At 31.4% G+C, this 72,089-nt stretch overlaps 1 protein-coding gene across 4 annotated transcripts; it reads left to right on the forward strand.

Moving 5' to 3' along the window:
- The first annotated feature begins 6,965 nt into the window (after positions 1 to 6,965).
- LOC143067965 (uncharacterized) lies at positions 6,966 to 44,059 on the forward strand. 4 transcript variants are annotated; one of them, XM_076241634.1, is made up of 3 exons: positions 6,966 to 7,166; positions 33,572 to 33,747; positions 36,767 to 44,059. In XM_076241634.1, the coding sequence occupies exons 1-3, from the start codon at positions 7,108 to 7,110 to the stop codon at positions 37,474 to 37,476; spliced, it is 945 nt and encodes a 314-aa protein (XP_076097749.1). In that variant the 5' UTR covers positions 6,966 to 7,107; the 3' UTR covers positions 37,477 to 44,059. The 4 variants fall into 4 exon arrangements, with proteins under 4 accessions (XP_076097749.1, XP_076097753.1, XP_076097751.1 ...); XM_076241638.1 differs by lacking the exon at positions 6,966 to 7,166 and adding an exon at positions 25,106 to 25,158; XM_076241636.1 differs by lacking the exon at positions 6,966 to 7,166 and adding an exon at positions 29,613 to 29,760.
- The last annotated feature ends 28,030 nt before the right edge of the window (positions 44,060 to 72,089 follow it).

The raw sequence follows: 72,089 nt of genomic DNA on the forward strand, positions 1-72,089 counted from the left end.
CCGCTAACATGTTTAACCCCGCCACATTGTGTATGTATGTGCCTGTCCCAAGTCAGGAGCCTGTAATTCAGTGGTTGCCGATGTGTTACATATTTTTTTTTCGTTCATTTTTGTTACATAAAAAAGGCCGTTAGTTTTCTCGTTTAAATTGTTTTACATTGTCATTTCGGGGCATTTTATAGCTGAATATGCAGTATGGGCTTTACTCATCGTTGAAGGCCGTACGGTGACTTATAGTTGTTAATTTCTGTGTCATTTTGGTCTCTTGTGAAGAGTTGTCTCATTGGCAATCATACCACATCTTCTTTTTTATATATAGACAAAGCACATAAGCAAAAAGAAAATACAAGAATACAAATTTTATCATGGCAAATAACTGGTATATTGCTTCTAAGGTGGGGGGGGGGGGGCGGTATAGATAATTGCAATTTTAAAATCGTCTCCTTCGTCATAGATTATGATACTGAGAAGATCAATTATGTCAAATTTAAAGTAGTAGTCTAAAAATAAGACAGTAGAAGCCGTGTTTGCAGTTTCTATAATTTCTAGTTCTGGAGGATATATTAATGGAACCCAATCAGAAAAGTTTTGATTCTTCGTGGTAAGAACATCATTAATTTATCTGAATGTGAAATTAAATGATGTTGTTTCTTTGATTTTTTTGTTTTTGACAAGTGTCTGAGGAAACTCTGACTCATCTGAAAATAATAAGAGGTCGGCAAGGAGAGGCGCACAGTTTATTCCCTTAGGAATTCCAAAACAATATATATCCAAATTCAACAAATATGATGTCACTAAGAAACTCAAACAAGTTGATCACTTGTTACTCTGCGTAGCATTTTTTTACCTTTTTTGTTTACTACTAACAAAATATACCATATGTTATCTAAAAGTAATAAGATTATAGCGTATGCTTCCATTTTCATGTTGAAAATCATTGTATATCAAATGCTTGATGTAAAGTTGGTTTCCTTAAATACATTTTGTTCCTCAGAATACCAAATTAAATAAAACGTCAAGTGTTTTTTTCATTAATAAGTGGTTTAATTGAAGATGCCGATCTGGCATCTATATATTTCTAAACAGTGGTATACTACGGTTGCTTTTATTAACCATATTAAAAAGAAAATCTTACATTGGTAAGAACCATTTTCTTTTACTACAAATACATAGAATGTTTTGTTTTCAGTGTTTTCTTGGTTCGAGCGTCGTCAATTGTATTTGTGTGGTCGAACATCTGATATCGTTCATGGGTTTTTCATTTCATGGAAAGGTATTTTGATAAGTGTTTATTACACGTTGGTTTATTGACGGTATTCTTTCACTCAATATTCGTTTTTCATACTACAGCCCGTAGCAGAGTAGTGATCGAATTCGCGTTTCTTTACCGTCAGAATAAGTTACGTTATTGACAAACTTATTTAAGAAGTGACATAATTTAATATTCTACATCGACAAAATATTTCATGTCCAACGTGTAAGTTTCCATTGTTTAAGTCGAAGTTTTTTTAACACAGTAAAACATTTTTTTATAATCAACCTCTGTCATTGGCATTTTCATTTTAACGGTAAAGGGTCAACTTGATACGGGATCTCCGAAATTTCTATCAATTTTACGAGGAAACAGTTCGACGAGTGCATCAATGTTACAGTAGTCTGTTTACTGTAAGTTACTAAGCTTAGTCCGATTCATCTGTCATTTATGGAAACTAATTCACCACTTTCTGAGACATTGATTTTTATTTCACCTACAGACATGGAGCTACATTTGTAACTAAAGGAAAACTTTCAAATTAAAGAAATTTGACATGATATACTGAAACTTTCTTATAATCAATTAAACGACTGCTTTTCTTAGATATGTGATTTTTCATGATCAAACTTTTTCATTGTTAACGGAGATTTTTTATTGTAAAAAAAATGGTGTTTTTTTTTTAAAGAAATCAACATTCAAAATTTAGAACCTCATGAACATGTACGGGAAGCTGAATTATTGCACATCTATGTACTACTTAAAATTGTACTTCGATCTGTTGCGTCCTTAAAATGTTCTGACCGTCCTAAGATGCAATGTACGGAAATTTTTCGGTAAATTAAATTCAAATCCGAATTGAATGTTTATGACACACAAAAAGAGAAACCAGAATCTCTTGATGACCAAACGTATGTACACGTTGGGGCGATTTAGAACTTTTCAGAAGGAGTGAGATTCCACCCTTGTTGAAAGCCTTGTGGAGACCTCTAGATTTTTAAATTCCCTCCGTTTTTCTCATGGATGGAATGTGATCTCTCTGTAAGTTACCCCATATCTTTTCATTTTCCTATTTACCGAAGGTTCCATATGAAAACAATATTCTGACCCTGATTTTGACTTAAAAAATCTGCTGCCTCAATATTTTGTCATATGAAAAAAAATTTGTCAACAAAATTTTCCTGTATAAACTGTAATAGAAAACAGAGAAAATGTGTCTATGAGACACAGATGCCCCCGCCAAACAGGAAGTAGACCAATGACAGACCTGAAAAGGGGAGACACGGTACAATTCACCTTGATAAAGCTTCAGACCAAATATCAAACCAATCCGACATACACAAGCCGATATATATTTTGACAAAAAATTTATAGACCGGACGTACAGACGTACAGACAAGGGTAAATCTTAATGCCCCGTCGCCTAAAGGCGGGGGCATAAAAATCTGACCAGCGAAGCGGTTATTAAAATATTCTGAGATATATAACTATATACCCTCCCCCCCTTTTCCCCTCCTGAAAATCAAATGTTTCGTGCCTTAGCAGATGTGTGTTAGCACTAAGTTGTTCAATTAACGCGGTTAAGCAGAAATATATGTGTATTTCGACAAAAATTGGTAAATTAACACCAGAGATTCCTTCGCTTGATCGAAGAGTTTTCTTGCTTCAAGCTGAATAATTCACACCGTTCTACATGAAAAAAAGATTTAAAAACCAAAGTTCCGGCGAGCTTTTTTACGTCCTAAATTTCGAGACCTGACAATCCGTGACATTTAAATTCCACTTTACCAACAAAAAAATAATCCCAGCTTTATTTCTTGATAAAGGGTCTCTGGTAATAATGATACGAAGTCGGAATTAACTCAGGTTTTAAGAAAAACATACGTGTACATTCTGGATTTCAAAAGTAAGAATTTTTGACAACATATTTGGCCTTGGATAGTGCCCATGTTCAGAAAAGAAGGTCAGATGTTAAACTAATATAATAAAATACCAGTCCTCCCTTTTGTGAATACATATGAGAAAACATTTCAAAGTTATTGATTGCATTCAAATCCATCACACATACGGTACACATTGTAGTCCGAAAAATAAAGGACTTCATTCCTATCAAACACCTTTTTAATTGTTTACCAGTATATTTCTTTTAGTTTTGGGTAAAATTGTAAAGGAAATAATACTATCAAGACGTCCTCCATAAATCTTTTTTTTTCTGTTCTGACTTTGAAGAAATGATTACTTTTCGCACAATCGAAATGGTGCATGGACATATTTTGTTTCATATTATTAGAATTATTTTCAATATTATCGGTATTAAACTTGATTTTCGACACATGAAAGTTTGTCAGACAGCATTGTCAATCTTTTTAACGTTAAAGTACCATTAGTTCGGTCACTACTCAATTAAGTTTGTCGATAACGTAGCTAATTTTGACGGTAAAGAAACATCAATTCGATCACTTCTCTGTTACGGGCTGTATATGATTTTTTTTCAAATTTGACCCTAATGAACAACTCCGAGAAGGATTGTAGATGATTGACAACAAACAGGATATTTTAATATTTTTGTCTATCCCAACTAATAAGAACAAAATACCATTCAATAGTGTTTACGTTCTTCGGTTGATGTGCTATATAAATATGATACTACAGAAATACAAGTTACTAGTGCTTAAATTAATTGGTCTCTGCAAACACGTGTTTCGAAAGTATGTTTTTCAGAATTTAATAATGATCTATACAAGAAATCTAAATGTTGAGGACTAATAAATCCTATATATTGGCACATAAAGAAATATTTTTTTTAATTAGGCAGTGATTTTTTTTATTGAAATGAAAACTAAACAAGATTTTATAAACGTTAATTGCCTTGCGTTTGCATATCAATTTTAATACAGCAGATACCAACTTTCACAATGTATGTGTCTTGAGTGAAGCACAAGGCCTTTACATATGTTTAAAATTACAAATCCTAATACAAACTTTGAATAGCATATTTCACCAGAACGAACCAAACGTATAGCGAAACCAGGAAAAGGAATCAGAGCTGAAATGTCACTATATATCAATTGACATTACTACCGGGTTTTATAGCATTTTTTTTGTTACATGAACCCGTAAATTTAAAACAATTTCTTTCCGGCTCATGCCTGTATGAGGTATCTTAAAACGCATACCTCAATATTGAAGAATGTTTCCTACGCTGTCTTTTAAGTGAAGCGCAAGGCCTTATGTTTGAACGTTCAAAGCCTAATAAAAACTTTGAATATCAAGTTTAACCGAAAAAAAAAAACGTATAACGAAACCAGGAAAAGGAATCAGAGCTGATATGTCATAATATATCAATTGAAACCGTCCTTACATTGCTACCGGGTTCTTATAGCCTTCTCTTGTTACAGGAATCCGTAAGTTTTAAACAATTTCTTTCCGGCTCATGCCTATATTAGGTATCTTAAAATGCATACTTCAAATATAAGGATTTTTGCTACTTTTTAAAAAAAAAACTTTTAAAAAGACTGTTATATATTGATATTATATATTTAACGGAACTAAATAAAAGACAGAACAAATTGCAATGAGAAAGACAGACAGACAGACAGACAGACAGACAGACAGACAGACAGACAGACAGACAGACAGACATTACTTCTACTACAAGGGGATGTTTTATGACATTGACTTACTATAAAGTCTTTGAACGATCTGCCTTAGAGCGTATTGTGAGCAATTAAATATTGTCAAGTTCAATTCATCATTTTGGTTATGCGTATGTTGTTTTATTTTTTTTTTATTTTTTTCGATCGTCTTCACAACGGCTTTTTCCCAGGCCAGATATATCGGGTGGGTAACCCGCCAACCAGTACCAGTCTATAAGTGTAAGGAAAAATTAATTATGATGACAGCAAGAGTTATAAGGACCTATGTCGTGAAACATTGAAATGGTGGTCCATTATTATCCAACATCACTACAGGTATACATGCCTTCAGAAATCAGACGGTATAGCATTCCCCGATCCATAATGGGTTTAGGAGTGTATGCTGACACTGACGTTTACAACTATACATTATGCAGACTGTAAAACGTTGAATTGGTTTCTGTCAATATAAGTAATATATCGTTTAGTCATCGATCAATTGCCCAACATTGTAGATTGCGGGTACAGTGGAACTGAAAAAACACGTCCGTTCGTCTGTAATGACTGAGACATGACTTCCTTTACTATTTCCTGGAAAGACTTAACACGCGGATAAGAAAGGTGATCGAACCGAGGAGAGGTATATTGCTTTATATGAACAATAATGAATACATAAAAAAGTAATAAAATGATCACCTTTGTTGGTGTTCGCTTCCTGGTCAGGACTTTTAAACCTATTTCTCACTTTATATTAGGTTTTTATCGAGATTGATCCATTGAATGATTTGATAAGATTAGTGTGTACATGTTGTTTTTATGAAAATTAGACTTATACAAGACATGTTTGAATATTTGTAATTTAAGCAATATGTGTGCTACAAAACTATTGTCAATCTAAATCACCAAATGAATGCTTTCAAACACTACTAACGAAAATATTTTTTCGAAGTGCACATATGGTATATTAAATTAATATTTAATAAGTTCGACATTTTGTATATTTCGTATCACGCTAGAAGTTTTAAATATAATACAGGATCAATTACATCAAGGCATATTAGAACTTTATCCTCAACCTCAAATTGTATAACTGGTAATAATTCCCATTTTGACATCGGTTTTATATAAACTTTGAAAGGGACTCTGTTGTTGAACTGTCATTTTGTAAAAATGACAAACTGTCATTTTGTAAAAATGACAGTTTACTCAGTAGCCAGTGATTCTGATATATCATTTTTACTGCAAATTGTGGAGGTGTATTTTAATTTATCTCACAATTTTCTATGGGCAAAGTTCACCTCGCAAAATAGTGACCTTCCGGTTCTATGAGTTCTGTCACTTTCGTTTTTGAGGGTCTTCAAAGTTTTAAGTACTTCAAATGTTTTGTGTTCGACGTATTTGATAAAAGATGAGGCTATCGGTTTATAATAAATAAATTCAGACAATGTCTTTAAATAAGAAGTAGAAAGAGTTGAGTTTGTATAAATGTGGACTAAAATCGCTTGCAAAATTAACCCCAAACACGGCCTAGCTGTTAACATATGAGCATTCAATTTATCTTTTAAACTCTTTCATGCGGCTGTAAACGAAAAACAGCTATCAAAAATAAAATAACAAAACTACTCCAACTAAAATTCAAAAACGAAAGTCCTTTTTCAAATGTAGAAATAAAAGTTCAAACACATCTATCATTCTAAGGAATGCAAAACAACTGTAAAAAGCGTTTTCTCGTCGACAATAAAAAATCGAATTCTTAATATAAATAATGGTAAATAAATTGGCAGTCAGCTAATGTATGTATACTAGCTTAGTCCCGGTGTCCTATAATATAAGTTCGATTCAGGTATAGATAATAACTTCCAGGTATTTAGATAGGAAGTATTCCCGTTACTTTTAATAGAACCAGTTATATTTAACTTCCTTGATTATTTCCTAGGAAGACTTAACTCGCAGATAGGAAATTTAAATATCTACTAGATAATATTTGTTTTTAAAAATTACAGTTTTACTTGAATAAGTTAAAAATTATTAAAAACCTTCGATTGATTTTAAAAAGTTGCAAATTTTTCTTAACACTTTAGGTTTTTGCTTTTCCCCTTATATTGCAAACGCATGACTTTGTGGATTAACTATTGCAACTAATTCAAACAAAATCTTTAAAAGACGTATAATTTGAGGACCGTGGACTTTGGGTTGGGGTTGGTCAACGTCACAACAGCCATGAGGATCTTAGTTAAACACAGAGAAGAAAACCAATTTAGCAGTTTCAAAATCAAGAGGTAGGCTCAACTATTTGTTTTCTTATACCTGCATTCGCTAGACGTTTACAACATATGTATTTTGTAGAGCTTTTTATTTGTGCACTATAATTATCTTATGCAAATTTTCTTTTATTCTTTTTTTGTTAGCTATAATTGTATGATAAAATATTTTAATACACTATCACTGTTTCGAATTTTGAATATACATGTATCTCCATTGAATATGAAAAATATCCGTTAATCGCAGTATAAATAATAGATAACTTTATCTCAGCAAAAAAGAAACCCCAAGCATCCATAAATTAATACAACATGTCATTTAATAAAAAAATTTCAATGAGGCAAAAAAATAATAATAAAACGACAACGTTAAAAAAAAAAAGCGGTTGCATTCGACTAACAAATATATATATAAATGTATGAACTCTTTTATGGGCGCTCATAAAAAATAATAACAAAAAAAAAAAAAAAATACAACAAAAATAAATTACGACAGGTTCTGTCTTAAAGCTCCAGATATTTATTATTCAAAAGAGGGACGAAAAATACCAGAGGGACAGTCAATAGTTATTTCAAAGAATTTCAATTACTTTTTCTATTCGTAATTTCATTCTATATTTCTAAATAGAATGCAGTTAATAAGGCGTTCATGTAATGAGCTTTTTGATTTTTCAATTTGCAAGGGGACTTTCCGTTCAGAATTGTTCCAAGAGTTTGGTATTTTTGTTATTTTACGTTTTGTGTATATTGTAAAACGCATTTAGGTAATCATAACTGTATGATTGAAGTTTACATGTACTTTTGAAAATGTACACACAATATTGGCGTGATTTTCTTGATTTGACTCCAAGAAACGCAAACATGAAAAGTTTAAAATTTTCTGATCAATTTAGGTTATCAAAATTATAAAAAGACAGATAATAAAACGTAAGATGTTTCACAGATCCCTGTCTCGTCTTCAATTGCTGCTGCCTTCGTAGAATGTTATGCTGCACAAAAATAATACCAGCATCCTTATTAAAAGAAAAAGGAAAAAAGGCGAAAATCAAACGTCATTTATGAAATAAAACAGTAAAACATTGGCCAGAGGGAAACACGGAGAAAAGAATAAGTTCATTTTGATAAAAAAAAATGAAAATGTCATCAACATTTGCCTTCAATCGGTATCGATAGTTTTACCTTGACGAATATTCTGTCGATGTTTCGTAAAGTTCAATGAATATTTGAAAATGTTATTGTTGTGTAAAACACTTTAACCAAAAACTGTATCTAAATGCTAAAAAATCAATATTTATTCGGTAAAATACGGAAAAAAGAATAGAAAATTTAGCTTCAGGTCTCAGTCTCAGTGACGAAGTTTATGTACAAGTTTCGAAAAATCAATAACACAAGTAAAATGAAGTAATTTCTGTCCAAAAAGCTTAAACCCAAGCGGTATTTAAATGTTACTGCAACAACATATCAATCAATCAGTCAAATAAGCAAAAGTAAAAAAATAAACCGAAACCGTTTTCAAAATGAAGCTGTGGAAGTCATTACTAATCTAATTCAAGTTACTGTCAAAATTCATATGTAGGTTTTAAAAGGTTATAAATGGTTTAAAAGCTTTCACCCCAGACTTTAATTACATGTTAACTATTAAAACAGAACCATTTAAAATTATTAAAATGCGGGAAAATGAAGCAAACTATTTCACATTTTGCTCTGTATTCTGGCTTTTCGTCATGGAGTAGATTCCTTCCAAGTGTCGTATAATTCGAAGATTGATTGATTGATTGTTGGTTGCTTTACGCCGCATTAGCACAAAAAGGCTATATCGCGGCGATATAATTCGAAGAAGGTTTGACATAGTTATTAATGTCTGATTAAACCTTTTCCCACAGACTGGACGACGAAGACACGACATAAGCCGTCGAGAATTGCTTTATCATGTCAAAACTATCGTCACAAGAGAGACAAACTTAAATATTTAAAGAGTGAATATTCAATTACCTGAAATGGTACTAAATTACAATTTTACCAAACGTTCTGCAGCGCTTTAAGTAATGTTCTTTATTTTGTCAGTTGAAATAGAGCACAGGAGAATTTAAGTCTTAGTAGAACATTAAATAAGTAACACATGTTATAAATAAGAAAGAGTTTGTTTGTATTTACCAGCATAATTGAAATCTCGAAAGGACATAACAAATGTCATGCTCATTGTGTATGGAAGTATATTGACATTGAGTAAATTATAATGTACTGAAAAAACTGCCACATTCAACTGTATTACATTAATTTGTCTTCTTAATCAATTTCTGAGATTCTGAACATCGGTAAATTACTGGTACACAAATTTGTCAGAACTTTCTACGTTAGCATTGATGGTTACTGATAGTGACGTGTGACTAACAAATATTTAGTTGTCACATATGCTTATTTACTTACAATGTCCCCAGTTTTTGGTGGGTTCGTGTTGATCAGTCTTTAGTTTTCTATGTTGTACTCTTATTCAGTTTTAGAAATGGCGTTGTCAGTTTATTTTCAATTTATGAGTTTGACTGTTCCTCTGGTATTTTTCACCCCTTTTCTTTTACTTACAATTTTAGCTCTAACTCTGCATTGTTGTGCGTTATGTATTAATTCCTCATGATAAATTAAACCATATGACAAGGTATATTTAACCTACAAAAACAAAAACAAAAGTCTTACAATTGTTTTACTTATCATGTCAATTTACGGGCGATAGGAATATATATGTGTTTTGTAGTGGTATTTCTTCCCTTGCATATTAGATTCTTGGTTGCATTTGACGCGTAACTTTCTAACACATTCCTTCTGGTAGTAAAAGAGGATTTTTAGCCTTCCATCCTGAGTATGTGCAGTTTTTTTTATCATGCTATCCGGTTACTTGATTAATTCATTATTAATTTAGGGTCTTATATTGACATGTTGATATTTTTTGTGCGTTGTTTGTTTCTTTTTCTTGTTGTTCTCTTATTACAATATATCATATAGAACCACATTCGACATTAAGTATGAGGGACTACACTAAAAAATAGCAATAGGTACTTTGATGCCGTAATTGTAGCATAGTGTTTTCTCTACTTAATTAGAGGAAATCATGTCGTTTACTTTCTTGAATCTGTCTGCTTCTATTTATTACATGTCAAATCTTTAAAGAAACATCGGATAGAAAATAAGAATGCGTAAGATTTAGCAATATTTTTAGTAAAGTTTGGACGTTATAACATTACTTTCAAATTTACTTTTGCAGTTGATAAAGTTGTATTAAAGTTTACAACGTGAAAACTAAACGCAAAGTACTGGTATATTTTTTTGCTTTGTTTTGCTGAACAGTCTTACAAATAATGAAAATAAAATGTAAAGTAAATATATGTATAAATTGGTACGTATGAGAATACTATAACATATATAGTATGTTTAGTTGCAGTTTTTTTATCAATAAAACAGTACAAAGGATAGATACAATGAAGGTAAATTTTAAGAGATCTGATTTAACATTTTGAAAGCTCACATTAAAAAATTGTATGTTATTGTCGGCAGTTCAATGATTGAAGATTATCTCCTCTTTAAATAAAACGAACGTCTAGATACTTGACATATTTAAAGGGTTTGTATGCCCATATTTGTATTTTATTTATCAATAGTCCTAGAAATATCTCAGGCATGCGCATACTAAAGCAAGTAAAAACATTTCAACGGAGATCCCACTAAATAACTAGTAAAGATTTCTTTTTTATAAATCATATTAAAAAGTATTTCAGATTAATGTTCAAAATTAAAACAGTCATCTGAATGGTTTAGAAAGTCAATCAGGAAATCACACACTTATCCACTTTTGAAGAAGCCCAGGAAATACCTGTATAACTATATTTAAACAAAAAAATAGGGCAGGTTCTGGCCATTTGTGTTTGATAGTTTATGCAACCAAAAATGATTAAAAGGTAAGATGACTACAACATTTACACAATGTAAGACAATAGATGTCCCCTTTCTACCTTTTTGTTTATTTTCGGACAAAATAAAGTACTTTTTTTGTGTGGATACAATATTTTCATGTTAATAGGAACATGTCTCTTTACTCGTCTATCTGTTAATGTTATATATAAGATATACATTTTAGTTTCAAATTAATTTGCAAGAATGAACTCTGGTGTAAAATTTAAATGTTGCGAGCCAGCCACCCAGACACACAATATTAACAAAAAATGCTTTGTTATTTAGAATGCCTAAAATAACACACCAATGAACCCAACAATTAAGGATGTTTTGCATTTTCTATTATAATAGAATTGTAGAATGGCCATGGAAACGCCCATGCAAGTATAAAAGAACTTATCGCAACTAGATGTATTTAATTAAGTTATTGAAATGTTTACTACATGCAATCATTTTATTGATTTTCGTGTTATGATTCTTGTTGCATTTTATTTTATTTTATTTTATGGGGGAGGACGCGACAGTTTTCAGACATACAATAACAGTTTAAGATGATATTACAACGGCATGTGAATGAGCATTACGTAATATGTTTAACATTTCAGTATAAAGGTATAGTCTAGCGATTTTAAGAAAATAACACAAAGTATATTTCGTGCGTTTGAAGCGTTTTTATATATGGATTTATTTTCACCCGGATTTATTTGACTGTTACAAGTACATTTTGAAAAACTCCAGAATTACCTGTTACTAAATTTAAACATAAATTGCGCAGCTGACTGTCATTTATGTTGATAAAACAGTGGTTAGAAGGTAAGAAGAATTGAACGTTTATAAAACGGAACATAATAAATGACGTCATCTGAATGCTTAATATTAACAAAATTCTGATATATTTTGTTATATCTTTACTGATGAGTCTTTTGTAGACGAAACGCGCGTCTAGTGCAAAAACAAAATTTCTAACCTGGTATTTATGATGAGTTTATTTAGTCTGATTCTCGATGAGTTTTAAATAAGACTTATATTTTGGTCCTTAAAAAAGCCCACTCGATATGACTTTTGCGTATGTTCTTGAATATAATTTATTTAGTAGTCCTGGCTTTGAGTGTTGAATTAAAATAGATAAAGAGTATTCACAGACAAAACTTCAATCACACAACAGATCTAGATAAAAAAGTTATCAAAGGTACCAGGATTATAATTTAGTACGCCAGACGCGCGTTTCGTCTACATAAGACTCATCATTGACGCTCATACTCATATTAAAATATTTATAAAGACAAACATGTACAAAGTTGAAGAGCATTGCGAATTTAAAATTCCAAAATGTTGTGTCAAATACGGCTAAGGTGATCTATGCCTAGGATAAGAAAATCCTTAGTTTTTCGAAAAATTTAAAGTTTTGTAAACAGGAAATTTATAAAAATGACCACATTATTGATATTCATGACAACACCGAAGTGTTGACTACTGGGCTGGTGATACCCTCGGGGACGAAACGTCCACCAGCAGTGGCATCGACCCAGTGGTGTAAAAAGTTATCAAAGGTACCAGGATTATAGTTTAGTACGCCAGACGCGCGTTCCGTCTACATAAGACTCATCAGTGACGCTCATATCAAAATATTTATAAAGCCAAACATGTACAAAGTTGAAGAGCATTGCGAATTCAAAATTCCAAAATTTTGTGCAAAATACGGCTAAGGTGATCTATGCCTTGGATAATAAAAATCCTTAGTTTTTTCGAAAAATTCAAAGTTTTGTAAACAGGAAATTTATAAAAATGACCACATTATTGATATTCATGTCAACACCGAAGTGTTGACTACTTGGCTGGTGATACCCTTGGAGACGAAACGTCCACCAGCAGTGGCATCGACCCAGTGGTGTAAAAAGTTATCAAAGGTACCAGGAGTATAATTTAGTACGCCAGACGAGACATTATTTTTAAGATGACACACTCAATATTTACAAACTTTTACTTAAAGCTATTTTTCGAAATAATTGTAATGCAATATTTGTAATCTACTATACCTTTCTTTCGGAGCATCTGAGATCACTCCCAGTTTTTGTTTGGGTTCTTTTGTTTTCTATGTTGTGTCTTGTGTACTTTTTTGTCTGTTTGTCTTTTTCTTTTTTAGCCATGGCCTTGTCAGTTTATTTTCTATCTATGAGTTTGAATGTCCCTCTGGTATCGTTCGTCTTTACTTCGATCTTTTAATGCAATTTATGTGCGTTATAGTTAACCTTTACTCTTTCACTTATGAGAATCTTGTCTGCAGAATGACTGAAAATATGATATTATGAAATACTTTCAATATGAATAACAACATAATTTAAACAATGACTTTATCAGCTTTTCTCTTTTTCATGTGATTCAATTATCTTTTCAATTCTACTGAACAGTATTCTTACTATAACAATAAGTCAATCGCAAATGAAATAGCAACCATTAAACATAATCAAACTAGCATTCCACTCCGGCAAATGCCACTGTTTACAGATTGTGACGGCCTATGTTAGTTTGATGGTTTTAAGTGTACTTTAAAAATGTATTCCAAAAACGTTTTTCTTTGCACTAACATCTATATCTATATTATATATGTGGTTCACATGTTGTAATGTACTATTATAATATTTATAAAGTCTTGTGTGTTCTTGTGTTTGCTTGTACTGCATTCCTGTCACGTAATTTTATCATTTCAGAGGTATTTTTAACATTGCAATGTAAGCAGAAGGTTCTCTACACCAAATCAGTAATATGTCAGTTGTTATCAAATAGTCCATTTCTATGTATATTCGCGTTTGTTTTTGTTGCAGTTCAGTTTTTCTGTTGTTCCGTTATTTTCCTCGTATAGTTCATGTGTTTTCCACGGTTTTAGTTTGTAACCCGGATTTGTTTTCGCTTATTTGATTTATGACTATTAAACAGCGGTTTACTTGGGTTGCCTTTATTTACTCTCAAAAGGTCAGTACATTGATAGTGGAATCTAAGAGTTTTTTTTCTCGGTATACACGAATTTGACAGTTAATGCCATTTTGGTTGATTTAATACGCAATGGCTAAAATAGAAAATACCAACAGAGAAACAACAGTACACAAACACAACACAAAAATCTAAAAACTGAGCAACACGAACCCCACCAAAAACTGGGGATGGTCACAGGTGCTCACAAAAGGTAAGCATATCCTGCTCCACATGTGTCACTCTTCATGTTGCTTAATAGTACGGTACAGTCGGGATTTATATAATACATTTGGATTCAACCCAGTTATAAAACCGCGTAATTTTTCTGAACCTGATATAGGTTACAACTCTCTGAAGTATAATTGACCTCACAATGATTAAGCAGTTCTGCTTATCTTACAATTTGTGAATTCACAAAGGTGTGGTCTTGGAATGATAGACACACAACGTATGTAAATGATTGACTACAAATATGTCATTTAACGTACATTACAAACTTAATTATGTCTAAATAAAAATATTTCTGATGGAAATTCATGTAGTTTTGTATTAGCCTAGACATATACGTATCCAACTTATAACTTAATATCCTTTACTATTTAGCATTGCACATATTCATTTATTTTCCTAATACATTGTAAAACATAGTTATCTATTTGAAAGTTTGCATAAGATTTTCTCTTAATTGTCAGACGGTTCTGACTGATCTAAATGTAGTTCGTTGGGATTCTCGGGAATAATTTCGATGATTTGTTAAATGCTTTAGTAAAAATGTTAATTATCGACTCCTAGTTATCGATTCCTAGGAATTGAACGATGGACAGTTAGTGCGTGAATTTTTCTTGCTACCTGATTGGAAGATATTACGAGACGTGAATAATCAAAGTTTATTGATTGGTTAGGACAATCCAAACCTAGTAAATGTCCTTCGATCCCGTAGAGTATCGGATTTGTTCTCTCTATTTTAGCAATTAGATTTTTCCTGGTCATTATTCATGCTTATTCATGATATTGGTACACAGGTAACTTTTATCTATAAATAGTCGAATCTTCTGGAGTTATACCACTTCATAACGTGTGACCTCACGTGTGTGGTAACATTTGTTGATTGATGCACGTGGCTATTCTAGTAAATGAATTAATCTACAAAGCGAGAGCACTTTTCATTTTCATCAGCTAAGAGTCGACTAGCCCTTTTTGAAAGGCTAATGCGTGTATACAATTTCTCCTTGATTTTCACTCCTTGTTATTTCACGTCAGCTTTATTTCATTCTTACCTGCATCTATGTCATTGATTTAGCGTCATCTTTTTCCTTTAACCATAACTAGTGTTTCATTATTGGTATATGTTTTACTTAAAAAAAAAGAAGTAAAAGATTACGTATAGCCGATAGGAAATGATTTGTTACTGAAATAAACTATAAATCCATCTATATATACGAAGTAATACAAGATACTCAGATAGAGTACACCAACGGAATTCAAATAAATAATGCCGCCTTACACTTTTGAAACGTCACTCAGGTTAATTCAAATGACTTTATTTTGACATTCTTATTTTTAATTTGATAAATCGAGATATTGTTTTTCTTTCCATTTTTGTCTTTCTACCATAAACTTCTTTATCTTTAGAAATGTAGTTGTACTCGAAGACAAAGTTATATTTACATATGACACCCTATCCTGCTTTTTTGCACAAATTTTGAAACATAGATACAAATTTGTTCTTTGTCATGAAAAATATAATTTTGTGAAGGATCATACGAGTTCCCACAAAAAATATATTGAAGATAAAATCATCAACATACCAGACTTGTTGAACATCAACAACATATTTTATGAGTTTTGGAGAATAATATTTCAGCAGACATTGGTATTCCAATGGGTACTTATTGAGCACAAGTACAGATCGACTTATTTCTTTATTAATTTGGGGAAAATACAGACAGAACCCTCTCAAAGACATTTCTTAGTTAAAACGTAACGCCCGTGTATGTTCACATGCTACGGACTTAATTGCCAAAGCTGCTCCAACTGAGTTATCGTCGCATTTAGACACTCTATTCGGTCATCATCACACACATTGGTTAACAGATACGATGTGTTGTTTTATCAACTCACCAGTAACATGTTTTGGCGATCTTAGATACGTAGATACCAGTATAGTAGTCTTATCTGTAATTTTACCGGTTGTGTCCTATTCCAGACTGTATCAATTTTATCGAGTGATGCATGTTTAGGAAACGATATCCCTGCTGATGCATCCGGTATCTAGACATTTGAAGTTCGTACGATTTACTTTCTGTTTCCGTTTGCTACCTTGATTTCTTTCTTTCTAAAGAATTTACGATATTTAAACATCGGTGAATTACTGTCACTTTAAATACATTTTCAGGAACTGTCACTAGATTTAATATGTTTGCATGGGAATTTTATTTTGATTTAAGTATCTGGTAATTTAAGATTAATCTACATACCGACCGTGCAAGACCCTCTTGGGTAGTCAAGGTCGTTAAAAACTCGTCGTCGCAACATGCACTAAAATATCTGGTTCAAGTTGACAAGAACAATGTACATACATTTACATTAATTCTTATTCAGATTGAAATGATTTATATATATATTTTTTTATCTCATTATGAAACTTATGTTAAAATTCCCTTAGGTAATTGAAATTGACCTAATACAATTCCGGTTTTTCTTTGTACACCCTTTTTGATTACAGATCCCAAAACATTAGGCTTTATCATCCATACTTCATACTTTTTTTAATGTTGCAATAGACAAACTGAGTAGTTATCATTGGTAGCAGGATTAAAATGTAATACTCAAGACGCGCGTTTCGTCTACATAAAGTTCATCAGTGACGCTAAGATCAAAATAGTTATAAAGCCAAACAAGTACAAACTTTAAGTTGAAGAGCATTGAGGACCCGAAATTCCTAAAAATTGTGCAAAATACTAAGGTAATCTATTCCTGGGATAATAAAAATCCTTAGTTTTTCGAAAAATTTAAAGGTTTGTCAACAGGAAATTTATTAAAATGACCATATAATTGTTATTCATGTCAACACCGAAGTGATGACTACTGGGCTGGTAATACCCTCAGGGACGAAACGTCCACCAGCAGTGGCATCGAACTCGTGGTGTAAATAGTTATCAAAGGTACCAGGATTATAATGAAACTTTAATCTAATGTACAAATAGGTGGCTATGATAATTTCATCTTTTACCAGTGTGGGTATTCTTCCTTAAAAGAATTAATAAACTTTAAACAGTTTTAAAGAAAAAAAAATAGCTTCTTTCCTTCACAAAATGTTTGAATTCTGGGTAATTGAAAAATATTTCTATAGAGGTCACCGAAGTATTCTGGTGTAAAATGTACATACTTTATAGATAATATGCAATAGCAGTTGATTACAAAAATCATGAATGAATTGAAATGTTTTACCTCTTTAAAGACAAGCAAATTCAATTTCAGTTGTAGAGAGAATATTTCATTTGAATCAAACATTTTTTTACAGATTTTTATATATTAATAAAACTTATTTTCCGTATTTTATTCTAATCATATGTTGTATGTCATGTGTTCGTTTAAAATATATTTAAATTAAAACAAATGTTTTGTCCCTACTTAAATGCTAAAATTTTCTAAATTCCTTGATTTCGATATAGGTCAAATAGAGAAGACTCTCCTCATCTAATAATTATTGGAATGGTCAAATTGTACATTTAAGAAATGATTTCATTATTAAATAAAACCATTAAATGGTGTCTGCATTATCCTGTGAATTCATTAGGCAATATCGACGAGGATCATACATACTATTATGGTAAAATCAGACTGCAAACTAGGAGAGATTGAAAAAAGAATAGGAACAATGCAAGCAAAAGTTCTCCGGAAACATTATAAAATAATAAATTTCCAATCGAAAATGAAGTCTTTATTCTATCTCCGCTCATGTTAATATAAAACTAAATTTAAGTCGTTGTCATTCAAGTGATCTAACATTTGAGAACCCATGAAAAATCACACAAATCAATAAACTAATAAACAGCAGTACAAATTGATAATAATTTCAAAGAATAAAACTGTATGTAATATTATTGAAAATACTGATAAAATATGGTTGTTAGATACAGAAATTAATCTTGTCTTGCTCTTCAGTTCGTTCATTTTTTCGCCTTTTTCAACTTTTTTGTTTCTGGCCTTACTCAAAGCGAATTAAATTCATCATATATATAGCAGGATTAAGATTTTGTACGCGCGTTTTGTCTAAGAAATAAAACTTTAAATTCACCAGAGAAATCAAATGATAAAGTGATAGAAATATGAAAGAAAATTAATTCTCAACTCAGTAATTAGTTGAATATAAATATAAATGCATGGCGCACTGATTTTATGAATAAGTTATTTTTTTGAGTCCGGCTACAATCATTGGATTATTGGGCCTTTAATTAAGTATCGGGTTTGACTCGGGAGTCACTGATCAGTGCTTTCTAGACAAAACGCGGGTCTGGAGTACAAAATCATAAGCCTGATATCTTTGATTATATGTTTTTCAGGGATACATATTCGAAGTCGCCAGTTTACTTTGTGCATTTGACAAACATAAATTATATGATCTTATTTTCCTAGTTATCATTTGAGAAAGTAATTGCGACGTTACCGGCTTGTACTAAAATTAGAAACTTTGACATACTGCTCCAGGGCAACTCTTGTTCATTTTACGTAACGTTGTTTTATACACGTGTTCCTTATATAAGTTTTATTCTTTTTTTTAAACAAAAAACTAGCACTTTTAAGGCTACGAAAATAAAAATGCAGATTATGGGAACTTACTGCATGTCGATGTCAAAGAAAAAAAATACAGGTACGTTGAAAATGTTACGCAAACAATATTCACGTGACTTGTTTATATTAAAAGGTCATGGTAGTTTTCTAGGACTAGTGTCAACAAAGGACATCGTGACAATAAATCTCTTAGAATTCGAATGTATCACAAATATGGTAACACTTTTTATATCAAAGAACTTAATATGGAAATATAGAATAAATATATTTTCGGGGAAACCTGATGATTCTTTGGGATTAAGAAAGGTAAGATTTCAATAATTTTCATTTGAAATTGGAAAATATATATGCATTAAACTGATTTAAAAATTAACAATATAAATTGCAATCAATTTTATTCAATCCTTAGGGTTGCTGCTGTTTTCCTAAGTCTTCTGGCCGCACACTTTTATGGTGCTGTGTTATTTGGATATTAAAGACCTCTATTATATTCTTGATCAACTAACAGAGTGGAAAATAAATAACTTGAAGTTTGCTGTTTCAACAACTTTCTTCAATTTAGAACATTTTGATATTGATATCATCCAATAGTATCCGCTGTAATAACGATGACTTTTGTATTTAAGTGGGATTTCTGAGTTACGCTCCCAAGTAGGTAGATTTGTTAAAAAAAAATGTCATTCGCAATCAGTGATTTTTTTGCATGAACCCCGTGAGGGGTTCATGCTTGTATATTGGCGAGTTTTGGATGTGTCTATGGGCCACTCGATATCTCTCGGCCGGAAGTCAGAATAAAATTCTCGTAACGTCTCGAAAGTTTTCGGTCATCTATACAGGTCTTCACAGGTTGTTATCTACGTCTTTGATATGGTGCCTTGATGGCCGTTGACGACGCAATTATATTTGTTTTAAAACGACCACTGTACACTGTGTGTATCTGGGTCAATTATAACGTGGTATTGTCTGTTGTCTCGATAACATGTAAACAAATTATGTTTGAAGATTTAACCACGGTATACTGTGTATTTCATCATAGACTTACGGGATAGAACATTCTGTTTAAAATGTTAATTTTAGATCGGAAAACAGAAAGATAATATTCTTATCAAAAGAATTTAATTCAATCGGAATCAAAGAAATATATAAAAAATATATAATACTTTATTTATGTTTCTGAAGAAACTAACAATGATTGAAATCAGAATATTTTCAGAGTTTCAATTAAGAAATAAGTATTTTATATGACAAGATACTCTGCTTTGGTATTTTTAAATATTCATTTGTAAAGGAAACATAAAAATTAAATCCAAATAAATTCTTGCATCCTACAAAAAATGTTTATAAGCAATAATCATTATATTTCTACGTTAATATTATTTCATACCATTTTAGTATTTAGCCGGGTTTATGAGTAATTATTATTTATTTTTTTGTATTATAATATATCCATAAAACGGAAAGTAAAATAAATTTATTAAATATTTAAATTTTAAACGGTCGTGAACAAAAATACTTGTGTGTTTTCAATTCATAAAGCATGATTTTAAATCCTTGCAACTCACAACAACCGCAAAAATAATTTACAATAATCACAATAAAATTTAATTACAACCATAATGTTGATTATTTTATACTGTTTTAGTATGGATTTAGAAGTCTTTGCTTATATTTTGTATAGTAATATATTCACATAGTGGAATGTTAGAATTTAAAAGTAGATTCATTCGATAAATAAAATGTCCATCCGTAAATACTTGACGTTCGTGTTTATTGATATTATATATATTCAAAAGAATTTGAAAAAAAAAATTACTGACCGGAAAATTTTAATTCAATTTTTGTTTGTTTGTTTTAATAGTTTAACCTTATAGCATCTACATATTTGTACTATGGTACGGTTTTGAAAATTGTATTCATTGTTTTGACCAACTATCCTACACGTCTTGATTCATTCACATTATAGATCACATTTCAAAAGCACACTATCGGTTTGCGTTCTCACAAATTCCGGATAAAATGTCAATGAATCCTGAGTCAAAACATTTAGTGTAGGCCGTTTGACATTCGAATTCAACTATTAGATTAAGATATGTGATGACGCAAATGTGTATTCTTTTCCTGAGCTTTCTATTTACTATTTCGTGCGCTAAAATACTACTTGCATGGAATACTATTAAATTCACTCGTGAAAGCTTATTTTCGTTTTTGTTATCTAAATTCAGGACACGGCAGAAAGAGCTTTACATATGACTTTCAAGCACGATCATTACTAACGGTATTCTAACCTCGAGTTGTTCCCTTTTGTTTCTTTTTTGAGTCATTGTCCTATTATAAACTTTGATCTTTTCGAAAAGCTAAGGATTGTCTACCCAAGAAGTAGATTCCTTAACTTTGTAATGTATTTAGCCTTTTAACTTTTTTCATTCGAGCGTCACTGATGCTTTTTTTGTAGACTTAACTCGTGTCTGGCGTACATCATTTTAATTCTGGTATCTTTTTATATCTACATACCTTTTTATATATATATTTTTTTTAAAGTGTGCACAGGTTTATAAACTTCTGAATTAAGAAATTCTTCGGCAAAACTAAGTTTCCCTGTAGAATGTTTGAATTGATTTAAGTAAAATCAGGAAATCCTTAAAGTTTGAGATGTTTTATGAGACAAAAATAAGTCTCTTCATAAGAGGTCCCAATCAATTGCATGCCACAGGTTTCACCGCATACAACATCTAACATGAGTAAAGACAGCTTCAAATACGAGTCGGATACGATAGATAAAATAAATGCATCCTGAATTCCAGATTATAAAGCAAACTGAGTGCATAAAATATTGCGATAGGTTTGTGCAATTTGCATAAATCATCTGGTTAGTAGGATTGCCAAAGGGTTATAATCGAAAAAAAAACAATATGTGCATTCCCAAGTGATAAATATAATAGTCGAGCTTTAAAATAGCTATTCAAATAGAAGCAGTAAATATATACTTTCAACTGGCTTCTTCTTTTCACAGTCAATTATTTCAATTCAAAAGCAAACACAAATTCAGCAACAATCTTTTGGTGAACCGGCAGTCAGCGGTCTTAGGTTCATGTATTGCTTTTCTTTTTTTAAAGAAAGCAACTTGTTTTCTTCTTCATAAATTAGAAAAGGTACCCATTTGAAACTGGTGCGTTTTTATAAAGCTAACGAAAATCGTTAATATTATTCAAATTTTATCATTGTTCAAACAACTCAGTTTAGAACTCGGAAAAGTACAAATTCAAAGATGCAAAGTTTCAATTTACCTTTAAATGTATAAATAGATAAAACAATACCAGTCAGTTTTCATTAGAGTAAGTCATTCAACCCAAACTTGTACTTTATAAAATAAACAATGGACAATTAAAAGACAAGTTTTGTAATATCTAAGGTCACAGAAAATGTGTCACAGATTGTGGGTAAAATATTTTACATACAACTTTGATTCGTTAAACTGAAGCTGAAAATCGGGGAAAAAATTATGCATATATTGCTTTTATTTTTTGAAATACTAGTATTAATGAACAAATTCTTAAAAAAAGAAAAGAACAGAACATTTGTATAGAAATTTATTGAAGAATACAGTAGTAATTATATAAATTTGAATAATTTTACCCCTCATAAGAAATCCATTTTATGTACTTTATGTTCAAATGTTCACCAATTTTGAATGAATTCATTCAGTAATATTTCAGAAAATAAAAGAGATAGATGCGTTCTTTTATCGATTTTTTGGGTTGAAGTTCGATAAGCTTCAGTTACATGCAAAACAAAGAGGTGAAAATTGGCACTCCCTCTTTACGTAAAAAGTAAAAACGCAAACAGGAAGGCATTACATTTTCTAAACATTATATGTTTTTAAGAATTTTTATCTTGATTCGTTATAAATCATATGTTGTCATGTGTAACTTTAATTGTATTAATTAATGGTTGTTTTCATAACAGCCCTATTATATGTCCAAGGTCTGTAATAATGGTTGATGATGCCTGTAATGGCACGAGGCAACGTCGAGGGACATAAAAACATCCGAATCCATTATTACTAAAAAAAACAACTAAAAAAACAGGGTCGATTAATAAAAGCCATTCTTCAAACTTTTATTTACCAAACCGTCAATGACTAATATTTAACCAAGCGATATTGCCTTTTCTTAGAAATACTATTTATAAAATTCATACCAAATGCAAAATTAAAAAGAAAAAGACGTGATGGAATATAATGTAAATAAGTTTTATTGTCGTCCTATACAAAGCAATTTATGGCATAAAAAAACAAGAATTCATTCTTAATTTTAGAATTAGAAATTAAAGTTTTCTTTTAACTCTAAATTGAAACACATCATGGAATGTATTATGTAATTATTAATTTGACAACTTGGTCATGGTACTGGATGACTATCAATTTCTTGATGTTTCTTTTCCCCATAGATGTTTTTGAATTTATAACAACTGCATGCAAATCGGTATAACCCTGGGGCCGTGTCAACAAAGCTGTCCTAGGACTAAGATATGTCTTAGGATGGTCTTAAGACATGTCTTAGTCCTAAGTCGGGTTAACGAAAGTCTCCTAAAATAAGATACGTCCTAAATTTGGTCCTAAAGTTAGGATATACAAATAGGTGTCTTAGGACAGTCCTAAAAGTTATATCGTCCTAAAACGTAATAAAATCAACAAATATGGCATAAACTCAATACTAAAAATACTAATACAATATTAAACAATCATGAGATAAAATTAATAAAATTAATAAATATTGGTTCATGATTGTTAAAGATTTAATTGTATTACATTAAATTATTTCGTGCTGCCTTTTTTGAAGCCTAAACATTACTATCATCATAAGCAACACATTTTAAACAATTTAAATATTGGAAAAGGTTGACCTCTTTTTTTTTTTTTTTTTTTTTTTTTTTTTTTTTATTTATCTTATCCTTATTCGATACATATGAAACCGAGTGGACCCAAGAACAAAGGTAGTTCATAAAATTGCAGCACGAATATTACAAAGTTTTGTGACCATTTACTTTTGTTTTCATTTATATCTTTTATCATATTTAATAACGTATTTATTAGTATTCCGTAAAAACTTTAACTTTTATTTTGCGTTAATTGTTTGCCATATAAGAGTCATTCTCCCTCTCTTTACATATAGATATTAAAATACAATTCAATCTATGTCATAGAAATCTCTACATATATTTCCAGTTAAATAAATGTGTTAGAAATGGTCCTAGGACCATCGTAGTTAGGACTGTCCTAAGACAGCTTTGTTTTACATCTTAAGACATGTCTCAGACACGTCCTAATACCATCCTAAATAATGTCCTAAGATCTTAGGACATATCCTAGGACATATCCTAGGACATATCCTAGGATACTTTCATTGACTAGGCCCCAGATTTTCATTTCAATACTAGAAATTGAATAAGACTATCCACGTTTTAGCTTTTATGATATACTTATATAACATGGGTATATGGTATATGATATAGACTCTTTGATATTCCAGTTCCAGTAGGATTTAACAACTTTAGAAGTTTGCACTTTTTCAACGTGAAGTTAAATACCGGGGAAATATGCACAATCTATTTGTGTCAAAAGTTACCAAGCATTGAAAATTAAAGGAAAAAATCACAAGGGTCAAACCCTAAGCACTGCATTTCTAACTGCTTTGAACGAAACTGCAACTAAATAAGATAAGGAGGAAGTTAAAAAAATAAACAAATCAACTATGAAGGAATGGCTGTGATTGATTAATTTCCAACATGTATTTATTCAAGTCTAAAATAAAGAAATTTTAAGTGACTGTCATACACGTGAGAAGTTTAGCTAGCTATAAAACCAGGTTTTAATCCATCATTTACTACATAAGGAAATGCATTAACACAGTCAGGGATACGGCAGTTGTTTTCCATTTGTTTGATGTGTTGGAGCATTTCATTTTGCCATTCGATAACGGACTTTCGGTTCTGAATTTTCCTTGGAGTTCGGTAATATTTCTATTTTACCTTTTCTTTTTTTGCAAGTTTGATGTAACTGTTTCAAGTCACATGTATTCATGTGTTTCAATTTAGACCTTAAGTTAAAATAGACGCAAATTGATAAATTCCAAAAGAGCATTGCTAAATTATATATACAAGAGCTTTAAGCTGGGGAGCATCAACTTATATAGTCTTATTCATCTTTTGAATTTCATATTTTCCAGGATGTCCTTTATGGACTCAGATGTTATGTCATTGTCTTTTTAGAGTTTGTGGCATTTTCAACACGTAATAACACATGAAGGTATGACATTTTGAAAGTTATTGCAGACGTTTCGTTTATAGTTAACTAAATAAGATCCCGAATGTATTCACACATAGTTTCTCTAGACTGTGTTTGTAAAAAAAAAAAATTATAAACACAATAAAGAAAATAACAGATGTATTGTCACAAAATCACATTTATGAATAATATGACTCTAAATGAACAGTTTGTACCTAAATATGTCGGGTACGTCATGGAACTGTTGTTTAAAAGGAAGTGACCCATTTATTGGTATGGTCTAAGCTTATGGTAAGTCTCTAGATCATTTTGTATTATCTGTACATAGCGTCCAGATTTTTATATCTAAATGACATTGGGTTATTAGTTATGTTGGTAAATCTGACAAAAACACATCCTAAAAGGCAATAATACAGTTAGTGTGGATGCTTATTCTATTCTACGAGCACTTGAAATATTGACAATTCACGAACTCATGGATATATATCCAATTTATGCAAAAATTAGAAGTCATGAAAAAACAGCCGAACACTTTTACATGGGATTGAAAGGATATCCTCATTTATACCCTCACATCCTGGAGAATACGTTCTACTTGGCTTCTATATAAGAAACCTGCTGTTTTAAAACTAACTAGTTTAAAGGAATAGACGGTTACAGGCGCATGTGACATGAGCCTACGGTTACCTCTTGGTTATATATATTTTTATTAAATAAATTTTCCTTAATATTTCAACTTTCTGTCCCTAAATAATCATACCACTACATGTCCCGCTGTGTGTATCGAACGTTGAGTTGTGTTATTTACAACTTACAATTCCCGTTAGCGCCATGTGTCGCATAGGGCGCGAATGGAATGAGTTGTGTTACTTTGTTTTGTTTTTTTTTTGGTACATCCGCATTTTGTATTCACAACTCCTTCTAACTTGCAAGATATAACTGAAAAAATCTTTAATAGTACAACAATGGCCCCATTTCCTCCTGTTTCAAGTCTCGTAGGCAAATGATTTTGTGGTTTCCGAACAAAAGATGTTATTTTCCTTCAACTCCTAACCATCGTGAAAGCTTATTCTATGTTTGTTCAACGCTCGGTTTTCCCGTACAGTGACGGGTCGATTCGTTTTCTACTTGACCGTGCGCTCGATACTGGGCATGCATGCATCCTAATCTCTCCTTGTGTAGTATTGGTAGTATGTGATATTCTGTACGTTCCGTAGTCTCTATAAGTACTAATTAAGATACTTACTGGTTCCAACTCCCTCAGTGAAACGGTTAATGATAGCTCCCAATGTTTTACATGATACGTTGCTTTCAAATGTTTGGCCGGTTTTTTTCAAGTTTTATGAATGTCAATCCAGAAAGACGCATTTTCTTGGATCAGGCAGAAAAGCTTTTTTTTTTATTGGGGGAGTCTGTGCCAAAAAATGTTAACAAAGCAATATGCTATTAATTGCCCCAGGTTATTTGAATTAATTTGAATTTTAAATTAACTCAAGTTCTTTTTTTATACGCCCTTCAACAGTTTGACGGGACGTATTATGGTATACAAATGTCCGGTGTCCGTCCGTCTGTCCGTCGTACCGTCCATCCGTCCGTCCGTCTGTCTGTCCGTCTGTCCGTCTGTCCGTCTGTCTGTTCGGCGTAAACATGTCGCACCGTAACTTGAGAATGACTTATCCAAATTTCATGAAACTTAATATAGTTGTTTCTTATGATGGTCAAATGATCTGTATACTTTTTGGTGAAAATAGGATTAAAACTTTTTGAGTTACGGCACTTTGTAACTAAAACAGGGGTGTGTTTTTTTCACATGTCGCACCGTATCTCAAAAACGATTCTTGATTATGCCTTAAAACTTTAAACACTTCTTAGTTATATTAATCTTAATATCTGTATACATTTTGGTAATGATTGAAAATTTCATTTTTGAGGTATTGAGTATTTTGTAAAAAAGGGGGAGGGGGTTTTACATGTCGCGCCATATCTCAAAAACCATTTATGATTATTGCTTAAATCTTTACACATGTCTTTGTTATATTAATCTTAAGATCTGTATACTTTTTGGTGATGATTCAAAATTTCATTTTTAAGTTATTGAGTATTTTGTAAAAAAGGGGGAGGTTTTTTTTACATGTTGTGTCGTATCTCAAAAAAAAATTTATGATAATTGCTTAAAACTTTACACAAGTCTGTGGTATATTACTCTTTTATGTACATTATGTAAACATGTGTATAGGTAGAGGCAGGGGTGTCTTGCTTTCCATTGTATAAAGCACCCTATATTTTTAGATTTTAGTTGTGTACAGTGAATCTTATAAACAAATATTGATAGGGCCTAGATATTTTTACCTTTTAATTACGGGGCGCCGAATGGGACTCTTGTGATTTTGTACTCGAAATTCAATTTTGTACGGACAAAAGTGAGTTTTGTTAAACAAAAATGAGTTCAGTTTAACAAAATTTGTAGCATACTACAAATTTAAAATTTTGTCATACAAAATTATCTTTCAGTGGACAAAATTCGTTTTTGTAACACAGACTTTACTTTTGTTACCTAATTTGAAAATTGGGCGACAAATGTCAATTTTGTATGCAAATTAGTTTAGTTTGGATTCTGTGAACTAATTTGCATACAAAATCGACTTTTGTGACACAAAATTGACAAAATTGAATTTTGTCTTATAAAAATTGACTTTTGTCAGAAAAAATTGACAAAATTGAATTTTGTCTCACAAAAGTCAATTTTGTCTCACAAAAGTCAATTTTGTCTCACTAAAGTCAAATTTGTCTCACAAAAGTCAATTTTGTGTTCACGTTCACAAAATTGAATTTTGTCATCACTAAATTGAATTTTGTCGTCACAAAATTGACAAAATTGAATTTTGTCTCACAAAATTGAAGTTTGTTTCACAAAAGTCTATTTTGTCCCACAAAAGTAAATTTTGTCTCACAAAAGTAAATTTTGTCTCACAAAAGTCAATTTTGTCTCACAAAAGTCAATTTTGTCTCACTAAAATCAATTTTGTCTCACAAAATTCAATCTTGTCTCACACAATTGACTTTTGTGTTTTAATTTCCATATCAGAAAAGACATGTGGTATGCAAATAAGTTTATTTTTGCATACCTTTTTGACAAAATTGACTTTTGTCATGACAAAAATGAAATTCTCATAAAACAAGTCTGTATCACATAGTTTTGTAAGACAAAAATGATTTTGTTATGACAGAATTGAATTTTGTACAAAACCACAAGAGTCCCATTCAGCGCCCCGTATTAATTGCGTAAATTATTTTATCTGTCCTTAAATATTTTACTGAGATTTTATCCGTGTACAGTGAATCTAAATTTTTAAAGTTATTTGGGGAAAATTTTAAGTGTATAAATTTTAATCAACTCCAGTCTGGATAATATCCGTTGAGGAGGTGTTCCATAATTGGAAGGATATACATATAGAAGAAGAAGAAGAAGAAGAAGAAGAAGAAGAAGACGAAGAATCTAAAGATGTGTATGTCCTGTATACATTTTGGTGATGATTCAAAATTTTTTTTTTGAGTTATTGAGTATTTTGTAAAACAGGGGAGGGTTTTTTACATGTCGCGCCGTATCTCAAAAATAATTTATGATTATCGCTTAAAACTTTACACACTTCTGTGTTATATTAATCTAAAGATCTGTATACTGGCTATACTTCTTGGTGATGATTCAAAATTTTATTTTTCAGTTCTTGAGTATTTTGTATAACAGGGGAGGGTTCTTTTTACATGTCACGCCGTATCTCAAAAATAAGTTTTGATTATTGCTTAAAACTTTACACACTTCTTTGTTATTATAATCTAAAGATCTGTATACTTCTTCGTTTTGATTCAAAATTTTGTTTTAATGATATTTAGTTAAAAAAAAAAAAAAAAAAAAAACAGGGTGGGGGGTTTCACATGGCCCGCCTTGTCTCTAAAATAATGTATGGTTAATATTGCTTTAAACTTTCTCAGAAACTATTTATGATTATTGCCTAAAACTTCCACACAAGACATCGGGCGTATCATGCGCTCATGGCACAGCTGTTTATTTAAGGTTCAGATTCCGAAATCAAGTCTACTTTATTTTCAAATGACTGACATGCACATGGGAACATTATATCTAATATATATATATATGTTCCTACAAACACACATTGTATTGTTGTCCAGTCCTAAAAAGGATCCAGATTTCTAAATTCAAAAAAAAAAATGATTTGATAAGAACTTCGCTTCTGACGCAAGTAATTTCTTAATTGTTTGTTTCATTTTAATTGTGTCTTGGTCGTATAAATAGTGTTTATTTAAATATTTCAAAAATATTCCCTTTATTTATATATAATTCAGTTGCAAGTTCTATGATATTAAACTAAAATGTAGGTAAACCCCGTCGGCACCTTTCATGTGTTTCCCGTATTATATTTCCAGGATTACAATCGGAACTCTCCACTTTTAAGATTCATAAAGTATAATGAAATTGCAAAGGAGGCCTAATCAGGGTGGTAACATGGGTAAACAACAAGAAACTTTCGGAAAAGTTATTTAAATCTCGTAAAACAGCACAAAAACAATATGAAGTTCTTATATGGGATATTATTCAAATGTTTGGTAAGTTTACAGACATTCAACGGAGTTTCCACAGCTTTATTGACGTTTTCTCGAGTTGTGATTAGTGGGTCATTTTGGGACTTCAATGGTCTGTCGCAACTCGTCTTTTATTTCTAGGATAACACAAATAATATAGAGGTCAAATATATATTATTTGTCTTCTTCATAATGTTAAAATATGTTCATATTCTTCCACAATAAAGGTATGATTAATGTTTATTGTTGATCGATTCATGTTGATATTATACGCTTAAAAAGTTTTAAAGTTCAGTAAGTGTGATAACAGAAGGGTTATGTGTACATGTATTTATAGAATTGAGTGTCACATTAATCATAAATTGGTAGCAATGATTGCTGTAAAATAATCTATTATAATAATTAAAAAATGTAATAATTTAGACAAGTGGTCTATTATTATTCCTAAATGTATATTGGGCAAAAAATATTTACAAAATGTAAATCCACATTGACATCATTGTGATACAGGATCATACAGTTTTAAGTTGGAAATGGAGTTTGAATAAAAAAATATTGTTCTATAATTATGACTCAATTATGTACAACATGTTGAGTGAATGCATTTAATTTTTTTAAATAATAATGAAAATATGACAATAATTTCTGAATATACTATTACAACTGTACAATGTAGTCTGTTAAAACAAAATATCTAGATTATCTGGCATCTTATAATATCGAACAATTTGAAAATTATATATGTACCTATAATCAATTTGACATGTATGTATAACAAATGTAATTGAAATCATGTTCTGGTAGTTGTTCAATAACCATGATAACAGAGGCTGAATTACTTTAGGGTTTCCCCTTTTGTTGGAAAAAAAATTCTGTTGATTATTTGAAGAATCACTGGAGCAGGCCCCTAGCTAGCGTGTATACATTTTAAATGGCTTTGCTTTGCTTTTGAAACAATTAATCTTGAAGGAACTTATGTACACTTTTTTAGCTCACCTGGCATGCCTGGTCCAAATGGCCAAGTCAGCTTTTCTCATCATTTGGCGTCCGTTGTTGTCGTGAACTTTTTACATTTTGAACTTCTTCTAGAGAACCACTGAATGGAATGAAACCAAACATGGCACGAATGTTCCTCATGAGGTGCTGATCAAGTGTTGTTACTTTGTAGCCGATCCATCATCCAAGATGGCCACCAGCGGGGGACTCAGTTTAACATAGGACCTTATGGGAAATGCATACAAATGGCTTCTTTTAAAGAACCACTGAATGGAATGAAACCAAACATAGCATGAATGCTCCTTATGAGGTGCTGACCAAGTGTTGTTACTTTGTAGCCGATCCATCTTCCAAGATGGCCACCAGCAGGGGACTTAGCTTAACATAGGACCCTATGGGAAATTACAAATGACTTCTTTTAGAGAACTATTGAATGGAATGAAATCAAACATAGTATGAATGTTCCTTATGAGATGCTGACCAAATGTTGTTACTTTGTAACCGATCCAACATCCAAGATTGCCGCCAGTTGGGGGACTTAGTTTAACATAGGACCCTATGGGAAATGCATACAAATGACTTCTTTTAGAGAACCACTGAATGGAACAAAACCAAACATAGCATGAATTTTCCTTATGAGGTGCTGACCAAGTGTTGTTACATGTACTTTGTAGCTGATCCATCTTCCAAGATGGCCGCCAGCAGGGGACTTAGTTTAACATAGGACCCTATGGGAAATGCATACAAAAGTCTTCTTCTAGAGAACTACTGAATGGAATGAAACCAAACATAGCATGGGTGTTCCTTTCTTTATGAGGTGCTGGCCAAGTGTTGTTACTTTGTAGCCAGATTTTATCTTTTTTTTATATGATTTCAAAAACCCAAGTAGAATCAGATGAGCGATACAGGCTCTTGAGAGCCTCTAGTTTTATACATTAACCCTTTCATGCCTGTATTTAAAACAAATTTCAATGGAGGAAAGGGTTAAAAACAACAATTTGGTTAGGAATCATGAAATATTAAAGAAATCTACTTTATGACCAGGACAAGGCAGATTTGATTTGAATTCTATTTTTTATTTTTAGTTATTTGTAAATACATTTGTACTAGGGAACCAAAACAAGGATAACCAAAGGGAGGGATCATAAAAACATGTAATAAAAAAGTGTAAAAAGGAAAAAAAAAACCAATCTACATGTATTATTTAAATGTTCATAACATGTTTATAAGATGGAAAAATGTTTTGTTTTCATGAGGACTGCTATATTTCATTTTTTGTTCATCTTAGTTGTGAGAATTTTGATATTTTTTAAATCACATGTTTTGACAAGAGGACCATAGTTGGCAACTACAAGCATAAACATGTATATATATATATATGCTTTAAAAATGCAGGCAACTGATAAGCTATATCTTTTAGGCAACATCTTGTTTGAAATATTATTTTATTTTTACAAAAACTTTCATTGACTCCTATTCTCATAATTCTAAGATTGAAATTGCTACTGAAAATATTTTTTGCTTGATTCAAAGATAAATTAGCAAAGTCAATATTAATTTACACGAAACAATGCTTGTATCCTAAACACTGTCTAAAATGTTACGGTATCTTTAATATTTGATTTGCTGTGACAAATCAAAATGTTGAGACTTAGTAAATAGTTCTGTTCTGTGGTTCAATTATAGTTCTGGAAGATAATAGCATAAACATATTGAAAGTTTGTGCCAGTACAAAAGAATGTTTTTTTAATTTATAATAAGTTCTTGTTGAAAAAGGGTGACGACAAAAAAATGGAGTCTTATAGAATAATATATAAAATTGTCACAAGGTTTTGTTACAAAAAAATCAAAGACTCAAAATGTACCAATAAAAAAGATTCTTTTTGTTTTGAATCATTTTAATTTTTAGTGATGTTTATCTCGTTAAATTTCCAATATGCATTTAAATCAAACTTGAGAGTTTTACAAAATAGCACAACAATACACAAAGGTGCAGTCTTTCAGATCCAAGTAGATAAGTCTTATTATTTTTTCATGTTTTTCCTTCTGTGATTAATAAGTGTGACTTTTGTTTATGTAAATAGTAGTATAATTATTATACAATGATAATTTATAAACATTTATTTTTATGGTTTTATCTGTAAAATATTACATATGTAACATCAACTTATTTGACTGCCTTAATTGAATTCCTTTGACTGGAGTTGTTTCCCTTTTATTAAAATTTTTGAATTTGTGTAGAACCTTTTACATGTTTGAAGGAACTGGCATGGTGTTTAGAATATGCAGCTTAAAAAATCATAAACATGTTAGATTTAGTCAACAATTAGAAAATAAATGGCAGGAATATAGCTTGGAATGTTGACTTTCAACTTTCCTCTACTTCTCTGACCCAAAATTGTATATGGATGGCATTGTATAACTGTTTACATACAACCTTATACAATCTTATAGAAAAGTGAATATTTCTAACTATAGAGTGCTGTAACTATAGAGTGCTGTAACTATAGAGTGCTGCAAAACATGTAACTGTAGACTGTCAACATCCCCAGCATGACAAAAGGGCAAGCATTTCTTCCCAAAAAAACAACCTTTAATTTATAAGTAAGGACAGTTTTATCCAACTTAAACTACCGGTAGAATCATCCTATTCTGGTCTAGTTCATAACTGTATCCTAAATGTACATTAATGTAACCTTTTTGATTTTTTACGAAATAACACCTATCCTTGCTGATTTGTTTGATTGAATGATGAAAATGAATATCACTTTCATGACTTTTTCAGGAACTTAAAAAAGAAAAGAAATTATTTATTATAAATTTTGTACTTTTTCTTCAGACCCAGAATGTATATTAACATGATGGACTTCAGTAATGATAGAGACGCCTTACTTAATTATTATCAAGACCTTTTAGTAAATAATCAGATCAGTGCCTGTAAAAGACGTAAGCTGTCAGACTCAGACCCAGGAGCTAATGACTTATTGTCAGAGGAAACAAGAAACAGAGAGATTTGTAAGTTTATTTTAAACAATGTTAACAAATATATTTGTTCTGACATTGTTTATTGATTATTAGGTGCATAATAAAAAAAAAGGGACACTATTAACCATAAAAAATATTGTTTAGCGCTGCACAATTGATCCGACAGTCATATCTATGCTTTAGATATAAAGTTTCCAAAGACAGATATGTAAAAATATATTGGGTCATCAAAACAAAAATGATGCCAAAAAGAGAATGTCAAGTCTGTGATCTTAGTTTTATTGGTGACAGTTGTGTCACCCAAGCAGTTTCTACTTGTATATAATGTGCCTGTTGCATAAGAAAGATATACAACTGCTATCAGCAACCAAATATAAATCTAAGAACATGATAAAGAGTCTGTAAGTGAAATTTTCCTTTAAACCTGATTTTAAGTGCACATATTTTGAAATATGAGAGTGAGTGTAAAGAGATTATTTATCAATTAAAATTCTTTTAAATAAACTTTTATGTCCACGATAAATTGAAAAGTTTGATTCAAAATGTATCATTAAAATATAAATCAGACATAGTACATTCTACATGGTTTTTTCACAACTTGACAAAAATTCAAGTTAAAGGAAGAAGTTTTTTGTTTCAATGATATTTAATGAGGAAATTAATGCACTAGTCATTTTAAATAATCTGCAGATTTTAAGCGAAAAGAAAAGCTAATTGTAGAATTTTCAGTTTCCTTATTAGATATTTTGCGCCAATTGAAATAAATTTAAAAATGTATGTCATAGGAAATAATTCTTTATAAATGTCTTTTCACTATTTTTTTTTATAGGTGAATTAATTTTTAGAAGTTATTAATTGATTACATTAACAGAAAAGGTTTTCCACTTCCTTTTCAATTGATTTTCTGCATTTCTGGGACTTTGTAGCTATGTGTATATCCAATCATTCTACTTGTGTACATTTAATACACTATACACATATTATATATATCTATAATGGAAAACTTCCCTTTTCAGGCATTTAAATCATGTACCTTGACCTATTTAAATGTATAGAATAAACTATTGTATATAGATAATAGGCACTCACTTGATAAAGAATTTCTTAGTTAAATTGAACACAATTGTAAATTACATATAAAGAAATCTATCAGCATCAAATATATTAGAGTTACATTTTTAATGTATTCAGTTTATTAGACACTTTCTTGAAATGAAAAGTTTTATTTTCTTAGATACCACTTGACTAGCTTGACATCGGGTGTATGTTAAGTGATGACTAAGACCTGATTTAAATATTTGAGGCCATGTATGGTTTAATTTTACATAAATACGTGCTTAGTATAAATGAGTCAAAGTATTTAACTCAATGTGTTCATTCATGGCAAACATGCATTCAACAAGTATCTCATAGAATTAGTATCTTATGCTGTGTTTAAATATCATGAATTCATACAGTTGATGCAGGTCTTAATAAATGGTCTTTAATTTTAGACTTTAAATATGTACATGTTAATTGTAGTTCATTATGAATGTTTTGGCAAATTTTCAAGTTTTGTTGATCTTAATTTTGCAACCTGACCCTTTTTGTTTTTAAATGGATTGATAAACATAGGAACAATAGATCCATGTCATTGTACTTCACACATGATTATTTTTTTAAACCTGACAAAAGTAACTTGTTTATTATATTTTTCCTATGATATTGAACATACATGAAAGACATTGCTTGAATTTTTATTATTTTTACTTTAATTTACTAGAATAGAAGGTTGATGATTTGTTTTTTAATTACATAAGAAAATTTAATCTGAATAAAGGTAAAGAATATTAGAATTTAAATCTAAGCATTTAGAAATTCAATTTAATAAGTCAATCACAATATGATATAATATTACCAATCTATAGTTCTATTATTTATTTTAAACAACTTGTTTATGGTAGAAGTCAGTTAATTTTTGGCACTCTTTTGATGTTAAATTTTCTTAATTGTTACTGTATTTTAAAGTTTTTGAACATTTTCTATATGCTTAATTTTCTAATCAATGTCTGTATTAGTAACATATCAAAACTTCAGTAGTGTTATATAATGATCATTAACCTAAATATTGATAGGGAAACTATTGCAAATGATCCTTCTGTGAACACATATATAGTCATAGAATATTGTCAAGATTATGTTTGGATTGAGAAAAAATGCCAATGTAAGGGTCCAAATTTTGTCATTACAACATTAGCTCTTATTAATTGTTATTAAACACTTGTATTCTGTTGAGGATTTAATTTTGTGTTTCCTCTTCGAATTTTATCCAAAAAACTAGTTCTTCTATGAATATTAATGAAGCCATTGTATTTCAAATTATAGTAGAATGTTGGGATAGTTTGGGTTTAATTAAAAAGAAAAAGTTTTTTTAACAGGACCTTTTCACTTAAAAAGCTCTAATAGTTTGTTTTTTTAGTTGTTTTTTTTTTTACAATATTTGGAATGTAAAAGGGGGATTAAGTAATGAACAATAATCCTGTGAATATTCTGAATTGAAAGACAATTTTGGTTAACAGGTTGTTTATGAAACAGAATGATAATAAAGTCAATCAAGTTTTTTCTTTTCCATACAAATAATATCACAAACTGGAGAGGAGAACATACCACTGGGACAATCAAAAACTATAAGTAAAAACAACAACAGACAATATCAAAGGCAATAAGATAAGAGCCAAAAACCCTACACAGATAATGACCAATGCTAACCTGACTAGATATTTTGGTGACCTTAGGTTCTCTAAAGAGTAAACAGTCTGCACTTCACTAACTAGTAGCAACTGAAATGTAATTATTTATGGCAAGTTTTAAGTTTGAAAAAACATGCACATGTATGCCTCATTTTGTATTATCACAATAAAGAAAAAGAGGACATGATTGTTTATTGAGCAATATCTTATTACATGGGAGATGTAAATTGAAATGAATTTCAATTTTGCCACATGTATTACATGAACCTTAACTTCAATTAATTTTTCAACTGTAATAATATTTGCTTTTCTGTTTTTAGCTTTGGACTCCCCATCTTCTACATCCTCAACGGCAAGCAGTGAACAGGGAAGTGATTCAGATATCCCACCATTGAAAGATGTTACAAAAGAAAAGGTCAATAGTATTCCAACTCATATACCAGAAGAAACCAAAGTAGTCGATGCAGACCTACCTCAACAAAGTGGGCCAGAACAAGGTTCCTATGAATGTCCACAGTGTGAGAAGAGCTTTGCTTACATGGGTAACCTCAAACGCCATATCAAAATGCACCATGGAGAGTACAGGCCATTCAAGTGTAACCTGTGTACTAAAAGATTTTGGGGAAATGACAGTCTAGAGCAACATTTCAAACGTGTCCATACTCAGGAAAGGCCATATGCATGTGCACATTGTGAAAAGAAGTATTCTGTATGCTATGACTTACAGAAACATGTACGTGCAGTCCATGGAAAGGATATTGATTGGGAAGGAGATATACCATCAAGGCCAGACACAGAAGTCCAAGGTACACACAAAGTCACTGGGATCAAAACAGTTCATCTAGAGCAGCTCAATTACAAATGCAAGTTTTGTAGTAGAGGCTTTGCTACAGTTAATGGACTTGGAGTGCACCTTAAAATGCATTTTAGGTGTAAAATCTGCCTTAAAGGCTTTAACACTGAAGATTCATTGAAAATCCACATGAAAAAAGCTCATGATATGGGTTTGAACCAAGAATATGTATTGTAGATGATAAAAATAACAAAATTCTGTACCTTTCTTCTCTTGCCGAAAATATTCATAGTTTTTGTTTTCAAAAAGGTTTATTACTTTTTAGTGCTGCCATAGTGCTCCTGTTTTCACAAAAATGAAATCTAAGAAATTAAAATGTGATATAAATTCAATAAAACCTATCAAATTATCTATTTTTTATAGAAATGTATCCATGGAAGCAATAAATTTATGTATAAAAGAGTTAATTTGAAAATTTCATCAGTATTATTTACAATCCAAAGTCCCAATTTTTATAATATCACCCATTTGTAAATATGTAATTGTCATTTTTTTAAATGTCAGGTCTTTGCTAAAATTTCATTCATTTTGTATTAAATTGTTAGCAATCAGCATTCTTCAGAAGTATTTCAATTGTTTGTGTTGAAGCAGAAGTATATTGAAGCTTATATTAATATAGTTTTATTTAGTATTGGCATAATATGACAAGCTTATTGGGCTTCCATTTTATTTTTTATACAAAAGCCAAACTTAAATAAATGCTTGAACTTTTATCATTTTAAACCAATTGTTAGTGTGTTTTACTGTCAATAATAAGGCACCAGTGTTGCATTGTTGTTGATGTCTTCTGTTTGTTTATATTATATTTTTTAAATAGAAATCCATGTTTTATATATTGTATAAGAAGATGGACATGTAACAGTTTGGTTATTATAGTTTATGAACTTTACTGTTTGTTTATTCTCTCATTGTTAATGAATTGTTCATGTATATCTTCTTTCACCAAAAATTCTATTATTCTTATGTTTTCAAGTTTTGTTGACATTCCAAATATGTAAATAATTTGTTCATTTATTAATTTATCTTTCTTCATATATTTTTATCTGTTTTCACAATTCAGAAGGTCTTTCAGACCTGCTGGCACAATTATGAAGATTTGATACACCTTATCCAAATCGTATTTAATCATAGAACATCAATGGTGTTCCTATAATATTTTAGATAAGAAAGGAACAATTATTCATGTGTAAAGATAAGTGACTGTTTAATGCATAATTGGAAATGTTCTTGAGGAGTATTCTATGACATTACGGAAAATACAGTTGGTTCTATTCAAACAACAAACATGTCCTTTATTTGCTAAGATGAGTAACTATACAATAATAATAATAAGATATTATTTGCAACCTATTTTCCATATTGGGTTTAATTTTCAGATACAAACGTATTGAACTGGTATATATTTTATAAGGAAATATTGGATACAGAACTCACACTAATGCATTTTCCCTAAAAGTAAGCTTAAGTAAAACTCTTTAAGTTACTATAGGAACAGTTTAAATATGGTATAATTGCAATCTTTTAAGTGAAAAAGGGTCTAATAACAACATAAAAGTCATTTGAGTTCAGTCTTGCACAAATTGAATTTTACCCTTTAACTGAATAAATTGGTAATTGAAAACAGTTTGAAAAAATATGCAGAAAATTGTCTGTTTCATTGTTTGTATTTACGTTAATATGCATCTTTTTCTGACAAATATACCCTGTTCACAATGCAACAAAAATGATTTAAGTTTGGTAAGACATTGAATACAGTTTGTGTTCACTCATATTCCAGATTTAATGTTTATAAGATGTACATGTGTACTCATCAGATCAATTATTACTACTTTCAAGAGATTATCTGTTACAAAAATTCAATTAAATCGGACATAAATCTTGAATTAAGGTCACTGCGACCTGTAAATTTGGATGAACCAAAGCATGTGGACGCAAACAGGGTACCATTTAGATGAGAATTTGATAAATATTGTACATCAGATTTATTATATTTGTGAACAGGGTTTAAGATTGCTTGTTTGCAAATTGACATATATGTTACATGTAGGAGATAGATTTGGGGGCATCAGTGTGTACATGTTACAATTTTATAGCTTTAATCTTATTATGTTTATGAAGTTTTTTGTTTGTAAACTTTATTATTTCTGTTAATTAATTTATAAATATCCAGGTAGTAATTGTTTTACAATTAAAATGCGGTTTTATTTTTTCTGCTCTTTGTTTGGATTGTTGTCTCTTTGACACATTAACAGTTTCCATTCTCAATTTTTATTATTGAAAGATAATGAATAAGTTATGTAAAAATTAAACAATGTAATTGCTGCAATGACTTTTAAAATTTTGATATCCATTAATTAGCTGTATGCATGAATGAGTTTAACCTTTATTGAATATAACAGTATTTTGTAATTGATTTTTTTCTGAAGTACAAATTTAAAAAAATTGGAGTGAGAGAAAAAACTGCCAACTATGTTTTGTTATTGTGAAGTAATATGATACTGTAGCCTGTAAGATGTGTATTCATGGATAACAAAGAAGAGATATTGTTGATGGAAAGAAAAGAGGGGGCATTTTTTTTTATCTCTTTGTTATTTTTACACATACTGGCATATGGTTTGATTTGACTTGCACTGTGGGCAAGATGTAGTTTTAAATATAACAGGTATTTTTAACTAACAATCCATTTAATTTATTAAAGGAAAATTGTAGGGGGCATTTAAACATACAGTTACTCCTAATTTATATTGAGTTTATATGTACAAGCATTACTATTACTTTTATGTATTCAGATATTTATTACAAATATATTACAAATGAGTTATAATAGAACAAGATACATGTAAGGTCAAAATTTGGAATCAATGATGGTTTAAATTTGGGAACCTAACGCTTAAGTAATCTCATATAAATAAAACTTATCTGGCCCAAACACTGTAACATCAAAGAAACATATTTTAGGTACAGACACCTATTTTAGATGGTTTAGGTAAACAAGAAATAAAAATGCTGGCATTTAAGTAGTGGGAAACATATCCCTCATTGTAGATATGCTTGTTATAATGCTTACTTCATAAATAATATGTTACTTGCAGGAAAATAAATTCAATTACCAAATATTGGCTGCCTGATTTAAATACCAGAGGACTTAATTAGAAGTCTCTACCTGGGTCTGTTGGAATGTATAAATTTATTAAAACAATAGTTCTGTAGAGGAACAGAGGATATGTGCATTTGAAAAGACTTGTTTTGAGTTAATTCAATGATTTTCTACCTTTTTGAATAAATACATTTGTAACATATATAACTTTTAACCTTTAATTGATAATCATTTGAATTTTTATTATAGATTATGATGAAACTTTAATTCTTATTCAGTTGTCTAGGATGCGTCTTTTTTCAAACAACACAAAAACAAAAGAATCAGTGTACTTTGGCCATCACTAGATAAAATATTTCCTTAACAATTAACATGATACCAAACATTTAAACTTTAAAGAAATTTATGTACTGCACATGTACAATCATGCTGGCACTATTTATATGACTTGCTTTAATATCATTCAAAATCTTATGACAGAAACTTATGTAATTTGTTAATTGTATTTTTTTCATGAATTAACATATTTTTCAGTTGATTGTAAATAGTATATTTTCATAAGAATAACAGAAGTAGATGTAAAAAATGATTTACAAGAATTTTGATTGAGTTATCTGCTGGGCATTAGAGTGTGATTTTGTTATGATTTGTTAGACAGAAAGTATGTTAATCCAATTTTAATTAAATTTACTAGAGAAATATATGTTTTTTTATTAATATACTGATAGTTTTATTATGATGTGTAAATAACAAAGTTATATAGTTGATGTAAAATTTCTTTTAGAAAAAAAAGTAAGACTCAATAAAAGCAACGAAGGCACAGTATATAAAAGATGTAATTCAATCACAACGATGTATTTTAAATACAATTTATTTTTGATAATTTTTATATTCATATTGTGTATTTGAGGCTCTCCATACCTTCCAACAATTTAAAGATTGAATTAAAGCATGGATTCCTGAGTCCTGGTATTTAACCACAAAGCAATTAACTTCTGTAGACAGTTTTTTTCACAAGTAGCTTTTTCAAATAATCTGAATAATTCAAGATGACAAAATGGCCAAGTAGGTTTCAGTTGTTGAAATTATACTATTTTTAAAATCAGTGCTCACCGCTGTAATTATTTTTTTATTGTTAAACATTCAGTTAAAAAGGTTTATTAATTCTTTAGATATAGAACATTTTGCATGCATCATTTGCACAAAAGCACTAAGTATCGAGGATAATTCCACTCATAAAGGCTTGTTTTACTGCCAAACAATAGTTCATTACGAATTACAATTTAACTCCATGTTAGTGCTTTAATTTATTTTCAAAATAACTTGATCATTTTTGCAGTTGTGTAATGATAAGATATTGGCATTACCAGCGGTCTGTAGATACAATGTTTTCATTTGACAATTTTGTTTTAGATGATCAAATCTTTATCTTTAAACATGTTTGCAACTTTCCCCTTTATGACATGATATTTTCATTCTACTGTGCCCAACATAGCTATTTATCAATTATTATTTTTAGACTACAATAAATATTTGAAGGTACATTTGATTTCAAAAGATTTTGTTGAAGATAATATTTGTAAGATATAATTCACTAGGAATATAAAATTTAACAGAGATTTAACAAAAATTGTAATAAATTATAAGTCTGAAATTTGATATTGAAAAGATTTCATGAAATAATTTGTAATATAAAATATAATGAAAAAAACTATCCTGATTTTGTGCATTGAGTTGACAAAATAACTTGTTAACATAACAAACAAAACTATCTTCTTTTAGTGGGTCTTTATTTCATTTTAACTATATTGTAAATTATAATGTAATTTCAAATTAAATTCAATCTAGGTCATAAAATTAAATTCAGTAAAATTCAGTAAAACCTGCTCATGTTAAATTTGGGTAAAAATATCAATGATTACAAAATTGGGAAAGCTTGACTTGATTTGTTGATAGATTCATATCCTTTTTCTTTAGCTTTTTTTGGGTATTTATATTAAATGAATAAAGCAGTATAATAATGCAATGTAACATTCACAAGGAAATGGGTTGTGAATGTTATTTAAAGGTTGTGCTAAGAGAGAGCATATTTGATTTTTTTGGTCCAAGGTTTTGATTCATTATCTGTTAAAGAAATACAATATATAGTTAAAAATACGAATTGAAATGTGTTGTAAATAATATTTAGTATGCAGTTGTGAAAAAAGTAAGCTATAACTCATTAGTATCTATGAAATACAAGGAGAATACATCAGACAGTCTCTTTTTTATTCCTATTTTTAATAAATACAAGTACACACCCGTGATATCGCGGGTCCGTGACTGAATTAGAGTATATAACTATGACTAAGCCTTATTTTAGTAATTAGTATTGTCATCTGATAAAGTCATGTCGATTATAAGATACAAAGTTTTCTCTGCTTTCAAATCTTTCTGTTTGAACCCGTCGACCTGGAACTTATCAATTATTGGTAATATTAATTATTTGGAAAACAAAAGGTCCTGGCTATCCAGGAATGGAGTATTTTTTTTTTAATCAACAGCATTGTCCTATATTAGTTATCTTAGAAAGTCTTGCTGGTTGCTGAATAAAACTACAATAGGGAACAATTTGACAATGATTGAATTTAGTAGTATCAGCCCTTTGATTATGACCCGTGTATATAGCAAAATCCTAAATACACCGTTTGGTGGTGCGCCTGTCAAATGCGGAACGTACAGATAAGGTAATAGCTAACAGGTGAATATACTATTGGTATCGGTATCGGATTCGACCCGGAACTTGTTAATTATTGGCAATATTAATTATGTGGAAAACAAAAGGGTCTGGAGTGGTGTAATTTTTAATCTACACCATTGTCCTATATTAGTTATATATAGAGTTGAATTCTTTGATTTGTCGTTTTTACCCGATGACGGCTGACAAATTGGACATTGTAATTTTAGTATTATAGATTGTAATTTTGAAATTCTTTTGAAATAAGAAATAAAATGCAAAAGACAATGTTATTCATATAAGGCCACTCTTGTGATATAATTTGTATTACTTAGCACATTCCATTGACTTAATTGTCTAAAGACTATAATTGTAAATAAATAATTAACACTTTGCTTTTATGGTGTCATAAACCATGATTGAAATGAACGCAGTTTTATAAGAACAATCAACATGTTTATCCCACCAACAAGGAGTTTTATGTACTTAATAATTCAATCATCAAACCATTTTATTTTAAACTCTGATATTTTTTATATGCATGGGTTAACCTTATAATTAACATTTAGAAAGCTAAGTGTCACATAAAACACACTGAAATGTATTTCTTATTTATTATTATCTTTTTGGCCAACATGATATGCATTCAACATGAATATCAGAAATCAGAAAATCAAAATTGGAAGGCTACAAATCAAGCCACAGTAATTGTTTTTAGATCCCATCTAATGATATTTATATATTTGTGCATGTATAGGGTTGACAATTAGCAAATGTTAGCAGGCTTCCATTTGATAGATACTCTAATACATTACACATTTTTCCAAATATTTTCTATGCAATTTATAAGTTGTAGATTTTATCCATTATATATTTATTAAGAAATGCACATTATATAGTTTGATATCAACATCATTTTATAACATTAATAAAACTTTTTAAAATAATTTTGTTTTGTTATGTACTCTGGCCTATCAGAAAACACATATTTTCCATATATGGTAACATTTAGCAGACACTTTTTTGGTCAAGTTGAATTCTGAAAAGAGAATGTAAGTTTTTCACATGCTTGGTCTCAGTCTCAAGATTGAAGTATATGACTAAATTTACCAGATATAACAAGGACAATTTGCTTTTAATATAAGAAAGCCAATAACTACCATTTGAGATGAACTCATCATAGAACCTTGAGTACCCTAAATTACGAATATTTTGATAAATGCAGCCAAGGTAATCTATTCCTTAGTATTTCGAAAAAAAACTAAGTTTTGTAAATAGTTTATTTATATTTATGACCATATCAATGATAATTTAAGTCAACACAGAAGTGCCGACTACTGGACTGGTGATACAATTGTGGAGGAAACATATATACTAGTAATATATATCAGAAAATGACATAGATAACATATATCTCAATGAATTAGTTTCGAACGGATACACAATATGTGATAAAAATGCTTAAAAACGATGTGTCAAATCCTCAAGTATAGCTACACCACAAATGTATGTCTAAATATTTCCCTGTTCCTCATTCTTTGTTATTTAGATGGACAGGTTCATTGTAGATACTTGTTGAATCATTGTATTGAGAAGTTATCTTTTAAATGTGAAGGACTAATTTTTTCAGGAATATGTTTACATTACCTTATCATTTTCCTATCTAAAGGGTGGTAAATGAGTCAACTCTGGGACAAAATAAATGTTACAAATTAAGCTTTGTTGTACTAATATACAAAAGTAAAGTATGATACCATTCCGTAGGTAATACGACTTAAAACTTTAAAACTAGTTATTAGGGATAGGTCCTAACACCACTCTTATGTTCCTCTTCAGTACTTTTCATATCACAAATAGTAAATGTATCAAATACAATTGAAGAACGAACATTAAAATTTAGGTCAGGGTTTCTTCACAAATTCACATGCATGTATACAAGGAAACGCTTACATTGTCACGCCACAACCCCCCCCCCACCACGGACGACTTGCTGCTCTTTAAATCATGCAATTAGTCCAGTTTTTATGTGACCGCAAAAATTGAAAAAAATTTGGTCGTTTATTGGTATGACGTTGGCGTCGTCGTCGTCCGAAGACATTTGTTTTTCCCACTATAACTTTAGTATAAGTAAATAGACATCTTTGAAATTTAAAAAACAAGGTTTATGACCATAAAAGGAAGGTTGGGATTGATTTTGGGAGTTTTTTTCCCAACAGTTTAGGAATTAGGGGCCAAAAGGGTCCAAAATTAAACTTTGTTTGATTTCGTCAAAAAATAAATTATTGGGGTTCTTTGATATGCCAAATCTAACCGTGTATTTAGATTCTTAATTTTTGGTCCTGTTTTCAAATTGGTCTACATTAAGGTCCAAAGGGTCCAAAATTAAACTTAGTTTGATTTTAACAAAAAATGAATTCTTGGGGTTCTTTGATATGCTGAATCTAAACATGTACTTAGATTTTTGATTCTGGGCCCAGTTTTCAAGTTGGTCCAAATCGGGGTCCAAAATTAAACTTTGTTTGATTTCAACAAAAATTGAATACATGGGGTTCTTCAATATGCTGAATCTAACCATGTATAAAGATTTTTAATATTTGGGCCCGGTTATCAAATTGGTCCACATTGAGGTCTAAAGGGTCTAAAATTGAACATTATTTGATTTCATCAAACATTGAATTCTTGGGGTTTTGATATGCTGAATCTAACCATATATTTAGATTTTGGATATTGGACCATAATAGGTAAATGTCCAATTCAAAAATTTTAAGTTTTTAAGTTTAAGTTCTTAGACCATATTCATTCTGTGTCATAAACCTATGTTGTGTCAACTATTTAATCACAATCCAAATTCAGAGCTGTATCAAGCTTAAATGTTGTGTCCATACTTGTCCAAATTGTTCAGGGTTCGACCTCTGTTGTCGTTTAAAGCTGCGCCCTGCGGAGCATATGGTTGTATGTTATATTGATTTGTCTTCTTATAAAATCTTGTATGCTGTTAAAGAATCTCCAAACTTTAATTGAAATTAGTGATAGCCAATGAATCAAATCAAGAATAAAATTAAATTAAAAAAAGCAGGATCAAATGTCAAAAGGAGAAAAGGCATAGTAACAAGCAATAACAAAATATACAGAAAACTGCAACCAGCACCATTACTCAATTGGGGGTAAACTCACAAGATTTCGAAGAAGAAACAGTTTAAAATCATTCAAAACATGGAGTGTATGAATTACAAAATGAGATGTAGACTATGGTGACCTACCTTTGATATCAAACAGCCTTGTTGAGATAACTTCATCACAAACAACGATGCTCCACAAAATTAGAATATAAAACACCGAGATAACAAAAAAAAAAGGACAAGCTGAGAACAGAAGACCGATATACTTTCGTAAAAATGTATCCGATTTCCGTAGATACTTCCATATAATAAGTTTCATATCTGTCATTTACTATATGAGAACTAAGTAAAACTAGACCAACTTTATATGATGTAGCTACACGGAATATGTTTAAAAGACAATGTTGGACAGGAACAAAATGGCATGACAATTAAAACTCATCTAGCGTTCATCATATTTATGACCTTAAACAACAGACAAGTCTCTGTACAAAACCAAGTTTGGACAAGTTTAATATATTAAACAGGCACTATAAAAATTAAACACCTTTTTCCCTGACTGATAAAAATATAAAGATAGACAATCACATGACTTTAGACACCCTTCTCTTGCGATGACGATCTTTAACTCAGAATATCGTAAAAGAAAGAAAAAGCAGTACAGAAAACGCATTCAATCCTTATATAACTATATAAAAGAAACAACATAAAACTTATTCAAGTAACACAATGCTGGGTTAACCTTAACATCAATGAATGTTATCATGTACTGACAGTGAGCTCAACATACCCAAATTGAAACATAAGGTTACTCTATATTGAGATTTGAAATCGAGTAAGAAACCATACTTAGACTACAGAAATAACGACAATTTCGTGTAATACCAAACATTTTAGCCTTGCTTCAAAGCATTAAATGTAAATGAAAATTTACAATTTTGAGCGCCAAAGCGCTTTTCTGAAAAAAAGTAGAAATATAAAAAAAAAAAATGAAAATTCATACGGAAAGACCTTTATCAAATGGCAAAACCATAATCCCAAACACATCAAACGAATTGAAAACAACTGTTATGTTCCTGACTTCGTAAAGGCATTTCCTTATGTAATAAATAGTAGATTAAACCTGAAATTTTCTTTATCAGAAACGTTGAAACAAAAAAGTGAAGAGACATTAGCTATCGCAATGCGCTTCTAGTTCAGTTAAAAAGAAATCATTAATGTTAGGTATTACATATTTTAGGAGCTATATGAACAAAGGAATAGCAAATCTATCTAGGGTAGAGAGGGATTGCGAACTTTATAAATCATGTCAGTACAGAAGTATTGACAACTTATCTGAATGCATTCAGAGACTAGCATTCGCCCTCGGTATAATTAAAAGTTCAATAAGATGACTACTTAAAACTAGTCCGAAGTTAGATGTACATGATTTAGATGGTCACTCCAGTTTTTGAACCTGTACATTTAAAACGCATTAATTCACTTTACCGATTAAATTTTGGGCCAAGAAACGTATCTAAGAAAATAGTTTAACTATTGAATACAATGTTTGCTAACTAACTTTCAATATCATACAATTTTCTTGGATGATTATAGTCCAATTGATTTTTATTTGAAAAGAGGTATTCATATATACGTAACAAATACGATGAATCATTGAAAACACATTTTTAAACTTCAAGGGTCAAATTGTAAACAGTTGTCCATAATAAAGTCTTGAATTTTATTGCGTTTTCTTTTCGTTACTGAATATAAAACTGCGCAATTCAAATCAATAAGTAGTTTATATTTCATAGGGCATTCAAGTATATTTACCAAAAATAAATTATGGCCAAGTTATGTTCGAAGAAAGAAGACCCTTGTAAGGTGTGAAAATAAGAAACGGAGTGTATACTTCGTGTGTACACTTAATTACCTTCTATAAAATAATTGACTTCTCATAGCACCTTTGGAAATATATCATAAAAGTATACACCCATGTTATTTTTTCTATCTAGAAAGTACTATCAAGTGATAACATACTACTACATTATTTTTCTTTTACATTTTATTTGTGTTTTTTTTTTTTTTTTAAGATTATAAAAAAGAAAAAACCCTTATAATTTATAATAATATGTTCGTCAGACGCACGTTTCGTCTACAAAAGACTCTTTAGTGACCAGAAATAAAAAAAAGTTAGCATGCCAAATAAAGTACGAAGTTGAAGAGATTAAGGATCAAACAAATCTCAAAGGGTTTACCAAATACAGATTAGGAGGTGTATTTTTTTAGCAATTAAATTATTGTAGAAAGATCATCTATTACAATTACCACATCAAAGATATCTCATGTCAACACATAAGTGCTGACAACTCGGATAGTGACATTATTGGGAGGACACCTCAACCAACAGTGCAATCGACCCATGGATTGAGATGTCGATACATTTTTGACAATATTACAATCTTGATGACAGCATTAGTCTAAATATGGAAAATTCTCCAGAAGGATTTATTACCCTGTTCCAACATTTTTCTCAGACATTAAAATCTAATTGGAGAGAGGGCAATTGTTTGTCAACACCTTAAGTAGACAATTTTGTTTTTAAATTATGACAAATATCATAAATTGATAAAAACCTTCTCCTACATTTCATCGCTAATATATGATTTTGTTGTGAAAATATTATTCAACATGCAGGATTTGATGTTAAAAAGTATTGTTTCACTCCTTAATTTTTGCATATATAGGAGTTGCCCTTTCATTTTTCTTAAAGGAAAGCTGTTATGATTACCATGCTGTTGATGAATAATTTGGTTTGGTTTTCTCGAAGAATTTCAATTTTCATTAATAGCTCAAAGCATGATTCTTTTTGTGATTCCTGTATAAAAGTATGATAAAGAATTATACACGACAAGTGACCATTACCAGTAATGATTGCTTTATTATATCTTCATCGCATTATAATACGGCACAATTTCAAATTCGAAGTCTAAGTACTTTGCAGTTGTTTTCAGTTACTGCAAACATTCTATGATACTGCTTTTTTTTATCATAAAGTGTTTATCCTGTACTGCCTTTTCATTCTTGCCACGATTGTTATTACAAAAAGGGTGTTGAGATCTTGGCCACATATTCATGTCCTCTCTCATGTCAAACACCTAATCAGTCATGGTCTATTGTTACAAAGGCATTTAACAGTCATGACATATTTTAGACTTTTATGAATCTCTGTTAAATTCATTAACAATTCTTCATCACATAGAGCTTTACATCTTATATAGACACTTACAACTGCGGAAAAACTACTCAAAGGCAAAGCAGGGACTTCAAATAACTAGCTTGTATTGTTCACGTTCACTTATGGTTGATCTTAGTCATAGTTACTGTCTATCTCTTACATTTCATTTTATCTTTAAGTTAGGCCGTATTGGATTGGCCTATAACCTCATTAAGGACTTTCCTCTCCGTGAGGAAAGACTTTATTGTTTTTCTAATGTTTTTTTTTTTGTTTTTTTTTTTTCTTCCAACATTTTTTTTTACATGGCCTACCCCCGTTTCTGTTGAAGTTATCAAGACCAAATATGGACCATCGATATACCTCATCATGAATTATTGTAGGATTTCATCATCCCCTTTAGAAGTTATCTCCCTTTTATTGTTTTTTTTTCAACATGCCCCCCCTCGTTTTTTTAAAGATATCGTGACCTTATTTAGACAATAGGTAGATCTCATCATGATGTATTACCATATGAGGCTGCATAGGATTTCATCGTCCACTTTGAGAGTTATATCCCCTTGAAGCAATTTCTTTTATTTGCATTTATCTCAAAAAGTATTAGAGATAGAATTTAATTGAAAATGACAGCATGTACAAGAATAGATGGCAATGTTTATAAACACAAACAATTATTTGTTACTTACTCTTATAAGGAGTTATTTACCTTTAAAAATTATAAATAATTTTTGAAAAATCCATGTCGAGAACTTGGGACCTTTACCAATAATCTTTAATTTATGTGACCTTTAATATGCACTCAGGGTCAAAGGTCACTGAGTGCAAAAAAAATTACGCTGCAATTTCAAGCTTACATATTCAGAAAAACGATAAGACTTTGCTGCATACATACAGCGTATAAAATGTTCCTCTCGACGAGCTCTACATTTTATACGATAAGCCCAAAAATTTCCGTCCATCTGTTCAAAAGTTACAACAGGATGATTCTTAAAGGTATATTATTGTGTGTATATCCTTTTAAAGGTAACATATATCAACCGATTATAAACTGCAAAGATGATCAGTAATTCAAGACCTTCAATTTGAGGTCAAAATTAGGTCATGATGAAATTTCAACTTGACCTTCACAGTATACTATGACCTTGACATTGTGATATTTGAAAGGTCGAGTGGTCCTGAGTGGAATAGTGATAGTCCCATGTCTCTACAACTTCCGGTTCTCAAGTTTGGTATTGCATCATATATTTGATGATTCATTGTGACCTTGATGAACTTTGGAATTGTCCCAATTTTTCCTTCAACTGCAGATAATTTATCACTAAACAGATTTAAGATATCTGCTGTCGTTTTAGAAAAAAATCATTTTGAAGTTTTGCGATCGGAGGCATGTATTTCTGAATCAACAACAGGTAACCACCGAAAATGTTTCAGAAATTGAAGAAGTTTTAAACATGGTTATATGTTTGACCAAATACCAAATAAATTCCATGAAGAAAAACACCAAAAAATCAATTTGAAATTTTCAAGTTTTGCATTGACTTTCATAACTTCAATATTGCATCATGTTTGGCACTTTGTCAAATGGGGTTATTTGATATATCAAATTGACGGTCTCAATAAACTCTACTTAAAAATAAAAAAATCAAACCCCTTTTTCATCCCAGGGGGTAGGGTGGGGTCATTTAGTACAAAAAATTAAATTTCTCAGATGGTAAGGTTATCGCATATCAAATGATAGAATATATGCGTACATTTCAAATTTCAAATTGACGTCCCCAAAAAATTGGTGTGGTGGGGTTATTGAGTGCAAAAAATAATTTTTCTTTTAAGATAAGATTGTTGTATATCAAATGAAAGGTCATTATGTGTACATTTGGAATATCTAATTCCTGAACTCCAAAAATGTCTTGGATGAGGTTATTAAGTGCAAAAATCAAACTTTCTAGAACATGGCGTTGTCGACTATCAAATGAAAGTTCATCAAATCTATGTTACATATGTCATACTTCCGAACTCGAAAAAGTAGGCGGATGAGGTCATTAAGTGTAAAAGCGAAAAGTTTTAGAAGGTATGCTTGTCGTATATCAAACGAAAGGTCGTACAAAGTACATTACGAAAACATCACTTTTACAGGAAAGACCTTTCAATTGTGATACTAGTCATATTCATTTAATTCTGCTGGCTATAAAAGGTGTTAAAACTTCTTAATCACTTAACACTGGCTTTTTTTATGTTTCTAAGATATTCCATAGGGAGGCCGATGTGTTATTATTATTGTAATTTATGGGACCCATTCACCATTCATGAAAACATATTGCGGATGATTTAGATATATCTGAATCATAAATTACTCATTGTGTCCTGATTACTGCAGATTAGTTCCTTTATTGTTAAGAAACAGTGTTAAAGGGGCACTAGCTGTCAAATTCATGGTCACCGATTTGACTCAAATTCTCATATTTGATTTATAACAATGTAAAACATTCATCCAAACTATCAAAAGTCTAAAATACACAATTTACAGAGCATGGGGTAGATAATATATAGGTTCGTTTCGTGTGTTTTTTAGTCCAGACGCCATCTAATTAACTATCGTTTTGACCTCAGATAACCATACAAGCGATGTAAACATAAATAAAGATATGAATAGATTAAACCAACACGTGCAATTGGATTTTTATAGGTCTGTTTGATTTTATTTTATAGATTAAAAATAGATGTTTCTCATAGTTTTTAACCGTATAAGAATGATTTTCTGTGCATCGAATTAGTAATCAAATGATTAACCGTAGTTTCACTTTCATTGTTGACATTCTTTTCTTTAAATAACCAGTACACATCCAATGAATGCGTTGTGAATCTCCAGCTAGGGGTTAAATTGAAGTTCACATGAATACGGATTTAAAGAGGTCGACTCATTCACTTGTAATAACTAATTATCAATGTTTCTTGGCGTAATTTGACAAAATTGAACCTTTTTGGCTGCAAAAAGCGAATTGTTATTTCACTATTTCACTTTCGTTATTGATTGAACAGAAAAAAATCAAACTTTAGATTTTTTGAATATCTTGTAGCTAGTGCCCCTTTAATCTGAATAAACTTCATAAAAACCTTTTGAAACATTTTTTGATTACTTTTTTTGATTAACTTACTCCCCCTTAATTCGGTATTAAGGAGGCTCGCGGGTACAAAAATTTCAGCAAAAAAATAAACCTTTATTTTTTCATTACAAATTTTATTTACTGTTAGTTATTACTTTATGATATGGTAAAAAATCAACCAAAAAAATCGATTCGGTTCGGCCCCAGATGACTTTTCAAATGTTTATATCATTGCAAAGGCTCCAAATTATCTCCCTTTGGTGCAATAATGCCATTTTTTTACATTAAATTTTAAATATCTTTTTAAACTCATCGATGACCTATACTTTTTATTACTGTTTTCAAATAAGCTGTACATAAATAACTGTAGAATTTAAGCGATTTCTGTAATTAACTTATTTTTTTATTTCGATATTAACTCCATTTCTCCTACTATTAGTTCAACAGAAAAAAGGACATTAACAAAAATGTATGCTTCTTCCGGAGGCAGATTATGAGCTTAAATAAACGGTGACCCCATTTTTTAATTTCATTTTTCTATTAAGTATGGGATAAAGTTCATTTATAAAAAAATAAAGCGAAATCCTTTATCAGAAAAAAAAAGATTTATACCCGGGAGCCACCTTAAATAGAGACCTTATTTTGGACCTTAATATTAGAACTATCATGGAAGTAGTAATACGAAACAATTGTCCCTCACAATGATGATGTTATGATGTCTTGTTTAGAATGCATATTTCGCAGTTAGTTGAATATACGCGTTCATTGTCCTCATCGGTTTCAATGAACATTACATCATCATTCCAAAAAACTGTGCGGCAGTTGTTTAGAAACCATGTATTGGCGGAAAATTTTACTAAATTTTATATAAATTAAGGTGACAGTAGTTTATCTATGATCAAATATCGTAAGGCATATCGTAAGACGAAAGGAAAGATATTTATTGCAGTAGAACTGGTGAGACACCCTAGAAAGTGGAATTTCGTATTTTTTTGTTTACTCTTATTTGTTTTATGGAGCTAGCTCAGAGCTGTCTTTTAAATCTTCCTTTTTGTCTTGATAAAATTTATGATTTTATTGTTGTCGTTCAATCTGTTTTCAAATGCGTCACCGAAGACGGAAACAGGTCTTCTAACCGTTCGACTCCGTTCACCCGTCCGTCAAATCGATGGAAAACTTTCGTCAATGATACTTGGCTTGTATAAAAGAGAACGACTTAATATTTGGTCTGTAGTTTTATAATATAATAATTATAGTGGGTAAACAATATTAACGTCAACCGTGCAGCCACTTTTTCATTGCTGATATTGTGGCTTCATCTTTATTCTTAGAGTACCAATTTTTTACACATTTTCTATAAGATTGTATGATGACTCTTGAAATCCACTAAATCGATTATCCACGAAAATTCAAGGTAATCTCTATCCACAAAAATTGATACCAACGATATAAATGAATTCATGAGGGTTTAAATTCTAGTGCTCTCATTCTACAAGGACAATTGTATGTACAAAAATTCCTGGTCTCTATATAAGGTACCAACGTAATATTTTGTCTGCAGCTTAAGAATATTGGGTTGTAGCGATTAGACATTTTTTGCATATACCGTGTAGCCATTTCCTGTTTGCCGATACTTTTAAAATTTTACGTCACTCATTGAATAAGGAAAATTTTCGTCAACTTTTCTTGGCTGCTCTTGAACTGATTGATTTTAATATTTGGTCTGGGAACTATCACTTATGCTACGGTAAACATGTTACCTCAATAATTGCATACAGTGATGCAGGTCAAGACCCGGTATATGTTTTGTTTTTACCACGATTTATATCAATTAACTAATTAAAACTTTCAAAAAAGACTACACGATATGTTTTATTTCTTCTATATGAAAGTTCTGTGTCCTCCTTACTTTAAATCCATCCGCCCAGATGTCAGCACTTCAGATGTGTTCACATGAATTGGCATTGATATGGTCAGAATTGTAAATTAAATGTTAGCAAAACTTAGAATTTAAAAAAAAAAATAAGGCATTTCTTCCTTAAGAATAGATTACCTTGGCTGTATTTGTCAAAACGTTCAATAATTTTTAGTCCTCAATGCTCTTCAACTTCGTTCTTTTTTGGGGCTTTTTAACTTTTTTTTATTCGAGCGTCACTGATGAGTCGTTTGTAGACGCAACGGGTGTCTGTCACAAATACAAAGATATAATCATGGTTTCTATGATGAGTCTAATTATTATACTGCAGAATACAATCTGAAGTATATCTATCGACATATTAGTGTAAAGGGGGGGGGGGGGGGCATCATTTGTAAATTTTTAATTTTTTAATTTTTTTTATCCTTAATTTTTTTTATTAAAACAACTTAATTTTAGTGCACAGTGGTCAATAGTTACCAAATCAGATGAAGAATTCTCTATCATAAAATATATTTCAACATTAAACATATCGGTGTAAAAAAGATGCATACATTCAGGAAGATCAATTGCAATAGTTATGACAATGAGGGCAATCAAATGTTGAAAAGGGAAGACAATACAAAAAGTAATGACCGAACGTAATACAGCATCTACATATGGAATTAATCATTAAGATAGACAAACACCTTGACATCCTTGATAAAAAGGCTGAACTAAGTTGATTTTGAAGGGTAACCAGTTTCGAGAATAAATGTGGTCTCGTAATTAATACAGAGGTAACTCGCGTTATCAAGGATGCATGTATTAAGGGTATACGATACAGTTACAGGGGAGGTAATGACGTTGCTAACGTAAAATGTTATTTTCGCGACGTCAAACTGTGATATATCGGGAAAAGATGTATTTTTCGACTGATTTTTAGCATTCAAACTGATTTAATTTGAAAACTAGTTCATGGACCCCTATTTTTCAAAACAGCAATTTGTTTCATTTTGCAGGGAGATTATGTGATCCAAATTTTATAAAACTGTAAATAGAGGATTTTTTAAAATTTTGATAAACATGCAATAAAAAATAATTTGTGTTTATCTTTTATAACAAAAAAGTTATGTCTTTCTTTCGAAAAAGAAATTACGGCCACAAATCTGAATTTTGAGCAAATATACAAAATTTCGACCTAATTTTACTCAAAAAGTAGCACATGAAGGTATATTTTTTGTTACATATTTGATTTAATCAGGTAAAAAATAGCCTATTTGCAAATTTTCATGAACTTGTAAATACAGGATCAAAACTGTATCGTATGCCCTTAAGAACAAAGTAGATATAAGAAGGTATTATATCAAGGAGGAGGAAAGGAAATTAGTGTACTAGTACTATTCAATCATTAGGTGAATATTTCAGGACAAAATTGTTCAAAAATTCCTAAATACATACGCAAAGTTGGGATACTGTAAATATAAGTAAAAAAAATATAAACTTTCAGAAAATGGCTCTGTGTGAAATTAATTCAGGGACAATTAACTTTTCTTCGTACAAAAGTGTTTATGCTCTACGAACTCATTTTAACTTCATAATAACAAAATACTTATTTTTCAAAAATTATGGTTACTTAAAAATACTATTTGGATAGTAGCGACTAGGAAGTTTACGTTGTATGTATACATTATTTTCTAAGAATTTAGATGACGCATCCGGATATCAATGGTGATCAACCAATCAAACGTAGATTAGACCAATTCATATAAATAGGTAGGTTATGAGATACCCTACATCTCAAAACAACCTGCCGACAGTAAGGGAAACGTCCTTCAGGAAATAAGAAAATGGTCGGCTACAGATAATATTAATATTCCTCTCGACCTTTTTCCCTGATATAAACTTCTAGGAATGAGGTCAAAACAGCTACCCAGCCGATACTCTATATTCTCGAATATATAACTTGCACTTGTGAATTCCTTTTTTTTTTGTAAATAATTTAAGATCATTTGCATATTAGCAAATATAAATTATGCAATACTGGGTTGAGAAAACTTTCCGCTTACTCGTTCTATTAATCGTCAATTTGAATATACGGAAAACCCTGACAAACTTTTGCAAAATTAAAAAAAAAGAACATAGTAATCATCTAGACTTGGGCTCTTCCATCGTTATCTTTAGTAAATGCAAAGTTAAAAACATGATCTGTGCTAAATTCTCCTAAATGTATAATTACGTGACACGACACACATGTTTATAAATATAAAGTGATTTCACATTATGTGATTTGTCAACGAGACAGAGTCGGGTGATTTAGCTAGAAGAAATCGTTTAACATGTAACAATATTGCTGAAAAATGTTAAACCATCGTTGGCTTAATGAATAATTTCTAAATGTTAAGAAGTATTTGAAATTATTCTTTGTACTTGAAATATAACATTTAAGCAAAACATAACCGTAAAATGATTAAAGGGAGACAAATCAAAATAAAAAAGAGAATATTAAATCCTGAAAGGTGCTCATTGAAAAATTCATTCAAATCAACATCAAATTTGAATTGATTTGTATTCATTTTTGTTTTTTGTTCATAAGACTAATAATTTGAAAAATCTCTTGATACATATAATGTATAGTGACTACACTTAAATCTTGTATTGTTGTAGGTCACCATTAAGATAAACACGTATACCTTTAGTAAAATATGAAATTATTAAATTAAATATAAAAATAACTTTGAAAAAAAAGTTTAAGCACGAGACAAGTTCAGGAGTTACTGACGAGTTTTTCGTACCAAGGCGCATTTTCCAACTCTTCGCAAAAAAATAGCAGGACTATTTATTTCACAGCGGGCTCAATTTTAAAAAGTCATTTTTTTTTTGTTTATTTGTAAGTGTTTTTTTTAGGTTAATACAGAGTTATATAACTTGTAATCAATTCAACAGAAAAGTAAGAAAATGCACAAGTTACATTTGGATATTGTAAACTCACAAGTCGAAAAAAACTGACACCACCATGTCAAAGAAAGAAAAAGAAAAGACAAACAAGTTAAAAAAAACACTTCATAGAAAATTAAAGACCGGGACTATTCTCTTGGTTTTCTACTTAATTTTATTTTAGCGCGGCACTGGTAGGTGACACTTATTTAGACGAAACGCGTATAAGACGTAACACATTATGCGACTACATGTAGTATCTTTAATGAGTTTTTACGTACGTTATATCTTTTTTTTTGTATTGATAAAAGTTCGGATTTAATTTCTTTTGCTTTTTTTTTTAAGTAAGTCATAGACAAAACTTATTCTTATTATTTATTTTTGTGTTACTTTTTCTTTAAAAAAAATGTTTGAAATGGTTGTACACGACCAGCTTGGAAAAAATAGACACCGAAATGATCACATAACTACAAGAAAAGAAACCACAAGCAATTTATGAAGCAGAGAAGACAATACCAATGATCTTAAATATAACTGTAAGGTCACCAATATCGTATATTAATGTACACTTATTAGGACAGTATTCATACAATCTATTTAAAAAATGTAAAAATTATCATGATTTTTACCTAACGTAAAGCGAGATAACTTTTGATTTAAAAACCGGTGAAAAGACATTAGCTGAGATAATGATTAAGAAAGTTAAGATAATTAAAAAGGAATTTTGTTAATGCAGCTTCAATATAATATTTCCAATATTAAAACGGCTTTGTTTTAGAAGGATATATAAAGGCAATAGTAAAAAATATAAAATATTCCAAATCATCATAAACTACCACATTTACTGTTATGAACGCAATATTAACAATGAACCGAAATATTTAGGGAAACATTGACACTTATTTACTCATATTCATGTCATTTGGCTTTGACGGATACTTGTCGCATTGACAAACGTTTTAAAATGAAAATAAGATTAATATTTTGAATAAAACCAAACATATTTTTCAAATATTTATCCATGTAAAACATATGATTGATTGGTTCTTGTTTGTTTTACGTTAATTCTGCTAAATGCATTTGATTATTGCAATCCTTTTCGTAACTGGTAGTACTTTTTCAGTTATATTAAAATACATTTACAGCATCTCCGTATGCACCTAAACATCGCATACGACAAGTTACGGGATTCGTGTTGCTATTGAATTAGTTTTTTACTTTGATATACATAATTTATTGGTTCAATGTTTTCTGTCTGGGTAACGGTCATGTTTATGCTTTGTCCTGTCAAATAACGTTTCCATTTTCCAATTACAACATTTGTTTCTTGATAATTCACAATTGTTGTTTATCATTAAAGAAATATTTAAAAAAGAAAAAAAAGAAGATTTTTGGAGTTCGTTTTACTGATTTATGATCTGTCTGTCATTCATCCTTAAATGCTTATAATGGTGTTTTGCTTACTTTTTTATTCAGAAAGTTTTACTATGGTTTTCGTTGATTAACATATTAACGCACAGCTATGAATTACTTTGAAGGTTTTCATCCTTTACTTGCAGTAGGCCGAACTATATTACAGCCAGACATCATTTTTCTTACTCTAACACTTCTACAGAGAGAAACTTTCAGAAGTATAACTGCCATTTATTTAAAATAAAACCTGTTTTAAAACTATATCTTGCAAATAAAGAAAAAAAATAGTTATGATTTAAAATTAAAAGTTAAGATATTAATAAAAAAAAGACACTTTTTGACCATCAACATAAAGATGAGGTTACTGATAAACCATTAAAAATTTCATAACCCATCAGTTTCATTACCTTATTTTATTAATAATATTTTAACATAGCACGTATTTGTTAGATTATTCATTGTCGACATAAGGCTACTGGGTAGGTAAGTCCTTTTGCTTAAGGTTTACATTTGTCAAAGTCATCCATCTGTTTGCTTGGACAGCATATAAAAGTACAATGCAATTCATGGAGGTTCAACACACTGACAATGGAATGTGTTTTGTTTTAGATTCATATCGAAATTTAAACACACTCATTTTTTGTATTGACTATATTTTGAATATACTTTTAACACATATTTAACGTCTTTTCGGTTTAATACATTGCTGTTTATAAGTTTTTACCATAACGTTTTTATAAAGAACGTTTTTTATTAGATATTTGAAATTGACACAAAATTGAAACGGTTTGAATAAAATATTTAAACATATAAAAACTGTTAATTGAGCAAATGAATACATAGTCCCGATATCCCAATGTGACCCTCCTTAACTTAAACAGCTCAACTATAAAAAAAATCAGGACAATCTTACAGATCAAAGTCTCTTTTGAATTTCAACTTTTTATTAATACATCTTTGAAAATTTTCATTATACTTCCAGATGTATAAAATTGCCAGCTGATTTTTAGAAAATGTTATTATCAACCGTTCAAATTATTTTCTCCTTAAAATCAGTATTGAAGAATACCTGTTGTAAGGACATGACATAAATAAATCAACCAATGAGAACACTTGTTGTGTATTTATTTATCGTAACCAATATGGTGTATACTATACCGAAAACCCAAATATGTTTATAGGTTAAAGGTCGGTTCATTTTTGAAAATACAGTTAGTTTTTGAAAAATCTCTTCAAAACCCGAACAAGTAAATAATTTTAGGACAACATTATGATACCTGTGAACGATGTGTAAATATCTTATAATATTATATTACTACGATTTACATATAGTGTCGATACGTTTGTCTGGAATATATGATATGATTAAAAGACAGTTTTATACTATTCATTTCAGTATAATTTTTTATGACCTTATTCTTAGAGTAATTTTTAACGTTGAATTCAGACATATTTTCCTTACAACTAAACATTATCAACTAAAATACTTACTACAATTATTTCAGACTTAGTACAGATACATTTTATTACTTCCCTAACCCTGTAATTCGCGGAAGAAGCATGTTTCGTTATTCTACGAAAGCGCCATTACCTGTTGTGAATTGGTGTATTTTTAGATTTGAATACAGTTTGAATGTTTCTAACATGGTTATGAAATTTTACGATTTGCGTCCTAGAATTTTACTGGAAATGGAAGAAACGCTTTAATTAATATTCTTTGTGAATATAACATTTCATTAATTCGATGATAAAAGACAATACGATAAACTAATAGAAAGGTTTGCACTTTGGCTTTGATTTACTTATAAATGAATATATTACGGAAACAACATATGGAAACAAATGTACTGACTTTTAAGATATGTTTTCACAACTTGATAAAATGAATATATGAATAATTATTAGATACATTTAACACTTCTATTTGATAGTGGTACAATGTTCTTAATAATACATCGTTCCAAAACTCTCATTTGCAGTATTTTGACAAAATAACGGAACTATAAACATCCGACATACATATGGGAGGTTAAGCTAGATATACAAAAGGTTTAATCCACTTTTTCTTCGAAAACTGTCTATACCAAGACAGGAATATGACAATTGTTTTCCACTTTGTCCGTTTTGATTGGTGGCTTTTGATTTTGCCAGTTTTATGCATTTTCCCTTTTTGAATTTGCATTACAGTTCGGTGTTTTCGTTTTCATTTTTGTAAATGACATACATTTCCATATTTCTTGTATTTATAAATTAATATTCCCAGATAGACTTGCGTTAGTTTACAACTTAAACAGTTAACTATTCTTGTCCATTCGCAATGCTGTTGTGTAAGAGTTTATTTAAGTACATAGACTACTTTATCCTCCTATATATATATTGTAACACTTACGTCTCAAATCAGCGCTAACATTGATTGTGGATTTATGCATGATTGGGTGTAGGAAAGCGCAAGCATATTTCTATACCCAACTTTATATGTATGATTCAGTGTATAAAACATTAGCATACTTCTGTTCCCTTCTAAAAATGTATGATTCAGTGTAAGAAACGCAAGCATACTTCTGTTCCCTGGTTCGTGTTATTCATTGAAGTTTTGTCACCAGGTTAATTAACCCCTTATGTATAGGCCTTTACCGTATTTTGCACCTTTTTTCTCTCAGAAATTTCAGTTTTATAATATTATTCAACATCGTGTGTGATATGGCCACTATGAATAATATGTAAAGCGCGCCAGGCACACCGAATTATAAGTCTGGTATCTTTGGTGACTTTTGATTCTTTACAAAATAAGGTATGTTAACTACTTCTTTTTTTTTATAGTCGTTGACATGCGGGGCGAATTAGTCGAAGTCCATTGAAAAGCGTTTAGAGATTACAAAATTAAGAAACGGTAAGAAGATAGTTTCTCCCTTAACTATGACTGAATGTGTGATCCAACACAGACAACATATAGGTAATTATTATCTTCCCTAATGGCATAATGAAACAGCCAATTAATAAGCATATCAAATTTGGATATTTATTAATGATTACTAGTTTTAGGTAAGATTCCTTGAATGTTTTATATCAATCAACGGTAGAATATTTTTTGAACTTAGTGTGGACATATTCTGTATGTATGTGACTGTTCATAGTCAGAAGTCTGTAATTCAGTGATTGTCGTTTGTTGATGTGTTTTATATTTGTTTTTCGTTCATTTGTTGTACAAAAATTAGGCCGGAAGTTTTCTCGTTTTGATTGTTTTACATTTGTCATTTCGAGGCCTTTCATAGCTGACTATGCGGTATGGACTTCGGCAATTGTTGAAGACCGTAGGGTGACATACAGTTGTTAGCTTCTGTGTCATTTGATCTCGTGTGAAGAGATGTCTCATTGACAATCATATCACATCTTCTTATATATATATATATATATATATATATATGTAACTTGTGATATATGATTGTTTTTAATGTACACGATTATAAAAAGGTTTAAACATGATAGCCGTTTCGGTCAGTTAAGAAACAAATGTACAACATAATACAGATACGAAATACATCGAGACTTACTGAGCATTTGTCCGCATATTGCTATCTCTAATTCAAGAGCAGACAACACTGTTTTGGTTTTTTGTTTGTTTTGCAATATCGATATCATATGACAGTATAATATATAAGACATGTGCAAGGCAAAAACGTAAGTATGCGACTGGTATCAATACTATCAATGATAAGTTTTTATCACGAATAACTTACCATTCAGGCAATTTGACACTTTGCTAGGAATCTTTTCTTCTTTGTTTTGTTGTCTGTGATGAGCAAGTATTCTTTGAACGGTTTTGTCTGTACTAGAATAAACTGAATTTGATTTTAAAACAAGTACTTTAACATCGTGTAATAGGCCATAAATGCACATGACAAGCCTTCTTGGAAGAATAAATTAAAATTTAATTTCACTATCAATTTCGTTCCTGTTGGTTTTAATTTCCAAGAAAAATTTGGATGATCATTATATCATATTCAAAGCAATTTGCAAACTCAAGATTAAGTAAACTTTTTCAGTTATTCTCAGAGGATTGATATACCTTAAGAAGCATGTAAAGTACAGAAATACGGCGGATTAAGTAATCCTACCAGAAATCTCAAAACTGTTACTTGCCCTATTTGAAAATCATTTGAAAACCATACAGTATATATAAGCAATTTATATCAGATGAGTAAATATATATAAATCTTCAGTATAGTTTTATAGTTTTTAGGTTTCCACACACTAAATGCATTGTAATGGTATGTATATATTTTTTTTAATTTTCCTTCTGAATAAACGCATATATCGTTTTAAAGAGAGGTTATATTGCAATAATTTAAAAATGTATATGTCTTACTGATTGTGATATGTGTACTCCGTATATTTGGTTTAATAAAATTAAAAATAATCTGTCGTAACAATTGTATAAGTCAATTCAAATTTACTTTCAAAAATGTGATTTTCAGAAATTCAATTCTTGTATTAGCAAAAGATAAAGGTGTGCAGATCTATGTTAATAGTTCACAATACTGACCCATATTTCAAAATGTCTTTAAATTCATTATATATGCAGTTCTATTTATAGTTATTAAAGTTAAAACCATTAAAACATATCGGCTGAGACAATTGATGCACAGTACAATTGGTACCTTTATTTTACTTCCTCTGCTGGTGAATGTCAGTCCACGAGAGTATCAGCAAATTGGATATTGTTTCATTGCAGTTTGAGGTTAAAAAGATAATTTTTAATTTAGGAATATGCCTCACCTATTTTTCGATGGGCGTCAAGTTGGTTACCTATTCCCTATTCCCTATTCGTTACCTATTCCCTATTCCCTATTCGTTGCCTATTCGTTACCTATTCCCTATTCCCTATTCGTTACCTATTCGTTACCTATTCCCTATTCCCTATTCGTTGCCTATTCGTTACCTATTCCCTATTCCCTATTCGTTACCTATTCGTTACCTATTCGTTACCTATTCCCTATTCCCTATTCGTTACCTATTCGTTACTTATTTGATTTTTAATATCCTTCCCCCTTTTTAATTATGGCATGGAATAGTTTAATATGGCTGCCGTTACCATGGAAACGGCACAATTGTGAAAAAAATGAGCTTTTGGTTTTTGGTGAACTGTTTGGATATGCTTCCACTCAGAATCATCATATTTTAAAACAATGTAGGTGCCCACTATATACAGGTGTTGGATGATTTTGGCGATCATTGGAACTACTATGTTGCCATGGAAACTACACCAAAATTTTCAAAATTCTCAAAATGCTCAAAACTTCATGAAACTTCACAGTAATGATGAGCAACATTGGAGTTGGAATTTCCAAAATAGGTCTTGTTACCATGGAAACAATGCAAAAAGGTCAAAAATTTCAAAAATAAGAATTTTCCGCAAACTGGATGAAACTTTACAGGAATGGTAACTGGCATAGGCAGAGTTGGATTTTGAAGTTAGAATTTTCAAAATGGCCGCCGTAACCATGGAAACAGCAAAAATATCAAAAATTCAAAATGTTCAAACTTAATGAAACTTTGCAAAAATGTTACTAGACATCTGTAGATGCTCTCTTTGACTTTGGAATTGTCAAAATGGCTGTCGCTCACCTGGTAATAGGGGGAAGGGGTGCCTTCCGTTATTGCTAGCAATTACAAATCTAGTTGTTAATAGTCTTACATATGGTAATAGTTCTGAATTGATTGAGGTAAAATGATCTTTTTATGACCTATTTATATGTGTTTGTGCTCAACCGATCCTTTTACTTCATGTTCGATACGCATTTGTTCCTTACTTGTTTTTTATACGTTCTACCTTTTAACTGCTTTATGTCCGTATGTTTGAAGATGGATCTTGGTTCGACGGGATGAAATCACCGTGTTAGCGCTTGCGTAAAAACGAAGATGTGGTATGATTACCAATGAGACAACACTCCACATTAGACCAAAATGACACAGAAATTATCAACTATAGTTCACTGTACGGCCTTCAACAATGAGCATAGCCCAAACCGTGTAGTCACCTATAAAAGGCCCAGACATGACAACCTCATACAATTCAAACAACAAAACTGACGGCCGTATTTCATATACAAAAAATTAAACGGAAATATGTAACACAAAAACAAACGATAACTACTTAATTTCAGGCTCTTGTCTAGGGACAGGCACATACTTACATAATGTGGTAGAGTTAAACATGTAAGCAGGGTGTACATCGTTTCGGAGCATGCTATTACCTTGTTTAATTCGTTCCATCACTCGCTTATAATTCGCTTATAATACGTGTATCTTACGTTGCACCTGTTAAAACATGATTTTCAATTGTTTTGTTGTCTCTGGTGGAAGATTTGGGCTCTTAGAGGTGATATAACTCTATAAGTGCATTTGTATCCGTTCCAGCGGTCGGATAATACCCTGTTAAATATTCGTTACTAATTCGCTTTTAAAAAGTTTGTTGTCCGTTGCACCTTTTAGAAAAGGATTTCCAATTGTGTTCATATCTCTGGTGGTAATAATGTGTTCTTATAGATGAAATACCCCTATAAGCGCATATGTACTCGTTCCAGCGATCGGTTAATACCCTGTTACCTATTCGTTACCTATTCGTTACCTATTCACTTATAGTACGTTTGTTGTACGTTGCACCTTTTAGAAAAGGATTTTAAATTAAATTCATATCTCTGATGGTAACAATGTGTTCTTAGAGATGAAATGACCCCATTAGAGCGCATGTACCCGTTCCAGCGATCGGTAAATAACCTGTTACCTATTCGTTACTTATTCGCTTTTAATGCGCGGGGTATACGGTGCACCTTGAAATAAATCGTTTTTTAATTGTGTTCAGGGCTCTGGTGGTAAGAATGTGTTCTTAGAGATGAAATTATCCTATTAGCGCGCATGTACCCGTTCCAGCGCTCGGTTAATACCCTGTTACCTATTCGTTACCTATTCGTTACCTATTCGCTTATAATACATTTTTTTATACGTTTCACCTGTTAGAAAAGGATTTTCAATTATGTCCAGGTCTCAGACGGTAACAATGTGTTCTTAGAGATGAAATGACCCCATTAGAGTGCATGTACCCGTTCCAGCGCTCGGTAAATAACCTGTTACCTATTCGTTACCTATTCGCTTTTAATGCGCGGGGTATACGGTGCACCTTGAAATAAATCGTTTTTTAATTGTGTTCAGGTCTCTGGTGGTAAAAATGTGTTCTTAGAGATGAAATGACCCTATTAGCGCGCATGTACCCGTTCCAGCGCTCGGTTAATACCCTGTTATCCATTCGTTACCTATTCGTTACCTATTCGCTTATAATACATTTTTTTTATACGTTTCACCTGTTAGAAAAGGATTTTCAATTATGTCCATGTCTCAGGTGGTAACAATGTGTTCTTAGAGATGAAATGACCCCATTAGAGCGCATGTACCCGTTCCAGCGCTCGGTAAATAACCTGTTACCTATTCGTTACCTATTCGCTTTTAATGCGCGGGGTATACGCTGCACCTTGAAATAAATCGTGTTTTAATTGTGTTCATGTCTGGTGGTAACAATGTGTTCTTAGAGATGAAATGACCCCATTAGAGCGCATGTACCCGTTCCAGCGCTCGGTAAATAACCTGTTACCTATTCGTTACTTATTCGCTTTTAATGCGCAGGGTATACGCTGCAACTTGAAATAAATCGTGTTTTAATTGTGTTCATGTCTCAGGTGGTAACAATGTGTTCTTAGAAATGAAATGACCCCATTAGAGCGCATGTACCCGTTCCAGCGCTCGGTTAATACCCTGTTACCTATTCGTTACCTATTCGTTACCTATTCGCTTATAATACATTTTTTATACGTTTCACCTGTTAGAAAAGGATTTTCAATTATGTCTAGGTCTCAGACGGTAACAATGTGTTCTTAGAGATGAAATGACCCCATTAGAGCGCATGTACCCGTTCCAGCGCTCGGTAAATAACCTGCTACCTATTTGTTACCTATTCGTTACCTATTCGCTTTTAATGCGCGGGGTATACGCTGCAACTTGAAATAAATCGTGTTTTAATTGTGTTCATGTCTGGTGGTAACAATGTGTTCTTAGAGATGAAATGACCCCATTAGAGCGCATGTACCCGTTCCAGCGCTCGGTAAATAACCTGTTACCTATTCGTTACTTATTCGCTTTTAATGCGCGGGGTATACGGTGCACCTTGAAATAAATCGTGTTTTAATTGTGTTAATGTCTGGTGGTAACAATGTGTTCTTAGAGATGAAATGACCCCATTAGAGCGCATGTACCCGTTCCAGCGCTCGGTAAATAACCTGTTACCTATTCGTTACTTATTCGCTTTTAATGCGCGGGGTATACGGTGCACCTTGAAATAAATCGTTTTTTAATTGTGTTCAGATCTCTGGTGGTAAGAATGTGTTCTTAGAGATGAAATGACCCTATTAGCGCGCATGTACCCGTTCCAGTGCTCGGTTAATACCCTGTTACCTATTCGTTACCTATTCGCTTATAATACATTTTTTTATACGTTTCACCTGTTAGAAAAGGATTTTCAATTATGTCCATGTCTCAGGTGGTAACAATGTGTTCTTAGAGATGAAATTACCCTATTAGCGCTCATGTACCTGTTCCAGCGCTCGGTTAATACCCTGTTACCTATTCGTTACCTATTCGCTTATAATACATTTTTTTATACGTTGCACCTGTCAGAAAAGGATTTTTAATTCAGTTCATATCTCTGGTGGTAATAATGTGTTCTTTTAGATGAAATACCCCTATTAGCGCGTATGCACTCGTTCCAGCGCTCGGATAATACCCTGTTACTGATTCGTTCCCTATTCGCTTTTAATGCGCGGGTTATACGCTGCACCTTGAAATAAATCGTTTTTCAATTGTGCCCATGTCTCTGGTGGTAACAATGTGTTCTTAGAGATGAAATGACTCTATTAGCACGCATGTACCCGTTCCAGCGCTCGCTTTATACCCTGTTACCTATTCGTTTCCTATTCACTTATAATACGTTTGTTGAACTTTGCACCTTTCAGAAAAAGGATTTTCAATGGTGTCCGTGTCTCTGGTGGTAACAATGTGTTCTTAGAGATGAAATGATCCTATTAGCGCGTATGTACCCGTTCCAGCGCTCGATAAATACCCTGTTACCTATTCGTTACCTATTCTCTTATAATACGTTTGTTGTACGTTGCACCTTTTAGAAAAGGATTTTTAATTAAGTTCATATCTCTGGTGGTAATAATGTGTTCTTTTAGATGAAATACCACTATTAGCGCGTATGTACTCGTTCCAGCGCTCAGTTAATACCCTGCTACTTATTCGTTCCTTATTTGCTTTTAATGCACGAGGTATACGTTGCACCTTGAAATAAATCGTTTTTTTAATTGTGTTCATGTCTCTGGTGGTAACAATGTGTTCTTAGAGATGAAATGACCCTATTAGAGCGCATGAACCCGTTCCAGCGCTCGCTTAATACCCTGTTACCTATTCGTTACCTATTCACTTATAATACGTTTGTTGTATGTTGCACCTTTTAGAAAAGGATTTTTAATTGTGTCCATGTCTTTTGTGGTAACAATGTGTTCTTAGAGATGAAATTACCCTATTAGCGCGCATGTACCCGTTCCAGCGCTCGGTTAATACCCTGTTACCTATTCGTTACCTATTCGTTACCTATTCGCTTATAATACATTTTTTTATACGTTTCACCTGTTAGAAAAGGATTTTCAATGGTGTCCGTGTCTCTGGTGGTAACAATGTGTTCTTACAGATGAAATGACCCTATAAGCGCATGTACCCGTTCCAGTGCTCGATAAATACCCTGTTCCCTATTCTCTTATAATACGTTTGTTGTACGTTGCACCTTTTAGAAAAGGATTTTTAATTCAGTTCATATCTCTGGTGGTAATAATGTGTTCTTTTAGATGAAATACCCCTATTAGCGCGTATGTACTCGTTCCAGCGCTCAGTTAATACCCTGCTACTTATTCGTTCCTTATTTGCTTTTAATGCACGAGGTATACGTTGCACCTTGAAATAAATCGTTTTTTTAATTGTGTTCAGGTCTCTGGTGGTAACAATGTGTTCTTAGAGATGAAATGACCCTATTAGAGCGCATGAACCCGTTCCAGCGCTCGTTTAATACCCTGTTACCTATTCGTTACCTATTCACTTATAATACGTTTGTTGTATGTTGCACCTTTCAGAAAAGGATTTTAAATTGTCTCCATGTCTTTTGTGGTAACAATGTGTTCTTAGAGATGAAATTACCCTATTAGCGCGCATGTAACCGTTCCAGCGCTCGGTAAATACCCTGTTACCTATTCGTTACCTATTCACTTATAATACGTTTGTTGTACGTTGCACCTTTCAGAAAAGGATTTTCAATGGTGTCCGTGTCTCTGGTGGTAACAATGTGTTCTTAGAGATGAAATGACCCTATTAGCGCGCATGTTCCCGTTCCAGCGTTCGATAAATACCATGTTACCTATTCGTTACCTATTCACTTATAATACGTTTGTTGTACGTTGCACCTTTTAGAAAAGGATTTTTAATTCAGTTCATATCTCTGGTGGTAATAATGTGTTCTTTTAGATGAAATACCCCTATTAGCGCGTATGTACTCGTTCCAGCGCTCAGTTAATACCCTGCTTCTTATTCGTTCCTTATTTGCTTTTAATGCACGAGGTATACGTTGCACCTTGAAATAAATCATTTTTTAATTGTGTTCATGTCTCTGGTGATAACAATGTGTTCTTAGAGTAAATAAACCTATTAGAGCGCATGAACCCGTTCCAGCGCTCGTTTAATACCCTGTTACCTATTCGTTACCTATTCGTTACCTATTCACTTATAATACGTTTGTTGTATGTTGCACCTTTTAGAAAAGGATTTTTATTTGTCTCCTTGTCTCTTGTGGTAACAATGTGTTCTTAGAGATGAAATTACCCTATTAGCGCGCATGTACCCGTTCCAGCGCTCGGTGAATACCCTGTTACCTATTCGTTACCTATTCGTTACCTATTCACTTATAATACTTTTGTTGTATGTTGCACCTTTTAGAAAAGGATTTTTAATTGTCTCCATGTCTCTGGTGGTAACAATGTGTTCTTAGAGATGAAATGACCCTATTAGCGTGCATGTACCCGTTCCAGCGCTCGATAAATACCCTGTTACCTATTCGTTACCTATTCACTTATATTACGTTTGTTGTACGTTGCATCTTTTAGAAAAGGATTTTTAATTCAGTTCATATCTCTGGTGGTAATAATGTGTTCTTTTAGATGAAATACCCCTATTAGCGCATATGTACTCGTTCCAGCGCTCAGTTAATACCCTGCTTCTTATTCGTTCCTTATTTGCTTTGAATGCACGAGGTAGACGTTGCACCTTGAAATAAATCGTTTTTTAATTGTGTTCATGTCTCTGGTGGAACGGGTACATGAGCGCTAATAGGTAATTTCATCTCTAAGAACACATTGTTACCACCTGAGACATGGACATAATTGAAAATCCTTTTCTAACAGTTAAAACGTATAAAAAAATGTATTATATGCGAATAGGTAACGAATAGGTAACGAATAGGTAACAGGGTATTAACCGAGCGCTGGAACGGGTACATGCGCGCTAATAGGGTCATTTCATCTCTAAGAACACATTCTTACCACCAGAGACCTGAACACAATTAAAAAACGATTTATTTCAAGGTGCACCGTATACCCCGCGCATTAAAAGCGAATAGGTAACGAATAGGTAACAGGTTATTTACCGATCGCTGGAACGGGTACATGCGCTCTAATGGGGTCATTTCATCTCTAAGAACACATTGTTACCGTCTGAGACCTGGACATAATTGAAAATCCTTTTCCAACAGGTGAAACGTATAAAAAAATGTATTATAAGCGAATAGGTAACGAATAGGTAACGAATAGGTAACAGGGTATTAACCGAGCGCTGGAACGGGTACATGCGCGCTAATAGGGTCATTTCATCTCTAAGAACACATTCTTACCACCAGAGACCTGAACACAATTAAAAAACGATTTATTTCAAGGTGCACCGTATACCCCGCGCATTAAAAGCGAATAGGTAACGAATAGGTAACAGGTTATTTACCGAGCGCTGGAACGGGTACATGCGCTCTAATGGGGTCATTTCATCTCTAAGAACACATTGTTACCGTCTGAGACCTGGACATAATTGAAAATCCTTTTCTAACAGGTGAAACGTATAAAAAAATGTATTATAAGCGAATAGGTAACGAATAGGTAACGAATAGGTAACAGGGTATTAACCGAGCGCTGGAACGGGTACATGCGCGCTAATAGGGTAATTTCATCTCTAAGAACACATTCTTACCACCAGAGACCTGAACACAATTAAAAAACGATTTATTTCAAGGTGCACCGTATACCCCGCGCATTAAAAGCGAATAAGTAACGAATAGGTAACAGGTTATTTACCGATCGCTGGAACGGGTACATGCGCTCTAATGGGGTCATTTCATCTCTAAGAACACATTGTTACCATCAGAGATATGAATTTAATTTAAAATCCTTTTCTAAAAGGTGCAACGTACAACAAACGTACTATAAGTGAATAGGTAACGAATAGGTAACGAATAGGTAACGAATAGGTAACAGGGTATTAACCGATCGCTGGAACGAGTACATATGCGCTTATAGGGGTATTTCATCTATAAGAACACATTATTACGACCAGAGATATGAACACAATTGGAAATCCTTTTCTAAAAGGTGCAACGTACAACAAACTTTTTAAAAGCGAATTAGTAACGAATATTTAACAGGGTATTATCCGACCGCTGGAACGGATACAAATGCACTTATAGAGTTATATCACCTCTAAGAGCCCAAATCTTCCACCAGAGACAACAAAACAATTGAAAATCATGTTTTAAAAGGTGCAACGTAAGATACACGTATTATAAGCGAATTATAAGCGAGTGATGGAACGAATTAAACAAGGTAATAGCATGCTCCGAAACGATGTACACCCTGCTTACATGTTTAACTCTACCACATTATGTAAGTATGTGCCTGTCCCTAGACAAGAGCCTGAAATTAAGTAGTTATCGTTTGTTTTTGTGTTACATATTTCCGTTTATTTTTTTGTATATGAAATACGGCCGTCAGTTTTGTTGTTTGAATTGTATGAGGTTGTCATGTCTGGGCCTTTTATAGGTGACTACACGGTTTGGGCTATGCTCATTGTTGAAGGCCGTACAGTGAACTATAGTTGATAATTTCT

The sequence above is a fragment of the Mytilus galloprovincialis genome, chromosome 3 (genome assembly GCF_965363235.1).
Source record: "Mytilus galloprovincialis chromosome 3, xbMytGall1.hap1.1, whole genome shotgun sequence".
Taxonomy (NCBI): domain Eukaryota; kingdom Metazoa; phylum Mollusca; class Bivalvia; order Mytilida; family Mytilidae; genus Mytilus; species Mytilus galloprovincialis.

Excerpts from the sequence above, each read along its gene's own strand:
- LOC143067965 (XM_076241634.1), top strand. The coding sequence starts at position 7,108 with ATGAGGATCTTAGTTAAACACAGAGAAGAAAACCAATTTAGCAGTTTC. Across the intron at positions 7,167-33,571 it reads AGCAGTTTCAAAATCAAGAG|ACCCAGAATGTATATTAACA; the intron begins GTAGGCTCAACT and ends CTTTTTCTTCAG. Across the intron at positions 33,748-36,766 it reads AACAAGAAACAGAGAGATTT|CTTTGGACTCCCCATCTTCT; the intron begins GTAAGTTTATTT and ends TTCTGTTTTTAG.